The sequence below is a fragment of the Python bivittatus genome, unplaced genomic scaffold, assembly GCF_059951505.1.
Source record: "Python bivittatus isolate LINGU-HERP-01145 unplaced genomic scaffold, Pbiv_v1 ctg000980_np1212, whole genome shotgun sequence".
NCBI lineage: Eukaryota > Metazoa > Chordata > Lepidosauria > Squamata > Pythonidae > Python > Python bivittatus.
In genome coordinates, this window is record NW_028277125.1 from 10,413,894 (window position 1) to 10,485,982 (window position 72,089).

At 40.2% G+C, this 72,089-nt stretch overlaps 1 protein-coding gene and 1 pseudogene across 5 annotated transcripts; both read left to right on the plus strand.

Moving 5' to 3' along the window:
* Positions 1 to 1,054: 1,054 nt before the first annotated feature.
* Positions 1,055 to 22,431, plus strand: ZMAT3 (zinc finger matrin-type 3). 5 transcript variants are annotated; one of them, XM_025163100.2, is made up of 7 exons: positions 1,055 to 1,378; positions 5,104 to 5,161; positions 5,830 to 6,170; positions 7,949 to 8,068; positions 14,155 to 14,321; positions 14,445 to 14,548; positions 18,619 to 22,431. In XM_025163100.2, the coding sequence occupies exons 3-7, from the start codon at positions 5,889 to 5,891 to the stop codon at positions 18,828 to 18,830; spliced, it is 885 nt and encodes a 294-aa protein (XP_025018868.1). In that variant the 5' UTR covers positions 1,055 to 1,378; positions 5,104 to 5,161; positions 5,830 to 5,888; the 3' UTR covers positions 18,831 to 22,431. The 5 variants fall into 5 exon arrangements, with proteins under 5 accessions (XP_025018868.1, XP_087988034.1, XP_025018867.1 ...); XM_088131908.1 differs by having other exon boundaries at positions 1,055 to 1,262; XM_025163099.2 differs by lacking the exon at positions 5,104 to 5,161 and having other exon boundaries at positions 1,055 to 1,382.
* On the plus strand, positions 20,270 to 31,198 carry LOC148213537 (uncharacterized; annotated as a pseudogene).
* The last annotated feature ends 40,891 nt before the right edge of the window (positions 31,199 to 72,089 follow it).

The window sequence follows — 72,089 nt, forward strand, 5'->3', positions numbered from 1 at the left end:
AATTTAGCATTTTGATAGCATGTTTCAATGCCCGAAGCATTCTCTATAGAAGAGTCTTCTGGAATAACTTGATGCTTGAATTGCAGGGAACGATTAGGTTCATAAAGCCAATTATTCAGTAATCTATTGTTAAATAAACCAGCTTGAGTTTAAACATCATACTAAGCCTTATTTAGGGAATCATAATTTGCTAGGTGTGTAATCCCATGAAGCTATACATCATGGCTTACGAACTATCTCAAAGGCAAAGAAACCACATTATGCTGACTGTATAAGGTTATCACATAATGAGGAAAAAATAGCCACTTCTAAGAAGGTGTATTACAGTAATTACTACTAAGGGGTGGGGTGGGGGGAGCTCCACTGCGCTGGTGGTTTCCGGCGTAGACCCCTTGTCTGGGCTGCAAACTCCGGGGCAGGCAACCCCGGGTGATAGCAGAGAGACTCTGAGAATTCAGCGCCATCTAGTGATCCTCTAGATTTTTGCAGCGCAGATAGGACAGCCTCGTTACAGTATTCGGTAGGCGGATGTTTTAATTTCCGTCCCTGCGCTCAACAGGGGAAGGGTTGGGATTCAAAACCCTAAATGGCCCTGTACCACTCCCTGATTCTCCTTTTAAAGCAATACTCCTTTTGTAGAAGTATATGCCGGAATAAAAGAGTTACTCTTTCGGTGGCTGCAAGGCCACGCTGTCTTCCTTTGCTGTGGGAAAAACAGCAATCGTCTGGAAACCCTTACAAGAGGCTCGGGGCACACGCTGAACTGCACCGTGATCCCTTTGATATCGGTTAGCGTGTTGCGTCAACCCATCCACCGTGGCTTCTACACCACGATTTAGGGTTTAGCATCGGGCATCTCCAGCCGCGGTTCAGCGTAACGGTGGCTTAAATTGAGCCACGCGCCATGAGAGGAACAGATGACTCCTAACCGGCTCTCCAATCGAGGCACCCTTAGAGCGGTCCGCCCCCGCCCCCCCCGGGACTTCTCAAGTATATTGGGCTTCGGTCCTGGGAATCCGCCGGCATTCTGGGAGTTGTAGTCCAGTGCGCCCGGCGGCTCGCCGGCTGGGGAAGCCCGCGCGGGCAAAAGGCGAGACGGGCGCGCCTGGAAGATTCATGCGCTCTGGGAGAGACGTGGCAGGGTAGTTTCCCCGAGTCTCCTCCCCTCTAGCTTGGCTCTGCGGTCACTTCCTGCAGCTGTTTGCATCTGTGTCCGGTTGTGCTGCCTCCCTCCCCAGCCCCAGGCTCACCTCGGCTGAACGGTAAGCGGGCTGAGCGCTCCCTCTAAGCTAAGCCTGCAGCGGAGCGCGCCGCAGCTGGCGGTCTGCGTCTTGGAGGCGATTGACGCCCCTCGTTTCTTCCAGCTCGTAGGGAGCCGGTAGGTCCGTGCCTCCTTCCTTCCCTCCCTCCCTCCCTGCCAGGGGTTTGGAATGGGAGAGCCGCGAGCCGGCATCTGGCGTTTGGGGGCGCGGGGCGAGGAAGCCCCGCTGGATCCCGTGGGATTTCCTGGCGAGGAAGCGGAGGCTCCGGCTTTGCGCCTCTGCTGCTGCTGTTGCTGCTGCGCTTGGCTTGGGGTAAAGTCTTTGGGGTCGCTGCAAGGCGCTGCACATCTGTATCCAGAGGTGGGTGTGCGGAGAGTGAGAGACAAGGCGAGGGAGGAAGGAAACTCATGATGATGATAGCAGGAATCCCTTGCAGTTCGCGATTCAGTGTATGGTGAGACCCCAGAACATTGGGTCAACTGAGAAAATCAGGCTTCACCCTCAGCCACACAAGGAGGTTCTCTAAGCTTCATCCTCCGATCTCTTCTCTTTTGGAGGAAATAGAAGCTTTGCAAGTAGTAAACATCTCATTGGTTGGTGTGAATTTTCTGCACGGGGAATAGATTGCCTGTGTTTTAATATGTGCTCCGAGAGTGGTGTTCTTTCCATTTCATGAACCAGGAATCAAGCACTCGAGGTCAACGTTCGCTCCTAGAGGTTGGTGGGCCAAACAAGTTGGCCTAGCCTTCAGCATGACAGTCTAGCCCAGGGTTTCTCGACCTCAGCAACTTTAAGATGTGTGGACTTCAACTCCCAGAATTCCCCATGCTGGCTGGGGAATTCTGGAAGTTGAAGTCCACACATCTTAAAGTTGCTGAGGTCGAGAAATCCTGGGTAAGCCACTGAAGCTTGTTTGCTCTTTTTGGAAAATCTGTCCAGTTTCCTGGTTATTTATTTATTTAGCCATTGAGGAACTGTCTCTTTTATTTTCCATAATGAAGTATTGCAACTCCTTAACAACCTGGACACTGAGGCCAGTTCAGCTGCGGTACTACTTCTCCAAGAAAACTCACAGCAATCTAGGGAGAATACACACATGTTCTTGTTATGTGCCTGATGAACAAAACTGCTGCAATGTCTGAGCACCCTTGTCTAGATTTAGGGGTGCTTTTTTCCCCTTATGTACCAGCTTTCCACCTGGAGGCATTTTTATGAAGGCCTCCTATTTATCTTAGTATATTCTGTATAGCTTCTAATTGTTTTATAGAGTTTTCTCTTTGAACTGACTGAAATTTTCAGATGGGGTAAGCTGGGAAAGGTCTTTCAGATGGGGTGAAAGAAATATTGTTGAACATAGCATTTGCTTATTTCTTTGCCTTTGGGAGAAGAATAATTAGAAAATGTATTGCAGATCAAAATCAAATTTCAGTTCAACCAAATCAATTACCTTAATAGTGAAGTTAAAGGGTTGGATTTGATTCAGGTCTAGGTCCCCCTAAGCAATGAAACTCATTGTAAGACCTTGGACCAGTCATTGTTTCTCAGCTTATTTTGCAGAGTTGTTAGAATGGAGTGGAGGGGGAAAACTGTTTTCCCCCCTTCACTTATAGTAGGAAACTGGAAATATGATTGAGTTCAATATTGTGTGCGTGTATATACATGTATTATATGTAGCAAAAGTTATATCCTGCCCGTCTTGTATATACACATCATTTAGAGTGCCTAATGTTACTGTATGCTGCCTTCAATTTTTTGGGAGAACAAGGAAAATATAATTACAGGAAATAAGTTTGTACATATGTAAATAGCATCTAGCTACAAGTCTGTTCCTCGGCAACATTTGCATAGAATGCCAGAAGAATACTGCAGCTTAAGGTATCTCCTTAATCTTCCTCCTCTTGTAATAGTGGACATCATACATCGGTATTGTACGTATGATATCATACATTTATCGTCATCATCGTCTCTTTGCCAACCAGATTCCTGTAGCTCTGTGATGAACCAGTTCATAGACTGTTGTTGCAGTTGCCATAAATAGAAAATATAAGTCAATATCATTAGAAGGGGATAACAATAAAATATCAAGTGGGAGAGATATTAGTTTTGAGAACTTCATGAAACATATTATTGAGCATGCACACACACAGACATATATGTGTATGTATGTGTTAGGGGTGGGAAAGGACCCTGGTGAATTGTCACTGGGAGTTCTGTGGTTGTTCCACTTACCAAGAAGGTCCTCCTCTTTTTCCAGGTCACCTGATCTCATATGCAGATAGAGCTTCCAAGGGTGATTTGAAAGGCTGGGCAGGTTCATATGGAAGCAAGTGGCTTCTGAGATCCTTTGGATCCTAAACCCTTTAGTTAGGTCTTTAATGCTAGTATTTTAAATCAAGGCTGAGGAGAAGCAACAAATGAAGGTGAAATTAAATCAAAATTCCATACTGTAATTTTTGCTAGACAATACTCCAAAAAATTGGACCTTGTCATTCTTCTCTTGCTGCCTGTAGTATAAAAAATAAACCAAACCCTCAAGTGTTTCTCATAGTCTTAGGCCACCTGTATTCCTTCTGCCTCACCAGACCAAAAGCAGTACAGTAACCACACATGTAGCTGCTGTATATTTGGCAACCCTTCTGGTTCTTGCAGTTCCAGGCAGGTGGCAAACCAGGGTTCTGATGAGCTGCTGTGCATGGTAATGTTGGGTGTGTAACAAGTTGTATGGGCCAACTTTGATGTTTCAAGTAATGAAAAAAGAATCTGCAGGTGAAATGTGGGACCTGTGTAGAAAGGGACCAGTTCTGATTTCACAGAGGCCTACCTATCTCATAAATGGTTGGGTCAGCTGACCTTGAATAGAGAGGGCTGCTTGTTGAATAGGGCTGATTGTTTTCCTTATGTTTTACAAGTTCTGTGGGCATGGGAACATAAGAGTCTTGGTCAACCAGTTCAAAGGCTCACCTAGCCCTATCTTCCGTTCCCACAGTGGTCAGTTAAAGGCCTCCTAGAAGATCCCAGTAAAGCAGTGTTGTCCAAACTTGGCCACTTTAAGATGAGTGGACCAACTCCCAGAATTCCCCAGCCAGCATGGCTGGCTGGGAAATTCTGGGAGTTGAAGTCCACTCATCTTAAAGTGGCCAAGTTTGGACAACACTGCCGTAAAGGATCATGATGCTATGCTCTCTCCTGCTCTTGTTCCCTTGGAACTGGTGCTGTCGATATTGTGGGTAATACAGGCATCATGATGCATCACCATAGATAATCTTCTGTATTAGCCTCTGAAATCCCCCTTTAACGTGGTATTATGCTCTGTTCATAGCTGGTGAACAGTAGACATGGGCTACAGTTCTGGCCTCAGTTGTAAGAAGAATACATGGGTCCCTCCCAAATTCTGGTCATTAGCAATCAAGGGCAAGTTTAACTTCCTAGGACATTTTATTTATTTATTTATTAAATTTTTTGAGTGCCACTCTTTATTTTCATTGTTGTAAGGGAATGCGTAATATTTATAAGTAGATTGCTGTAATCTATATTGGGGATAAAGCTGTATAGCACATCTACCTGCCATAGATATATAGTTTTTTTTCATACACCTCTACTATTTATTTTAAAACCAAGGACCAAGAAAGAATCATACAATGGATTATGTTTTCAGGAAGTTAATATTGCTGTGGTCTTACAAAGTACAATGTGGTACTTTTATCAGTATTCCACAGAAATACCAAACTTGCAGATAGGAAGCGTTCTTTCTTAAATGACATAACCATTTATGATACTGTATTCCTGTTTGATTTCATAAATACTCCTCTCCAACATGGTCTCCAATTATGTTGGATTTCAGCTCCTAGATTTCCCAACCAGCTCAGGAAAACAGGACTCAGGGGAAGCTGAGTTGGAAGGTAAGGGATGAGCAAGTTAAAAAAAAAAAAAAAAACTTTTTTTTTTTTTGGTTGACCTAAGTTCACATAATGGCTGGGTGTATATTTTACGCTAAACCAGAGACTTACAACTTCCATTGACCTGAGGACCATGCCAGGCTATGTGTAACATGTCAAAGATTATACTCCAAAAACCTTTGGGACTATAACCCATTTTGGAAGCAGATTTTGGGAGTTTAATGGATGCTGTAAGATCAACAAGGCAACCATTTTGCCCCTTATAGCCTCCGAAATCCCACAAAATACCCTAAAGCTCCAAATTTTTGGCCCTATTATTTCTAGGGTCTCTTGGAGGTGGGGTTATGGAAGGAATGCTGGTGGATCCTATTTAGCCCCTGGATATCATGTTTTGCACTCCTGTGGTAAGCTATAAAATGATGTTCTTGTCTTTGGCTTAGCCTGTTATATGAACCTAGTCATTATGGTCTGTAAACCACAGTTGATGATTTTTTGTGATGCATGAACATAGCCAGTTCATAAACTTTATAAATAATCTATAGCTTAGCACTGTGGGTGAATCCTGTGAATGAGTTGAACCAAATCTTGGCCTGTATCATCCAACCCATTTGCACTTCTGAAATTCGTTGTTGGAGTCCCCTGTTTAGTTGAATCTTTCTCTCTCTTTCTAGTCTGGATCCGAAGTCATCTTCGGTTTTCAAAGAAAGAATGCTAGAAGGTCTCTCAGCCGATGATTCTTTTGCAGCAAGTTGGACTTCCTCCTCTTCCTCTTCCTCCTCCTGAAACGCTTCCATCTCTTCCTATGTCAGTGGCCACCAGGCCCACAGCCAACTTGCGACTTTCTCCACAAAAGCCACTGGGACCAGGGCCATCCTTGCCACTTGCACAAGATGAGGAACTTGCCACAAGGGGGGAGCAGGACCCCTTGCTGGAGGAACTATGCAAGCCTTTGTGCTGTAGGCTTTGTAACGTCACCCTGAACTCTGCCCAGCAAGCCCAGGCACATTACCAGGTGAGGAGGAGAGTATCTGCACGTGCAAATCTCTGTGTGTGTTTGGGTGGGAGCTGGCTTTCCTTTCCCCAGCCCAAAGGTTGCTACTCTTTTTCCAAGATGAGGTGATTGGAGGTATCAGCATATACATTGCAGCTGGTTTGAGAAGATAATGGCCCGCCATTTGGGGCAATCTTTGGGCAGCTCCTGGTGTTGGACTAAAAACTGAATTATAAATCAGGACTCTTGGTTCACATAGTATCTTTGCCATGAGTTTGCAATATGGAGCTCATAAATGAAGCATCTCCTTTTAAAAGAAGCTTGCTATTGTTTTCCCACGATTGTTGATTATTATTTATAAGCTACTTTGGAAGGATTTCTGTTTTGAAAGACCAGGTATAACTAATTGGAATGGATCATGATAAACATAATGAAAGAGTAATAAATGAAGTAAAATTTGGAGGCTTGAATTCTAAGGAGATAGATGAGCGCTGTTAAAGGAGGCACAAAGTGTCAGCATGTTTTATTATGTGGTGACCAGCCAGAGAAATCCAGTAATCTTGCAAATAAGATAGGATTCCTGCAAAATAATATTCAGGGGAAAACCTTCCTTTGATTCTAGGATAGAACTTAGTCATATACTATAATACCCATATACTATACCATTTATGATGCTCCACTACTATGTATCCATCAGGGCCAAGTGTCTGACTTTCCCATCCCCCTATGAATTTTTCTAGTTCCCATCCCGCCATTTGGTGGCTATGCATTCCATAATTAATTAAGCCTTGTCTATGTAATTGTATTGGTCCTCAATCTTTTGGCATTATGTGTCGATGGGTTTTATTTATTTATTATATTATTTTCCATGTATGACTGAGGGCAGGTCTTAGCCAACACTTTAACCACTACACCACACTGGCTCATGGGCTGAGGGACTATTGTGAAGTTATTCAGAGAGCTTCCCTGGCTGAGGTGGCGCAGATTTGAAGCTGGATCTCCCCATTCTTAGTCCAATGCCTTTTCCAGTACCCCACACTGCTCTTAGTGGTCCTATATTATGAGATAAGCTGCTCTTCCTGGATACATAATGGCCCCCATTTTATGAAGTCCTTGGTGCTCTCTGAGCTGGGTTGTTTGCTTGGAGATGTTTTATTACCCAGCTAGGTAACATCAGTGCTAGATAGCTGGATAATGAAACAACCAAGCTCAGAGAGCACCAAGGACGCCCTAGTTCAACCCTGAGCTACAGATATGTCTTCTGTTTGTCCCATTTTATGTATATGTTCAGAGTCAGGAAGATTATACCTGTTTAGTGTTAGCTGTAAAATTCAGGTAAAAATCCCCTTTTGAAATGAGAGAGCCTTCCCATGTCCTCTGTTCGCTTAATAGCGCTAGGTTATTTCACCTTCCTAGTCAGTCCGATTGCAAGACCTGCCTCTTAATGCAAGAAGGAGCAATGAACTTCTCTCTGTTGAAGGTCTATCCTAGACTTTGCATGGCCCATCAAGGGCTATACTTCCAAGACCCTTTTGTGGGGAGCAGCTTCAGGCATTCTATGCGGTAAAAAGGGTCCTTCGACCCCTGCAAGGCTTAAAGCACTAATTTTCCTCCTTAATACACTCCCCCAAATCCACTCCTCATAGAAACTCCCCAAAACAGAAAAGGAGGCCCTGAAGATTTTAGTTCCACCACTCAGGATCGCTAAAGGCTCTAGAAGGAATGGTGGCAGGTCACCTGTAGCTTTGGTGCATTTTTTGCACCCCTTCAAAACTACTAACAGAAACTTGGTTTTCCAGGGTAAAAACCACAGTAAGAAACTTCGGAACTACTATGCTGCCAACAGCTGCCCAGCTCCTGCCCGAGTGAGTAACTCTCTTGAGCCAGCTACTCATCCAATGGTGTCCCTTCCGCCCCAGGTAAGGGCGCGCAGCGGTGTGGCATTAATGAATCAGTAGCGCATGTTCTTCCATAAGAGAAAGGATATTCCATATTATTTTCTTTTGTTCTGCTTTGATGCTTCCTTGTTTTTTTTTTTTATCTAAGTTTAATTCTGCTTTCTTATAAACTGCTTGAGTTGGCCTGTTGAAAAGCAGAGTGTGAACTTTAAGGCAAACTAGAGGCTGTGTTGAATATGGGTTGTTTTAAAGTGCTTGGGTTTTATTTGTTAAATAGCAACTTGGGAAAGTTTCATTCTTTCCCCCCAGCATTTCAATCCTTTTCTCCCCAATGCTGCTGCCCCTTTGCAGGCTTAAGAAGCTTTCCATGAAGGTACCAATTCTTTCTCTTCCCTATGGACTGTTACTGTTTAAATGTAAATAATCAGATAGACTTATGCATGCGTATATTTAATATATCGTCTAGATGAGGCTTTGCTGAATGGACTTGTTATAAAAGCCTATAACCTGATTCACGCATTATGTTCAGTTAGGGTTTACTTAATCGCAATACGTTGAATGTACCACAATTGGTTAGGTTCACCCATTACGCTAAGCCACAAACCAGAGTTGACAAAGCAAAGTGCTTGGGTTCCTACAGCGTACTAAACCAAACCAAAACAAACCACACTGTAACTTAGTACATTGTGGTAACCAAGTCTCTGTGTACTTTGGGCGGTTTACTTCCCTTAGATTCTTGGGCAGACCTAGGGCTTCTTTTCCCTTGGAGCTCTGATTTCACATGCATCATTGGGTGGCAGATCCCAACAATTAAATGGAGGAGAGTGGTGAATGTGTTCAATGGAGTGCAAATAAGATTGTGGATCATCTGCCTATGGAAAGAATTTATTTATCCTACCCACTTGAAAATTTCAGTGGTCTCCCATCTTAATCAAATAGCTAACAAGGCATAAAAACAAATATGTATAAAACAGCCAAAAAGAACAATAAAAGACATCAGGTCATATTGTGGACCTGTTATGTGGAGATTTAGCTCTCTTGAGAAATCTATAACGTTGAGGAAGGTGGAAGGAAAGAAAAGAAGAGGATGACCAGCAGCACTGCAAAGAGCTGAAGGACCAGGCTGGGGACAGATCATCCTGGAGAAGGTCTTTCTATGTGGTTGCTAAGAGTTGACACTGATTTGATTGGACATAATCATGATCAATCAAAAATAAGTCCTTCATCAACACAGGGCAAAAACCCAAACTGGGTTCCATTAACAACTTGGCCCTAAAGCTTGAGGGAAGAGTCACTTTTTTAAGGCTAACAGAGTCAGGGCCATCCAAACCTGGGGGGAGGCTGCTTTGCAGGGCAGGTACTGCAACAGAAAAAGAGCACCAATAGAAGAGAATGTATGTAGCTCAGGGGTTGAACTGTGGAGTCCATGGTGCTCCCTGAGCTTGGTTGTTTGATTGCAGATGCTTTGTTACCCGGCTAGGTAACATCAGTGCCAGTGAGTGTGGGGTTTGCTCCCTGTTTATATATAGTAGGTTGCCCTGTCAGTGTTGGTGGGGTGTGGTTTTCTCCTTGGTAGTTTTTTGATTAGAGTATTGTTTTCTGTTTGATGGTTTGTCTGGTGTTAATCCCTGCTTATCTAGGTGTAGACTGCTGAAGAGGATGTGTTCTGGTCTTTTTGTTTCCTTCTTAGTTTTTTTATTGTCTCTTGAATGGTGTGTAAATGTGGTTTATCTCTATGTGTCTATTGATGGCTGATGTGTCTGAGTGCCAAGCTTCCAGGAATTCCCTAGCGCTTTTGGATTTGGCTTGGTCTAGGATGCTGACAGTTTCCCAGTTGAAACTATGGTTGAGTCTGTCCATGTGTTGTGAGATTAAGGAGTTTTCATTGTGTCTTCTGAGTGCTAGTTGGTGTTCATGGATGCACTCTGCCAGTCTTCTGCCTGTTTGTCCTACAGAGTGGCTGTTACAGTCCTTACACTGTATGTTGTAGATGACTCCTATTTTTTCTTCTTGGGCTACTGGGTCTTTTGGTTTACTTTAGATGTTTTGGAGGGCTTTAGTTGGTTTGTGTGCTATGGTGATGCCGTGTGGTTCTAATAGTCTGTTGGTTGTTTCTGAGATGTTTTTGATGTATGGTAATGTTATCCTTTTCATGGCTTGTGTTGATTGTGCTGTAGTAGGTTGGGTGGTCAGGCACATTTTGATAAAGTTGTGTGGGTATCCATTTTGTTCAAAGATGTTGTATAGGCGATCTGCTTCCTTTTTCTGGTGTTCTGGGTTGCTGCAGTACATTTGTGCTCATCTAAATAATGTCCTTACACAGCTCCTCTTTTGGGAGGCTGGGTTGTTACTTTGGTAATGGAGTGTTTGGTTAGTGTGGGTTGTTTTTCAATAGACTTGTGTTTCTAATTTGCTGTTATTTCTTCTGCTGATGAGGATATCTAGGAAGGGTAATGTCTTGTTGTTTTCTTCTTCCCTTGTGAATTTTATTGCTTTGAAGATGTTGATTCTTTCATGTGTCTTCTCTAGTTCTTCCTTTTTTATTATGATGAAGGTGTCATATACATACTTGATCTATACTTTTGATTGTATGCGTGGGAATGCTGTAGTTTCTAGATGCTGCATTATAGTCTCTGCTATGAGTCCTGAGAGTGGTGATCCTATGGGTGTTCCTCTGATTTGTTGGTATATTTGTTCCATAAGATGAAGAGGCAGGTACTGATTGTACAGCTTGGGGTAAGTATGTGATCTGGAAATAAAGTCTATGAATGGCATCTCCAAGTCAAGTTTTCATATTCCCCTCACCCCCAAAATGTGTAGGACTACTTGCTGTCTTGTGAGATCAGCTAGTAAAACTTGCAAAATGATGGTGCAGACAATGTATAAAGTCCGTTTGCATGACAGGAATGACCTAACCATTCCCTTTCCTAGTCAGTCGACTGACCATTGATTGATTGATTGATTAATTGATTATATGCCATCAAGTTGTTTTCAGCTCCTGGTGACCCCATAGAGAGATTTTGTCCATGATGATTTATCCCTAACCTGTTCTTTCAGGTCTCCCAGCAGTATATTTATTGCCACTATAACTAAGTCCCTCCGCCTTGCTGCTGGTTGTCCTCTTTTTCTCTTTCCTTCCCCCTTTCCTGGTATCAGAGCCTTCTCCAGAGAGCTGGGTCTGAAGTGTCTGAAGTAGAATAATTTGAGCCTGGTCATTTGTGGATTGATTTCTTCAATGATTTGTCAGTTTGTTTCCTTGGCTGTTGCAAATTATCAGTCATCCAGAGACTTCCTTTAAGTTTATTGGCTGGGTGGAGTAACTCAGGATTGGAATTTGCACAAAGTACTTCTGCCTTCCTCATGATCTAGTTAGATGTACCATGTAAAGAGGACCAGTAAGTGTGGGATCCCCAATCTCGTGTTCATGGGGCTTTCCGTGTCTGCAGATATTCCTTGTTGCCCATCAAGTTTCTTTCTCTGCCTGACTTCTTTTAGTTCTGTAAAAATAAGCATGCGTGTTTTTCTGAACAACCCCCATTTGTCTTTTATAAAACTGACATTTTGGTTTGGATCATGGGAATAAATACGTATTATGGCATTTGATGCCCAGATAGAATGTTGACTATATATTTGGCCATTCAACACACTGGTTTTGTATTTTATAGTTAGTTCTTGGCCTCTGCCTGAAGTTTTGATTCTTGTACAAGTTACTTTAATAGCACCTTCACCAATTTGTTTTCTGAGAAATGGGGCTTTCTAGCTGCCAGGCAGAGCTGACAATACCTATAACACATTCAGATGTGTCCATAGGCCTGAAAGGATTGGGGCACTGTAGAGTAAATAATCCTCTAGATCCTAGAAGGAACATGGAGAAGGTTGGCATTCTTGTATCTCTTTCAGCGTACAATAATTCAGATCCCTTAATTGAGGGAATTAATTCTACAGGTAGTCCTTGCTTAACGACTGCAATAGGGACTGGAAAATTTGTTGCTAAGCGGAGTGGTTGTTAAGTGAGTTGCACCCTATTTTATGGCCTTTTTTGCAATGGTCATTAAGCGAATCACCACAGCCGTTAAGTGAATCACAGTCATTAAGCAAATCACACGGTCCCCCATTGATTTTGCTTGCTGGAAGCCAGCTGGGAAGATTGCAAATGGCAATCGTGTGACCCTGGGATGCTGCAACTGTTGTAAGTGCGAGCTAGTTGCCAATGCCTGGATTGCAATCACGTGATCGTGGGGTGCTGCAATGGTCGAAAGTGCGAGGACTGGTTGTAAGTCCCTTTGTTCATCACTGTGGTAACTTCGAATAGTCACTAAACAAATGGTTGTTAAGTGAGGACTACCTGTATTTCTTCAATTCAAGTATAATTCATAAGGTTGGCCACTGGGGGGAGACAGTTTCTTAGATTAAAAAAAGCTTCTTTAAAATCTAAGATGTCTTTTTACTTACCTTCATAAAAGTGAATGGGCGTCATTGCAGTGTTGGGAGTAGTTTCCAGTGAACTCAGTACTTTGCCATGATACTATGATTTTATAAAGAGGTTTGAAAAAGAGACTCATCAAAAGTTTACTAGTAACAGTGAACCAGCCAATATCTCAGCCTAAAGATTGCTGTACTAATAATGGACAGATGAAGAGGAAAATGAAAAGTGAAGAATGTTGAATTCACTAAGAAAGCAGAATATAAATATACTAAGAATAAACTTTAAAATTGAAATCATCATTATTAATCCTGATGATAGGCTGCAGAAGCACAGAGTTTTTGGGGTCATTTACAAAGACAGTAAGATACAACCCTTTAAATATAAGCCAGAAAAAAGATTACAAATCAGCTACTTAAAGTATGGTTTTATGGAGCAATATACACACTTTAAAAATAGTGAATGCAAATAATGTAATGAATAATAGGAAATAATGGAAGGCCTGGGACAATTTGAATAAATATGGGCTAGAAGGTACCGAACTCTGATGGATTTACAACTGGTTGAAAAATTGTATCTGGATGATGCTTGTAAATGGTTTTGTACCATCCTGGAGTGAAATGTCAAATAGGGTCCTTTGTTAGAAATGATCTAGAGGATGGAAAGGAAGAGATGTTTACCACATTTGCAGATGTCACCAGGCTTGTTGAATTGTCTAATATCTAAGAGGACAAAGTCGCAATTCCAAATGACCTTGACAGGCTTAAGTATTGGGTCAAATACAACAAGATGGCATTCGTCCGTGACAAGTAGAAGATCCTGCATCTGGATAAGAAGATCTGGCTTGGTGGTACTGCTTGGGAGAAGGATGAAAGAGTACTAGGGGACCACCAGCTTCACCCAAAGTGATGCAGGAACTAAAAAAGCCAACGCAATCATGAATTGAATTGTGTTGCATCCTGATCCTGGTGTTTTGAAATTGACATGGCTAGAAGCTGGAGAGGAGCTTAAGGAATAATTATTAGGATAATAAGAGATCTGGAAAGGAAGCCCTTTGAGGAAGGATTAAAGGAATGGGGCATGTTTAACTTGCAAAAGGGAAGGCTGAATGAAGATAGATATAAATGGGCTGGGAAGGGAAGGGTATTTAAGAGAAGGTAGACGAGCTCTCTGCTGTAGAAACAAAGGAACTGAAATTAAAAGAAGGGAGATTCAGACTAAATGTCAGGATTAATTTCCTGATGATGAGAGCTGTTAAACAATGGAGCAGTCTCCTTAGGGCTCTGGCAGTTCCCCCCTCACTGGAGGTTTTCAGGTTGGGATAAATTTCTTGGGGATAATTAGCAGATTTCTGCACTACAGAAAGCTGGACCAAACAATCTGTAAGCTTGCCTCCAATTCATACATAAAAAGGTTTTTAAACACCAAATGAGTTTCTCTGTAGAAAATACAGGATTGGGGAGCCAGGAAAAAAAAACTCTACTCCCGTTATCACCCAGTGCATTTCATTAAGATGGAGACTTTTGGACTGCTTATGGCACTTAGGAAGATAAATATGGCAACAAATCAAACCTGTAACAACCAGCTCCAAAAATATTGACAGCTTTTGGGGGCCCATTCAGAACCTTTCTAAAAAAAAAAAACTGCCTTGATCTATCTAAATATATTTTCCTCTTTTGTCCAGGGGTCTTCCTCCAAACCAGGAGGGCGAGTGATCCTGGCCACGGAGAATGATTATTGTAAACTGTGCGATGCTTCGTTTTCTTCGCCAGCGGTTGCCCAGGCTCACTACCAGGGCAAGAATCATGCCAAGAGGTTGCGCCTGGCCGAGGCACAGAACAGCTCATCTTTGTAGGTGTTATTAAATGCTCGTGAGGGGTCATGGCTCCAGTACTTCTGCTAACTTTTCCTGCTGAGGCCTATAAAATCTTTCTCACTGCCCTGCAATTTTTGTCTTAATATCTTCAATATCAGAGAGTCGTCTGAAGTGGCCGGCAAAAGGAAAGTGCGTAAAGAAGGGAACGAATTCAAGATGATGCAGAACAGAAGGAACGTTTATGCTGTGCAAAACAACACAGGTATTGTCAAGATCCGCATCTTATTTTACTTGGGGTCATATCTCCAGCTGCGGCTAGGGTTTTGCTTTGCCTGATATCAGTATTGTGTCTGGAACGTCTTGACTAAGAAAATATCTGATGTTATTCACTGCTGTTAATTACAGGAGCCACTGCTGGAGTCTTGGCACCAAGTCGATGGGAGGTTTTAAGTCCGTGTGGTGCTTTGGATTCAATCTCCAAAAGGTGCTTAGGAGCAGGTGGGTTCATGAAGATAGCATCTGCCTACAGGACCATAAAGTCATGGAGTTGCAGCTCTGAGAAAAGATGTAGCTGATTTAAGATGTTAAGATCATAGTCCTGTACACTTCAAAGCACCTTTTGGAGATCAAATCCAAAGCAGTGTGCAACCGTAGGAGGCTTCCTATAATACCACAGGTTGCCCCGTGAACACCACCCACCACTGGACAATAGAGACAGAAATACCAGAAAGCAAAAATAGAATGTTTTATAAGGAAGATTAATCACCTAAGGTCCGGGTTCACACATGGCTCCCCAAAGCAGTGGGTGCAGCCTCTGCAAGTCTGGGCAAATGACAGTCTTTAAGGAGGACATTATTAAATATATGACTGAAGAATAATCAGCTTAACTTGTTTAAATGCAAGGGGATTTGAAATGTAAACAGAAGGAAGTAAAATTGAGTTTTTGTCCTAGTCCTGCCCTCGATGATTTAGAAGGCAGAGAAGAGTTTTACACTTAATTGTAAGTGCAAAGGTGGGGGACTTGCCACCAGATGTTGCTGGACTCTTGCACCCATGTTCTGTAACTGTTGAAGACGAACGGGAATCCAGCAGCCTCAGAGGCCAGAGATTAGTGACTTTGGTTCCACCACAACAGAAGCTAAGAAAACTGGCACCAGATGAGCAAAGCAGCATTATGATAACCAAACCTGAAATGTATATGAGTTCAGCAGTGATGTTTTTAAAAATGGGAAGCAACAAGATTCAGCTGGGAGTCAGGCAGCATATAAATTTAATAATAAATTATTATTAAGGGTAATCTACAATTCGATTCACAGTCAAAGATTGGTGGAGACTTAATAATTCAAGGCCTAACCAAGGACCTAAGAATTATTAAGGTAGCATCTGAGGATATAGGCGGTTTCAAGCAGGATATTTTTTTGTAAATTTAGGGTGTTCAGGTCCGATAAATTCAAAATTTCCAAATATCTAGGGAGTCCTTTAGGTATTGCTCCAAGGGCTCCAATCACAATTGATATGACATTGGATTTCTTTTAAAAATTTTATTATTATTATTATTATTATTATTATTATTATTATTATTAATGTTATGGTTGCTCGCACAGTTAGCCAGATGTTTAGACTGGATTTGGCATTTTTTTCCACCTATCAAGTCCTTCCCAAGGACCTGCGATAGGCAGATGTTGTGTGATGGTGTTAAAGGTATCGTCACAGGATGGAAGCTGTTCCAAGTAAAGCTGCCTTTTGCAATTGACTGATGGTGATTTTGTCAATGCTGATCGTCTTCAAGTGGTGCTCCAGATGTTTTGGGATTCTACCTAAGTCAGGGGCACTACTTGAACACCATCAACATTGACAAAATCACCATCAGTCAGTTATCATTATCATTGTCATCTCTGGTATACATTTCTAAATTTTTAAAAATTATAATATGTTCATAAACACAAGCAAATTGTGAAGTAATAATAATAAAAAAGAATTTTTTAAAGTTAAATTAATTAAATTTTTAAATTAAAGACAGAAATTTTAAAATGGTGGCTTTCTAAAGCCAGCTTCTTGGTTGCAGCTGAATTGCTAAAGAGTCGGATGCTAACCCAGGCCTAGATTTGACTCCTGATGTGCTGCATCCTATCTTGTTTGTCTGTGAGGTAGAACAGCTCAGATAAAAGGTTTCCTGCTTTGTTTTCTGTTTGTGAGAACTGAGTCTTGGTATTCTATGGGAAGCCAGAGCTGGGGGTGAGGTGGTCTTCCAGGTCCAATTGAAGAGAGAGAAACTGGAGCAGAATGGAACATAAACAGTGCAGAGGACAAATGTAGAATTTCCAGGTTAGCAAGCACCATTGGTACAATCACATATTGCTTTTATGATTTTTGTTTTCCTTACTGCTCTTGTTTATGTGAAGTTTTTGGTCTACTGGAACTTGAAGGACTTGCTGTAGAGAAAATGTATTGGCGTACTAAAGACTATTTCATCTGACTTTTGCTAACCTCTAGCTGTCTACCCATGTTCATCCTCCCAGCACCCAAAGGTGCTTAAATTGGACTTCTGATACTAACCTTGGTATAATGTCTTAATTTACTGGCTGCCCTTCTCTGGTGCCCTCTGAGCAGGGGGAATTTTCTGCTCTACAGCCTTGGCATGGGACCATGGTTTTTGACTCCTTCTGACTTTTCATAAATCCTTGACATGTCCAAGTCCTCCAAATTGTCAGAGCAGGTTAGTTGCCCTCCAAGCCTATTGGTTGTGAGAATTTTTTCCCCTCCTATTTTATTTATTTAATTAAATTTAGAGGCCACCCAATTCCAGATGACTCTGGGCAGCTTACATTATAAAATACAATTAAAAACAGAAAGGGAAAAAAATTAATGCCTGGAAGACACCTACAACACTAAAAAAACCCCACCCCAGAGACAACCAATGGGCTGAGCAACAATGTTCACATGCCAAATTTCAAAAAAGTAGACCGAGAGACTGCTTCCTTATTTTAAATAGGTTAAAAGGTGCTTTTTTTTGCTCAAAGAACTTATAAAAACTTCAGAAAAAAAAATCTGCTATTGGAGATGATCCTCCTAAATAGAGATTTCTTGTATCGGGATAGAAATTGTGTTTTTCAGCCCATCAGGCATGCTTATTCTGCCTCTGTGTGAGCTGGATGCTGAAATGCACATGAAATGTGGCTAGAACAAACATAAAACCTACCATTAAACTAAATCGTGTTAACATCCAGTTCAGGAACTGACTTCCTATGTTGGGTGTGCTTTGGAGCAAGCAAATATTATGTCTGTGTGTGGATTTCTAACAAGCAGCCAGGGTAGAATGCGAATAGAAAAGAATATCTGTAGCTCAGGGTTGAACTGGGGAGCCCTTGGTGCTCTCTGAGCTTGGTTGTTTGCTTGTGGGCATTTCATTACCCAACTAGGTAACATCATCAGTGCAAAGTTGGGTAATGAAACCGCTGCAAGCAAACAACCAAGTTCAGAGAGCACTAAGAACTCCACAGGTTAGGATGAAGGATGGCTAATATGCCAAGTTGGAGGAATGGAAAGAAAAGTTGCAACATGTAATTAGTGCTTAGCTTCTTAAATCCCTAAATGGTTTCATCTTCGTGTATTGAAGGAACAGCTCCATCTGTACAGCCTGTCCCTGTATTTAGACCATCAGAAGAGGACCCTCTCCATATTGCTTCTAGAAAGTAGCTCCATTATCACATATAAGGTACAAGGCCATCCCTGTGGTTGCCCCATAAATTGGGAATATCCTCCAAAAGGAGGTCTCCTTGGGGCCATGATTGTAAACTTTCCACTGCTGGATTAAGGTCTGCATTTGCACTGGGTTTTCTAGTGTTAATTCTAAATGTGTAACTTGAGTTGATTGAAATCAGTATAAAACAATCCAAACTATCAATTTGACCAAACTTTAGTTTAGAGATTATATGATTTGGGCTCATATGCTTTTTTCTAAAATAAAGCAGCACCATAGGAAATGCTAATATAAGGGCTTGGACTTTGTTTCACTTCAGGACACTTATTTTTTCGCTCAACCCACCTCTTTCCCAGATAGCCTAGTTCTGTTCTTTTGCTAATATAATTTGGAAAAGTATTATGTTAGCCCTTCGAGGTCGTGCAGACAAGAACCACAACAATGAACACCAGCTCTATCTTTATTGTAAGGTTACATTAAAAGATCTTAATATGAAAGAGAAAGTACTGGTTCTCATGAATTGTTGCTTTGGGAGGTGGGAGCAGCTGAGACCTGGGTGGGTGTCAACTACTCAGAAAATTCTTCCCTGGTTGACTGTATCCAAAAACATCTGCCTGTCTTCTTTCTCCTAGGCCCTTATTTCAACCCACGCTCCCGTCAGCGGATACCTCGTGACCTCGCCATGTGCGTCACTCCCAGCGGCCAGTTCTACTGCTCCATGTGCAACGCCGGGGCCAGCGAGGAGGTGGAGTTCCGGCAGCATTTGGAAAGCAAGCAGCACAAGAGCAAAGTCTCTGAACAGCGGTATAAGAATGAGATGGAGAACCTCGGCTACGTCCAATGAGACTTGATGCCTGAGAGCCTCTCTTTTTTGACTTTCCCTCTGTAGGGAGCAGCTTCTGCTTGCTTGCCTGCCATGTGCCCTGCATCTGTGCTCTGTGCCTTAGGAGGCCTGCTCCCCAAGCTCTCTCCACGCTTCTAAAAACTTGCAAACCTAACAGTGAAGTAAACGAATTTAAGCAAAAGACAAACAAAACGGTGTCACTCCCAGTTGGCAGGAATACATGCTACAGGATATTGGGTGTTGATGGGTTTGGTCCATTAGCTGCCTTCGGAGGAGAGTCTGCCCCCTTTCCCTGGTCCCCTGCCCTCCCCCTTGCATGAGTGAGCTTTGCTTGAGAAGGTAGCACAGGGTTCATCTCCTCTCTTCTTTGCTCTGCATTGTGCCACTTTTCCATATGGCAGCTTGGTGAAACAAATGGCAGAAGTTCAGTGTAAGGGCTTACAAGTCTGGAGAAATGCCAGCGCTCTGTCATGGAGCACACATTGCACCTACGAATGCCCCCCTCCCCCTCTCCCCCCAGTTAAGTCCTGCAGTCTCCAGTTGTACAATGATTTGGAAGGGCAGAGACAGGAAAGACCTCTGTTGCTAGTCAGAATTATAAGAGCTGAGTGAAATGAACCAGTGGGACTGAGCTGTTATAAAAAAGTGAGCAGTGCATAGGGAAAAATGTAGCACACCGACAGACCGCCTGAGTAAATCTTGGGAAGATAGTCTTGGACTCTAAAATTCTTCTAGCAGCAGTATCTTTTTTTTTTTTTTTTTGGCTCACCCAGAAGCCAGGAAAAAGAAGTGTTGCTTTAATAAATAGCAAAGAGATGCCGTGCCCATGTGAGGTCTGAAGCACCTCTTCCAAATCATTCTCAAGACATACACAGGCTTCAATTCAATAGCATCTGGTTCCTCTACATACTCAGGTTGCTGTAGCTTCCTGCAAAGTTGGTGGGAATCATTTATTATTATTTTTTGAGCAGTTCCAATGCTGTGTTTAAAACCAAAATCAAGCATGCCTGGTACAGTACATTCGAATGAATGAGAGAATTTCCTTTCCTGAATTTGGGGCTTTGCTCTTGGGAGCACATAATTCCAAGATCTGTTGGAATTCCCTCTAAGATGATACTTACTTGCGTACTTTGAGTGAAATACGAATGGCTGTTCTCAAATTATTTTGTAATATCTGGTGTCTTTTCCCTTCCTCATACTTTCTCTCATCGCTAGATTTTTTTAATGCTTTCCATTTTTGGCAAAAAAATAAAAAAAAATCTAACCCAGGCATTTTTAATCTGAAAAAAAATCTCAAAACAATTTCTTTTCATTTGTACTGTATTGTTTCAGTTAGATCTAGAGATGGAGGAGAGAAGCCCCCAAATTTCCAGAATCCTGCTTTCTGAAGCAACAGCTTCCTGTAAAGCATATCCTAGACAAATGGATAGGCACCGGGCATGATGTACATGCTGTGTTGGTGAACTTCTAGCCCAAATCAGATGAAACTGTTCTCATTGGAAGTATCTGTTCTTGTCTGGAGGTCTGGCCCTGGTAGATGGCCACCACCTTCTATCTTGGGCATGCTTGCAAGTATCATATTTCCTTGCAATCCCAACTGCTAAAGGAATTGGTGTCCTCTGTTTTATGTGCTGTCATGGTTGGATGCTTGTTAGGTGACAACAGTGCAGCATTCCACCACAACACCAATGTGATATAAACCCCTCTTTTTGTTTTTAACTTTTCATTTGTAATCTTCTAAGTTTTAAGCTTTGGGAATGTTCCTTTTCCCGTTCTCCTAGCCTCAGTCTTTAGAGGTAGGGGCTAAAGCTCTCCCCTCCAACCCTGTGCTTTCCAGATGTGTTGGACTTCAATTCCCATAATTTCACAACCACGTAGGGGAGTCATAAACTCAGCACATCTGAAGGCATTCACAAGGGTTTAATCCTTTGCTAAATTTAATCCTATTGTTATATTATAGCTTTCCTTTACAAATGGGAGAAAAGACTAGATTTGAAGATAAAGAACATCTCCACACAAAGATGTAAAAAACTGAGATACTCACTAAAGACAGCAGTGGAGATGGAGGAGCACTTGATCATTATTTGTCCTAGAACTTGGCTGATACTTTCAATGAGAACAGTACCTATCTACTCAAAAATACAAGTGGATTATGAAGGGCACATTAGCTCTTGAAGGTAAAGGATTGGTATCTTTTTGGCATAACTCTTCATGTTTGGAACTTTGTAGACCTGGATGAATGATTATAGACCCTAGGAAGTGATAATTGGAAAGGGGGAACAGAGGAAATGAAATATTTATCAAGTTGTCTCACTGGCCAGTAGATTGATTTTTTGTACGTGTGCTGCTACTAATCTGTATATTTTTGTATTTATTTTGATCATGCTGACCATTAATAAGCTCACAACTATTTAAGGTGTTATCTGATGGGTTTTATTTTTTTGTTTGCTTTGTTAACTTTGAAAACATCCATATCATTACCTTTTAAAAAGTTATTTATTATGTTTCTACAAATGTGTTTTTTCTTTTGACCTTTCCATGTATATGCTTTGTTCTTAAATGATCCCCACAGGGTACATGGAAGTTCAGTCATTGGAACTGAATTGCCAAACAAATAGTACGTGATAACATCAATCTTTGATTGATTATGACTGATGCCACTTAGGATCTGCAGCTTTGTCTCTGTAGAAAATTGGAGCATAATCTTTATTGCAACATTGCCATTTTCTCATGGGTCTATCTGACCTGGCTCATACATCACACTAAGCCATGATTTATTAGTAACCCACAGCTGGGTTCATATATCACACTAAGCCAAAAACTATGGTTTACAGACCAAAACAGCTTGTCTAATGGTAGCAGTGGGTAATTTTTTTGGAGGATAGTTATATTTTAAATAAAGGGTCAGATTGTTAGGACCTAATCTTGAGTTAAAATTTCCACCTAAGATGACCAGTGTTTCTGTATACAGTGGAACCTCGGGTTACGAACTTAATCTGTTCCGTGACTCTGGTCGCAACCCGAATTGGTCGCAACCTGAAGCAAATTACTTTCTTTGGAGCCATGCTGACAAGCACACCAAAAACCTTCCAAAACGCCACAAAACACACCACAAGCCTCACCGAACGTCTCCTTGCTACCGCAATCTCGCCCATAGGAAGCCGCGACCACGTGGCAGCAGGGAAAATGGCCGCGGATCCGGTTCGTAACCCGAGGCGGAGTTTGCAAACCGAGGTAATTTTTTGCGGCCGGAGCTGGTTGTAACCCGAAAAGTTCGTTAACAGAGGCGTTCGTAACCTGAGGTACCACTGTAGTTTGTTACCAAATCAGATATATAATCTAGATCTTGCCATGTTTCTTTATACTGAGACTATGTCAACAAAAAGGAACAATGCTTAAGCCTAACTAGGACTTGATATGTCAAGCTTAACCTAATATATTTTCAATTTGGTGGAGATAAATATACCCACTTGGGTACCCTTCAAATGGGGAAGCAATTGCTTCCTATGTGATTGTGTAATATCCAGCTTTAGCTCCCCTCTCAACCATGTTTCCTGCAGTAAAATAAAATCAAAATTTGTAATAAAATGAATGAATATTACACATAGTCCTTGCTTTACAACCATAATAGGGATGGGAAAATTGATTTTTAAGTGGGGCGGTCATTAAGTGAGTCACCACGTGACCGGACCCAATTTTATGACCTATTTATGACAGTCGTAAAATGAATCACTGTGATTGTTAAGGGAATCATGTGGTCATTAAGCGAATGATGTTATTAAGTGAATCCAGCTTCACTCAATGGACTTTTTTGCTGGAATTAGCTAAATGGCCCATGATTCACTTAACAACCACAGTGATTTGCTTTACGACCATTGTAAAAAAGTTGCAAATTGTGAGCATGTGACCGTGGGGATGGTGTGATGGTTTGTGACGGTTGTAAATGAGAGTACAGGTCGTAAAGCACTTTTTCCGAGGCCGTTGTAACTTCGAACTGTCATTAATCAAACAGTTAAGCAAGGACTACCTGTATGTGGATCTTTCCTAAACTCCACTAAATACTGTTTTGTAAGTCTCCTTTGTCTTGTCCTTGGTTGATCTTCAGAACAGAAGTAGCATCTTTTGCCGAATGCTCGTACAAGTCACCCTGCATTTTTTCAAGGGACATCTTTGCAAGTCATAGGATAGATGGGCCCTAAACGGCAGAAATGAGGCCAGGTCCCTCCTCGTTACAGTTTGGGAGGGGCTCAAAACATCTATTGTCACCCATACTTTTTTCCCCATTTTATTATTATATATTTTTGAAAGAGTATAAGAAATAGATGATGCAGGTACTGAAATAAGGGCATATAAGCAACTGATCTGAAATATGTAGCTAATATAATCTAATACTTCCTTAGAAGCTTAAAATACTGTAAGATATTTCGTATCTATTTTCTAATCAAAAATCCATGTGTCCCTGTTGAACTTTAAACTAAAAGTTTGGTTAACTTTGTCATTAAACAAAGATTACAGTTAGTAAATAATACACTAAATCAATACTGTAGATTATATATCACGTTAGGATATGAACTCTGAAACCCCCATTATGAGTGTGGCATGATTCCGTGTATAAGATTGTAGTCCAAGAATGGTTTCCAATAAGAATTAAATTCTACATTGGATTTACATTTCAAATACAGTGTTATTCTAAACATTGAGACCTCCTCCCACAATTTAGTTAGCCATTCTTCCAAAGGGAGAATCCTTGCAGCCACCCTGATCTTTTTAAGTACTGTATTAAGAATTTCTATTTCTCAGGATCCAGATTACACTACTCTTTGTCAAGGGCAGGATTGACACTGTGTCCTCAAGGTTATTTACAACCAGTATTTTGTTCCCACTCCTTAGAGGGGTAGGTTCAGCTTGAGTTGGTAAGTTGGAAAGCAAGCCTATTTTGTCGCTGCATAACACACACAAAGGTGATTCAGAAATCAATGATGTTTTCTCTTTGAGCAGCTGACCACAAATTATAGAATGTTTGAATGTCACTAGAACTTGCTTAGATCTTATTTCACTAGGTAACTGTTCAGCTGCCAATAGATCAATCAGATGGTGTTGACGTTTGTAGGAGCTGACGCAGAGATAGAGCCTTGTTTGCCCCAATAATCTTTATTAACCTTGTGAATTCTAATCTGTAGAGAGACCTTGTTAATTGAAATTTAATTTAAATTATTCAATTTAAGCACCTCCTGACTCCAAAATAGAAAGTACTTTGAAGTATTTATAATAAAACTATAAAAGAGAACAGGAACTTGATGGCAAGTCCAGCTAACAACACTCACACCTCCAAATAAATCTGACAGGGACCCCAGGCCCCCTAACCCAAGCCCCAGGAGAATAGCCAGGTTTATTAAGGATTTCAGGAACATAATGTTTAATTTGAAAGGTCCAGTGGCTCTTCATTATCTCCTCCCTTTTTCCACCGCACAGTAATAAAGATTCTATCTGTGATACATTCTTTCTTTTGTTGAGATAAGAATTAAAATTGGAATTTAAATGTATCTCCCGACTTGGTACTGATAACTCCCTCTTAATATAGTATTTTGTGCTTCCATAATCATTGTTTAATTTACCTACATAATTTAAGGTAAAAACCTCAACAGTTTTTTAAAAGAAGCCCATATTGCTATTTATAGTTAAAGATTAAAAAATGGAAATTACTGTCTGCTGTTAGAAGATTTTAAATATAAAATCTGAGGCACTCTCATTTGTAAAATTTTCATCAAGAACCTCTTTTGCAGAAGTCGGAATTGCTGTGGGGGGTGGAAGAGTGTGTTATGACAGCAATTGTAAAGAGATCAGTTGTAAAATATTTCTGATTATCTGATTCTTTCCAAATGGAGGAAGAGAGATTTAATAGTTACTTTTTTCTCAATCTCTGTTTGTAAGCCCCATTCTAAGGTATTGTATCAGTTCAACAGATAAGTAGGACTTACTTACAGATTCTCATTCTTGAGTGCTTAAGCAGTCAGTAATTTTGGGTTGTTTTGAGAGCTTTGAAGGGACCATCATTTCTGAGTTCATTCTATGCAACTTCCTTCTTTTCCCATTCTCTTGATGCGCTGTTGCTCCAAATTCATAGAATCATAGGGTAGAAGAGATCTAGGAGGTCTTCTTGTGCATCGCCCTCCCGGAATAGGGCCTCATACTTCCCAAAGAAGTCACTGTCCAATTTTCTCTTGAAAACTTCCAGTGATGGAACATCTACCACTTCAGGAGGGAGGCTGTTCCACTGCTTAATAGCTCTCACAGTCAGGAAATTCCTGCTTATTTCAGGTTTGGCTCTCTCTCTGTAAAGCTTCCATCCATTGTTTCTTGTCTCACCTTTGGGTGCTATGGAGAATAAATCCACAGCCTCTCCCATGTGACATCCCTCCATTTATTGAAAGGCTGCTATCATGTCTCCCCTTAGCCTTCTCTTCTTTAGGCTAAACATACCCAGTTCCTTTAACTGTTCTTCATAGGATTTTGCCTCCAAACCCCTTACCGTCTTCATTGTTCCTTTCTGCACTCTTTCCAGTTCCTCAGCATCCTTTTTGTATTGTGGCGACCAGAACTATTTGTTACATACATTTATTTGCAACCTTAGGTTTTAGCAAAATTCATTTAAAATTAGAGCAATCCATATTAATTCAGTCCATCCCCTCTAGTATTTGCCATGCTATTTATCAACATTTGCTTCGGTATTTTTCTTGCAGCTGTTGCAAACAATGCAACTTGATTTGTTACATATTCATTTTCATCAGACAACAAAAAATAGATTTTTTTCTAGATTAGTCTGATTCAATTGATTTAGCAAAGGTGTAATAAATCTAGCTCTTGGCGCGACCAGAACTAGACACAGTATTCCAGGTGTGATTTGGCCAGTGCAACATAAAGTGGTAATATCACTTCCTGTGATCTTGACGCTATACCTCTGTGGATGCCACCCAAAACTATATTGGCTCTTTTGGAAGCTGTAGCACGCTGCTGGTTAGTGCTTCATCTATTGTCTACCAGGATACCAAGATCCTTCTCACAAGTAGAACTGAGAAGCCAGGTACTACCTACCTTGTACCCGAGCATCTGTTTTTTCCTGCCTAAGTACAGAACCTTATATTTCTCACCATTTAATAGCATTTTGATGGCTAGAGTCCAGTGTTCAAGTGTATCAAGATCCTTCTGAATCATGAGCCTCTCGTCTGGGGTGTTAACAATCCCCCTCAAACTTAGGAGCATCCATTCTATTCCCTCATCTAAGCCATTTATGAAGATGTTGAAGAATATTGGGCCTAGGAACCCTGAGGTACCCCTCTGCGTACCTCCTTCCATTTGAATGTAGACCCATTAAGGACCACAAGTGGGCTACATTTGTTCTGCCAACTGAGAATCCATCTGGTAGTGGGACCAGCCATCCCCCCATTCCAGTTTATTAAGAAGGAGGCTATGGTCTACTTTATCAAATGCCTTACTAATCTAGTCACACCGTCAAAGAAAGCAATATGATTTGTCTAGCATGATCTGTTTCTAATGACCCCATGCTGGCTTCTGGCAATCACCCTGTTAGTTGAGATAAATTAAGATAACCTTTTTTTTTAAAGAAGCAGTAAAATAAGATAAAATAACCAACCTTCCTCAAATTAAAGCTAATTCCCAGGAGGAAGTACAAAAGATAAGGAGTAATTAATGAAGGCAGAGAAAGAAGACTAACATTTATTGGAACTCTCAAATTATGCTGCTGGTCTAGTGCCCAGTCCCTACCAATTAGGTATTAAGAATTTGTATTGTCAGAAACACTTGTAAGCTGTCTGAAGCCTCAAGTGGGAGTGATCAGTGTATACATTAAAAAAAAAAAAAGTAGAATAAATCAAGTATACCATTGTTCATGTAGCTGCTCACTTCAGGGCAGGAGATGGCCAGTGCTGATGAAATGCTTTCTGAGAACTGCTCAGGTGGAATCTAGTATCAGGAGTACATGTCTATTTCTCCTCCAAATTCCAACTGAAATACATTATTTATTCCACTTTGTCCATTAGCTAAAAGAACTCTTAGAATGGCTGAAAAATAGCAGTAGTCATATGTTTGGTTTCCATGTCAATCAAAAAGTCAGGCTAACCAGTATTCATTTTAACTAAGGATTTGAATTTTGGTTCAGTTCCCCGTTTCACATTCTGGCTTAAAGAAGGTTGCAAGTTAGCTCTGAAAGCATTTCATTGCAGTAAGAAGGTATTTGTCAGATTCACATACCAAGCTGTTTTGGGGGATGTAGAATTTTAGCCTCCTGCCAAGGATGGCACTATTATTGGACGCTGGTTGAAGTGATGTGATGGCTTGACCCTATGCTTGGCATTCTGTGAGCTGCTTAAAGCCTATGGAAATTAGAGTCATAAAAGACCAGATAATGTAGTTTATTTGGTTTTGGCTTAGAGCAGCAGTTCTTAGTCAGAACCTGTTGGGGTGGAGGGTCTTAATCTACATAGAAGAGAGCCACAACTTAAAGAAAAAACTTGATCAGCCTTGCACAGGCAGAGCAGCAGTGCTGTAAAAGCTTGTTCTGGGCTTAGTCCCAGTGGACAATTTTGATACCTAGATTAAAATGTAATTATCAGAGTCATATGTTTATTTCTTGGCTAACTCCACCACCAAAGAAAACATTAGTTTCATTGGGGTTTGGGGTGGGGGGGGGAGAAACACACAAATTCTTTTGGGTGTCATGGCCCTGCAAACTTTGAGGACCATTGGTTCAGTGTAATATGTGAATCCAGCCACTGATTTGTAAACCATGATTGTGGCTCGGCATTAGGTATAAACTCAACTATGATGGCTGAGTCAACATTTAAACCATATTTGGTTTAAATATGGTTTGTAAATGTGATGTCAGAACCCAGCCCCAGCTTAATTGTTATTTACAGAAGAGGGGAAATTTTCTGCTTTAAGAGATGTGTGAACCCTCCAAAGTCTCTTTATACTAACTCACAGAGATGCCCGTGGTTTAATGCTCTTGTTGGATTGTGCAATACAAGGATGCCCTCACAAATACATGCTTTAATACCAAAAGGAGAAGGGAGAAACCTGGATGTTGAAGGTTTTGTTGGAAATCACCCCAATTTAGAGGTGTAAAATGTATTCCTGGGTTCAGTTTGGAGCTTTGAGTTGGGAGACATCCTTTATATGGGTGGTAAATTGTGAGAGATCACAGAAAACCTTAGAAAATAATAGCATTTGCAGTTGCCATTTATTTTTTTATAGTCTTGAGGATCTACTGTCTCTGTCTTTTGGTTTCTATGCCAAAAACTTGGCTTTAGGCCTTTCATTTTTTTCCTTTCCTCTTCAGAGTCTTAAAAATGGCAATTTCAGTCTTTATGTCTAGTGATACACTGTGGAATCTGAGCCCCGCAAAGCCACTTACAAGATCAATATGCAGCATTTACAGACTTTGCACAGCTTTCTAATAAAATGTACTGTTTGGATTGTGCTGAATATTAAATGTTGTGTTGTGTTAAAATGCGTCGGAAGTTACATGCCTTTCAACAGTCAGCAGTTCCTTCCTTCTCCAGAGATCAACTTTGTTTGATTGTCTGGGGCAAGAGTGGAGAACCAGGATGCCCCATTTGGTGAAATCCTTCAGTAAGTGAACTGGGCTGGGACTAAACATACATTTGATTTAATTTTAATTTAAATCATTTAAAAGCACTTAATGGCTCTCCAAATTTGTAAGAATTCTGTTACATTAAAAACTGTACTTTGCTAACATTTTGGAGGAGGGAGATCTTGGATAGTCTGCATGTGACCCTGAGGGTGTAGATTGTACACTCTTGGCTGTGGGACTTCTTCACCCATGCGCAAGAGTTGTTGGTTCTCAGCTGCATACGTGAAGCATCAAGGAATTTTGTGTTTAGCTTGAAATGCAGCTGTATGGAAGTTTTGTCTTTATTAATCTTTGATTCACTCGTGGATGTTCTTCCTTCATGTTAGAGTTGGCAAATGATGAATGTAGTGTAGGAAGGACTGCAAAACCTTTTGACAAGCTGGGCTCGCAAAAGCCTTCTTTGGATAAATGTGGTCGGATGTGACCTCAGTTATGATAGAACTGGTCACTGTAATCTAAACAAGAGAGCCTGTTTGAACAAATCTGAAATCTGAATATGAATAGCATGCTAAATCCATAATGTAGTTTATTTGCTCTTGTCATATGGTTTATTCAACTGTGGTTTGTTCAATAAGTCTTGGTTAAGCCAGCTGTCACCCAGCCTAAAGTGTTCATCCTATGCAAAATGTGCTCCTTGTTTGAAGGATTTTTGAATTGCATTGGACACTGGCTGATCTCTTCTTTCAGAGTCTGCAGCCTCTCTTTCTAGTGTGTGATATTCTCCATCCATTTGGGAAGACGATACATGGGATGAGATTACAGATGGCTTTTTTTCCAAATGGTAACTCACCACTGTGTGTGTCACTGCTCAGTAATCTAATTTATTTATATGTCGCCTTTTAAGGGTGAAGATGTGACCTAGGTAGCTTTCTCTCCCACCTCAAATTAAAATATTTCAACATTTTTCTTCCAATTTTATTTTTTATGGCAAGATTACAAAAAATAGAGTATAAAATTTTTTTAAAACCTAAACATAACCAAGAAATAAAAGAGAAAAGAAAAAAAACCCCAAAATTAAAAACCCCGTAAAAATGAAAAAGTACCAATACAAAATATCTAAAATGTATATATTGAGCATATAGAAACCACTGGTTTACAAAAGATACCTTTAACAGTATCTTGATATCAAATAGAAAGAATTTAAAAATACCTAAGATAACTGCTCTATTGTTGTATAGATCATAACATCTATACCAAAGAAAAGCATATTCGTTTTCTGATTATTTGAAAATATTGTCTTTTCCAAAATGGATACACATTTCCAAAAGCCAATCTTTAATATCTGGAATAATATAAAAATAATTCTTTAAGCAACCTCCATGCCCAGTACAACCATAATTCCTCAAAGACAGATTCCAAAGTTTGGGGATATAGTTCAGCATCACACAACTCTTTTTAACATTTAGGAACTTAATGTTAAATCTACTTATGTACAGTGAAATGCTATTCCAAAAAGATACCAACACTTCACAAGTTCAGATCATATGGGTCAGTGATGCTTCAAATTTTCTGCATTTCCAACAAAGAAAATTTGATGACCTTCCTTTCAAATGTATTTTTGATCAATTTTAGTTTCAAATCCCTCGATACCACTTTTTTTAAGGACTTGTAACCAGTGATGTGGTATTCATGATAGATAAACCTGTACAGGTAGTCCTCACTTACCAATCACAATTGGGACCAGCAACTCCAGCAACCCTAAGTGACACGTTTGCTAAACAAAAAATCATGTGACCACGCCGGACTTACCATGTCACTTCCACTTCCATCATTAAGTGAATCACCGCAGTAGTTAAGTGAGACATCACATGACCATGACTTGTGATTTCACTTCCATGTTCTCCATTAATTCTGTTTCTTGGAAGCTGGTTATGAAGCTTGCAAATCGTGATTGCATGACACTGGGATGCTCCAATGGCTGTAAATGTGAGGATTGGTCATGAACTTGGACTTCTTTTAACCATCGTCATTTCAAACAGTCACTAAACAGAGCAGTCGGTAAGTGAGGACTATCTGCAGTATCCATGTTAAAAATATTCTTTAACTTCAGGTAAAGATATGTTGTGGATTTAAGTTTGATTGTAGTTCCATCAGATAAGAAAACACCTCCAATTCCACAGGTGTCTGGCCCATAGTGTGTGTGTGTGTGTGTGTGTGTGTGTGTGTGTATCAATCCATCCATCATTTCTATTTATTCTCTTCTATTGGTATCTATCTATCTATCTATCTATCTATCTATCTATCTATCTATCTTTCTATCGTAATCATTATATAATAATTGATTTAAACTCACTATCCTGGCCTCGGCTCATACTTTCCAATAAAACATTTTACACCTATTTTTAGTGTAGAATTATTCCAAAGAGTTAAATATTTATGAGTCTCAATATCAAAATCCAATCTACACCCCAATAAAGCCCAGAGATTTCTTGCAGCACATATTCCTGAAAATAGAACATCTTTTCTACTGTTTGTTGATCCAAGAATTTTCCATAACCATAATAGAAGTAAGTAATATTTTTTTAACAAGGCCCACAGAGGATGATATTCTGTTTTCATTCTGCATACTTGTTGCTGATAAAATATATGTCCAATGATATTTTTGCAAGTCCAGTAAATTAAAACCACCACCGTCAAGTGGTAATCTCAGTTTAGCTAATGAAATCCTTTGTGCTCTATTTTCCCAAATAAATTTCCCAGTTTTCCTAAATAACTTATCAATCTGAGGAAAGTATTTATTTATTATGCTTCTCAAGACATAAATGAGGAATAACATTCATTTTAATAGCACTAATTTTAACCCACAAACTGAATAGAATTTTAATCCATCTATTAACATCCAAATCAATTTTTGCAAAAGTTTCTGTTTCCACATATTTAATTTTTTTTTTAATAGAAAGCCCCAAATATTTAATATAATCAGTTCACCAAACCCAACTCTTTGCATACTTGTGTTAATATATTAGAGCCTAAGGGGAAGTAAGCAAGATTTATCTCAATCTTAAAAACATTTCAACATAGGCAGTGAACAACCAGCAGCCGTAATGTTTAAAATTCTAGCCTAGAAAAATACTGAAGTAAATAATGCAGATCTCAGAAGTGCAGTAAAGTAACCACTGTAGGGTGAGGGGATTCTTTTTCAAACTGGAGGTATATTGCATTGCAAGGGTGGCAGTTGACCCAGAGAAACAAGACAGTGGGGGCCCTTATGCCATTTACTATATACAAGGACGTTATTTATAGCAGCTGTTTACAACAGGTATATACAAGGCACTACAGGTGTTCACCCGGGGTCATGTTTTCTCCTAAGTGTCCCTCCCAGAGATTATCCCCCTCTATCTCTCCTGCTTCCCCCATTTTCTCTCCATCTTCCTCCCCTGTTTTGGGGCTTGACAAGAGAGAAAGTGAGAAGAAAGGAATGGGATGGACTGTGCTCATCATGGCTTGACCTCCTCCTCGAACTGCTCAGCCGAACACCTACTGCTTTTCTGTTGGGGGAAGAACTTTTTTCAGGGCCTTCTGCCCAGTCCTTCCCCAGAGACCAGGGCTTTTCCACCAATAGCCAATCCCCTTCTTTCCCTCTTGGGTCTTGGATGAAGCTGCCTCCTGCAGCCAGCTGGATTCCTCCTTCCTGTTCTTGGATCTTGGATGGAGCTCTCATCCCTCTGGGTCTTCACTTCCCTTCTTCTAGGGAAGCCACTCCTGAACCTTTCTTCTCCCTTCCTGAGAAGAAACTGACAACTGCTCTGCACACTTAACTTCTTTCTGCAACTTTTCTCTCCAGCCACTCCATTCACTGTTCACTCCATGCACAGTCTTTCTCTCTCCTCTCCTTCTCCCCCTCTCCAATTTTTAGATTAGGCAGGGAGCATGTTCTCCAGAAACTGAGGAGGTGGGTGTCCCCCCAGGGCTCTAGTCCCCAACACCTATATACCAGGCTGGACCAATGGGACTGCTGTCTCAAGATCTCTCCACACCAGCCATACCTCCCCACGCCATGCCACATCTTCCCACACCACACACCTCCCCACACCAGCTAGCAGCCAGGTCAGCTCAGCAGCCCTCATGACAGCGCAGTTGCCCTTCAAGGCCAAAAGCGAGCTGCTTCTCCCCTTTTACTCACTCCATAAGTTGGCTCATGCCTGCAGAACGGCAGCCATGCCAGGCCACTAAAACCCATATGCCACAGTAACTTTTATACAAAGATATGGATATTCAATGGAATATCTTTTTCTTGGAGACCCATCTGTCCCTAACCTTTCTTGCTTCCCACAAGCAAGTTAAGGTGGTATTCTTGCAATGCTCCTTTGGCTCCTAGTTGAGTGTGGACATCTATCATAGAAAGTTTGATAGCTTTTACATTATTTTTATATCTTTGTTTTTAAACTTGTTTTTTTGTTTTGTTTTGTTTGCCATGCAGAGTCCATCTGGATTGGAATGAGTTATGAATATGGTCCAAAGCACTGTAGGAATTATGTGCCATAGCCAATACACTTTTGTTCTTTCAAACAGATTCAGCATTTATTTGTGTCATGTATAGTAGTATGAGTCACGTAAAGCTGTTTCTTGCAATGCAAGCATTTGAAATACCCTTCCACCCCCACAAATGTTCTTGGGGTACCTTCCCCAACATGACATCCATTAGATATGTGGATTACAGCCCCCCACTTCACCATGCAGCATAGCTGTGGTATTGGCTTCACAAACATGATGAAGTAAATTTAAACCCATCAAATCTTATTCCACCATAAAATAGTTCATCTTGTGCAGCGGAAAAAGCAGACTTGAGGGTGTTTTACAAGCGCAAATTCCCCCTTTGGAATTTGCCACCTGTTAAACTGGGCTACATTATCCTGCCAAGTCATTAGCAGAGCTTTACCTCACTGATTTGAATCCAGATTTTAAAATATTTCTAAGGGAGATTCAGTTCCAGAATAAATGCAGGCATCACGCCCGTGATGTGACGACCCAAACTGATTGATAGAACCGCTTTGTTTTTGTTTTTAAAATGTATTTATTTAAATGTGGATGTGCAGCAAAGGTTTGGAATGAGAAGTATGTGGAGAAACATATCAACCTTTTATTTAACACTGGAATCTACATGAGCATTGGGCAGAATGAGGCAACCATCTCCAGCAGAAACAGAAGACAGCAACAACAGGGCAATTCTCCTAAGCTTGACTGGTCTCGTTCTTTGGAAATATCCTACTGATGTGCTGATCTCAAGATGGAGCATTTTCTTTGCCTTAGGCTATAAAAAATTTCCAGCTGTCACAGATTAAGATTCAGTGGCATTAAAAGTAAAAGCGATGAAATATTTTGGGTTAAAACTAAAGGGAGGGGATGGTTGAAGAAGTATTTAGAGAGTTGCACGGGAATAATGGTGATACGCCAACGGGTGGAATTGAAACGAATGCTGTAAAAATGTTCAAATGCAGGAAAAACATTGACAAAAAGGAAGCAGCAAATGCTGTAAGAATGTCTTAGAATAGTGGTAGCTTTTTGTACATACAGGTAGCCCTCTTTTAACAACCACTCATTCAGCGACCGTTTGAAGTTACACCAGTGCTGAGTGAGGAAACTTACAACCAGCCCTCATAGTTGAGGCCATTGCAGCGCCCCCATAGTCACGTGATCACAATTTGGGCATTTGGTAACCAGCTTGCAATTATGATGGTCGCAGCATCCTGTGGTCATGTGATCACCATTTGCAACCTTCATTGCTGGCTTCCAACAAGCAAAATCAATGGGGAAGCTGGCAGGAGGTTGCAAATGGTGATCAAGTGATGTTGCACCTAACAACCATGTGGGATTTGCTTAACAGCAGCAACCAGAACTGCCGCAACTGCCATCGTAAGTTGGAGCAGTCACGTGACATTGTGCTTTATGACTGTGTTGCTTAGTGACAGAATTGCCGGTTCCGATTACCATAGTTAATCAAGGACTACCTGTACTTTCATTGAGGTTCTCCAGGCTTGGAAAGATCTGCAGTGAAGTGTAGATAATAATTGCTGTAGAGGGTCGTTGCACTGATGAAGTTTTGCTGGAACACATAGGGAATACCATGGATAGCTAAGAAAACAAACAAACGGATTGTCAAACAAATCAGTCCAGAATTCTCACTCAAGGGACAAATGACAGGCTCAAATTATCATATTTTGGACACATTAGGCAAATATACAGCTCCCTTGAGAAAGCCATAACGCTGGGAAGGTGGAAGGAAAAAGAAAAAGAGGACAACCAATAGCAAGGCGGATAGACCATTGGAAAACCCAAAGGATCAGGTTGGTCACAGATTATCTTGCAGTAAATCTATCTATTGATGGCACATAATCAACCAACCAACTAACCAGTCATAAAACTGATTCTCGTCAGTTTGTTAGATAGAAATGAGAGTTGAGAATATCAAGAGAAACATAATAAGTGTAAAGCAGTGAGAGTGTGATACTTAAGAAACATTTGTGATAAAACAAGAAGAAATAGGGTCCAGAATGAGCAGGTGCTGAAGGAATGTGGACTGAATACAAGTATGAAAGAACTTGTGTTCAGCTGGTTTGATCATGTAGAGAGAATGAGTGAGGACCAAATTGCAAGTAAGTCCAAGAAGAAGGAAAAGACTGAGAAAGTTGTAGTTGGACTGTTGATAAGAGCCTCCAAAAATAGATATTTAAAAGCAAGTTATGAAGTCGTGTAAAGACTTGGTGAAAGCAAGGATGATTTGCAAGAATAGAAACATTTGGAGAAGTATAGTGAATTGTGTTGGTATAAATTAGATTTCTTTTTCCTTTTCTTACCTCATCCCTAATTCCTTTGACTTTCTATTACTTTTATTCCCTTTCTGAACTTTGCGTAATATTGCTTACCCTGAAAGGGAATAGTGATATATACAGTGGTACCTCTACTTACGAACGCCCCTACTTACGAAATTTTCGAGATACGACCAGCTCCGGCCCCAAAAATTTACCTCTACTTACGAACTTGCCTCTACTTACGAACTGGATCCGTGGCCATTTTCCCTGCTGCCATGTGGTCGCGGCTTCCTGTGGGCGAGATCGCGGTAGCAAGGAGACATTCGGTGAGGCTTGTGGTGCGTTTTGTAGCATTTGGAAGGTTTTTGTGGCATTTGGAAGGTTTTTGAGGTTTAAAAATAAAATGCATATGTTTCAGAACTGTTTAGCCGTATTTACATTGAACCTTATGGGGAAATTTGCCTCGTGGTGCAACCAAATTCGGAGGGTGGAACGGATTAACCGTATTTACATTGAACCTTATGGGAAAATTTACCTCGACTTGAGACCAACTCGAGTTGCAACCGGAGTCATGGAACGGATTAAGTTCGTAACTAGAGGTACCATTGTATCTTTGTATATAGTTTAACAGCAGCTCTCAAAAATTCCTTTTTGGGTAAAGCAAAACATTAGATAGAAGATGCAGTACTACAAACATTTGAATTTAGAGATAGGAAACACTGGATAGAATCAGTTTTACATTGGCCCACATAGAAATAGATTTGGGGTGATTTGTATTCCTGACATGCGAGATTGCATAGTGTGATAACTTGCGGAAATGTCTTGCAACTTAGGCTACGTTATCCTTCTATTATTTTCCTTTTTAAAAAAGGCCCTGAATTCTGCAAACGGATGACTCTGTTATACAATATATGGTCTTGTGCTTCTTGCACAAGTATTCCACAGTTCCGTCATTTTTATTTTATTTGCTTCTCTTTTTTTAGTGCATATCTCTACAGTCAGCCTTCTTCTCCCTTCCCACCATCTTGGTAACAGAAACACTCCAAGTAGGGGACAAAGCACAACATTCTAGTACAGCAGGGTTCCTCAACCTTGGCAACTTTAAGACGGGTGGACTTCAACTCCCAGAATTCCCCAGCCAGCAAGGCTGGCTGGGGAATTCTGGAAGTTGAAGTCCACCCGTCTTAAAGTTGCCAAGGTTGAGGAACCCTGTAGTACAGATTAAAACAATATAAATTAAACATGCAATGTTAAACTGGAGGTGCTTGGACTAGACACACTAAAAGCATGGAACCAAAACAACCATAAAATGGCCCCGGTTGTCCATAATTTGGGACAAGTGGTCCATAATTTCAGCAATTACGCCACAACTGAAGTGCTATTGCTGAAACTGTTCAGAAAGGAAGAGAGGAAAATTACTCATCCTCCTGGGTTCATTGTAATTCATATGCTGTGGAAAATGTTCATCCTCTCTTCCAAGCATGCAACAGATAACTGGCCTTGTTTGCACATGGTTTGAATAAACCACAGTCAGTGAAATATACTCTTTTGTACCCCATAATGCAATTTGTGGGTCTTTGTTTAGAATATGTGTAAACGCAGCCATTGTGTAAAAATCCCCCTCACCCATGGATATTTCCTCTCTTCTCCTCATGCATCAAGGCTCACACACACAACTCCCAAATTATTACAGTGCAAAGGCTACCATGTAAACATGTACTGGATTTGTGTTCAGGCTAAGTTGCATTCAATGGCTACCTTCCCCCAATATGCTTAACTTGGTTACTGTCTAGCCCATTTTATGGGTTTGTACAATACATTGAATGATCATCTGAAGTGGGCTGCCCAATGCACTACACAGACAGGTACATGCATACACAGGGCCAATTAAGGCCAACTGATGTCCTAAGCACAACCCAACCGTGGTGCCCATTGGCCCTTCCATTAACTGACCAACAAGATATTAAGACTTACTAAGAGTTGAAAACTAGAATTGAGTGTGGCAGTGAAAGACTTAAGGGTAGGGGAAAAAGACTCTGTGGTGTCCCCCTGCCCTGGGTGCCCTAAACCCATGCTTATTTTGCTTAATGGTTAATCCAGGGCTGTGCATACAGATTCAAGTGTGTGAATGCATCTGCTAGGTCTTTCACCTGGATAAGCATGTTGATGAACACCATAATTATGATTAGTGATAAACATGGCTTGCAAATTATAATGGCTGAGTCTACCCATTGTGTTAAATGGAATGTAGGTTTGGTTCAACTGGTTAACAACCAGTTTAGTTAGCTATGTGTCTATGCCTCCGATGTTAGCAGTTTATGATATAGGTAGGTCCTTTAATGTCTCCCACTTTTTCTGCTTGGATATAAGCAATTTACAATCACTGCAGCTGACCAAGTGGTAGCTGTTTTTAAGTTTGATATGCATGTATTTCATGTCTTGATTGATTTTTCTCTGGCCATGGAGAAGAAGTTGCGTGATTTTACTGTCTTGTCTGAGATTTCCAGAAAAGGGGATTTTGTTGTTTACAGAAAGCTGCAGGATGCCTGATGCTATAGGTTTGCCAGCAAAGGAGAGAAAAATGGGTTTTATTTTCCCCTCGATGCCATTTAACTTGGCTCCAAACCAAGAGACAAAGGAGGGCTTGAAAAGAAAACAGATAAGCCAAGACATGTTGCAGGTGGATTGCATGATCTTCCTTGTATGTTATTCTTCTCAACCCAATAGAACATGGGAAAAAATCATGCAAAGGGGGATGGCACTCTGTCCATTAGCATAATCGCTCTTTGAAATCTGACCAGAAGTTGATTTGATGGGAAAAGCTGGCAAGAGAACAGTGGTGTTTGAAAATCATTTGGATTAGGGCAGGCTGTGGAGAAAAAACTTGTTCTTGGGATTATATTTTAACTTGATCATTTTCATAGCTGTGAAATAAAAAAGACTGCTCCATCTGACTGTACCATTCTTTAGATGGGCCTCCCTTTTACAGGTAACTTTCATAAAAAGAACTCTATACTGTACTTATGAACCTGCCCACAAATTAATCCTTGCTGTGAACTCCCTGACCATCTTGGTTATGAATCCCAACACATACCTGAAGGAAGCTGAGATCTATTTTTTCTGGTTCCAGTGTGCAGGATATGGACTAATGGGTTTCAGTTGCAGGAAGAGAGTTTCCAATGGTTTAAAAGTGGAATCATTTATCCAGGGAGATGGTGGGTTCCTGTCACTTGGGGTGCCCATACAGAAACTAGACAGCCATCTATCTGGTATGCTTCAATTTGAATTTATACACTGAGCAATCGACCCTTCCAAGTTTTGGATTCCATGAGAATAGCTCATGGTAGATGGAAGGCATTGTGATGCCCAGCTGTGAAATCTCTCTGAATATATTGTCTGCAGCCTAAAGATTTCACCTGCCATCAGGTGGAGCATATTTTAATTCACCAAAATGCTTGGTGAATCTTAATTTTAAAAGAGCCAGTTTGATTTCTAGCCTGGTTAAGGCACCAGGCTAGAAACCAGGAGACTGTGAGTTCTAGTCCCTCCTTAGGAATGGAAGCCAACTGAGTGATCTTGGGCCAGTCACTCCCTCTCAGCTCTAGGAAGAGGAAGGCAGTAGCAAGCCACTTCCGAAAATCTTGCCAAGAAAACTGCAGGGACTAGTCCAGGAAGTTGCCAGGAGTTAACACTGATTTGAAGGTGTAGAGGCACCATGGTGAGGGATCCTGGGAGTTGTATTTCAGCAGTACCTGCAGGTGCACAGATTTTCCAGCTGTGTTTTGCATATATAAATGTAGCACCAATATAACAATGTAGTATGGGGATCAATGGCTATTTACCTTGATGGTAGAGGGACTACTTCTGAAGGCCATCTCCTGGGAGACTAGTGAGTTTCCTTATGCAGTTGGTTGGCCAGCGTGAGAAAGACCACTGGACTAGAATGGCCAGGGGTCTAATCCAGCAGGGCACAACTTAGATTCTTATGTACACCTCAACCAGATTGTTCACTGTCAAATTGATGTTCTGTTAGTTTTCACATCTTAAGGATAATTTCCATTGCTGTTTTAATGGACTTTTAACTATGCAGTTAGAAATACTGGCTAAATTAGAAAGGAATTAGCTTGAAACCATCCATTTTCACTGATCTTTTTTTCAGGTTTAATCTCTATCAAATCTTTCAGGTTTTTTTTTCAGTCTAGAACATTTTAATTTTCCTCTACATAAACAGGCTTTAAATGAATCAAATAAGGTATTAACCAATCCTAACATAATCTCTCTGGCTTAATTAGGGTTATTAGGGTCAGCTAAAAAAAGCTTTCCTTGTCTGAAAGTAAAGAAGATAAAAATCCTATTAATCAGTTAACAGAGGAACAGCTTCAATATACAACATAGGCACAGGAAGCCCCAAAAGAAATATTGGATGAAGGACTGAATGCATTTGATATCCAACTGCTGGATCTTATATAGATGATTAAATCCTAGGGCTGCATAGATGACTTCAGTTTTTCTTAGGCATGAGTTCAGAAACATCTACCGTTTTAAAATCAGGACTTTTATAGTTGTGCAACATTTACCCATATAGATGTTAGTGTACAGGAACATTCAAAGCTTATCTGGATCACAGATTTGAATCACAGCCTATGGACACCCCTGCTGGAATATTTCAGAAGAGGTTGACAACAATCCAAAGCAAAACCAAAGCCATCATCCTGGAAGAGGTGGCCCAGCACTTCCATGCCATTGCCAATTCAACTACGTGGATGCACGCAGTCAGCAGACATGGAGCTTGCTGTGATGGAGGCACTACATTATGATGAGAAGATTCTCCATTTGAAGACATATTCTTTTTGAAGGGCTAAACTTGGAAGGGATGTCCAGCCCTAGGGCAGTTTATAGATGAAAAACTGCATGTCCCAAGAGAAGCATTGTCTGCCTATAAAGAGTTAGCACACGGTCAAGAAATTGAAATGACAGAAACAGAAAATAAATTCTGGTTTCTTAAGATTCATTCTCTTTTGTACTGGAGGCTGGCAGGCATATCTGTCATATCTGTACCTCACTTTTTCCAAGGAAGTCAACTGGGTAGTATTTCAGGATTGGTCTTGACTTCCTTTATTCCTTCATTATTGATGGATTCATCAATATGTCTAGATGAACTGACATTTTTAAAACAAATATTAAATACTCTCAGATCTCACTCAACAATTGGCAGTTCCTGGAAACATTCATTCCAAGTTGCTTTTCGCTGAACTGAATGGCTGCTGCTCCAAAATCTTTTATTTTTTCTTTTAATGGAGGAATAAAAATAACCCAGTCCTCCAAGAATCATCTCTGTTTAATTAGCATCTTAAATAATTCTAGTTAGATTTTGGTCCTTTCCAGAGCAGCTGAACTATTTCAGCTGGCTGTGGATTATCTTTTGAAAATGAGATTCTTTCCATTTTAATTAAAAAATACAATCAAGGGAAAGGACAGCTTGATCCCAGGAGATACAGGGAAAGTGGTTGGGGGTTCAGTTAAGAACTGGATCATTAGCACAAACAGCAGCTGCTGAGAAAGTTACCTTTAAAATTATGCCTTACTCAAACTGCTGCCTCTCTGAGTGGACACGTGTATTCATGTGAGAGAAACGTGCAAAATGAAATGTGCTTGATTTCTGCAAGACTTGGACTTAACATTTGATCTCTTTTTGAAATGATTAGTACATGAACCTACATTTTGAATCATTAATGTAGCATTCCACCCTATTTCAGCTTTGTTAATATGAATGGGTTAATATAAAGAATTATGTCAACACATTTACAACAAAATTTACACATTTACATACCCCTTCTGTTTTCCTTCTGCTGGGGATGCATGCAATTCAGCAAGCATAGACTTGAACTAACAGCTGGATTTTACATTTTCAAAAACGGGGAGATATTTTTGTATTGCTTCTTCATGCCATCAACTTTTGGGAGAACTCCAAGCGCATGCTAGAAGTCCGAATAAAAGCATTCTTGATAGATGGATACCTATCCTTCAGTTGAATGCATACAGTGAGGAGGACCTCACCACCACTCTGCAGAAGTGGTTCCATGGTCAAACTATGCTTACTCTTCGGAAGTTCTTCCTAACATTTGAATGGAATCTGTCTTTCCCTAAATTAATCTGTTATTTCATGTCTTGCACTCTGGAATGATAGAGATCAGGCCTTGACCTTCATTTCTGAGACCTCCTTGAAGACTTTGATGTATCTTTTCTCAGGCTTCTCTTCTCAAGCCTTAGCATGCCCACCTCCTTCAATCTTTCTTCAGAGAAACCCTTCACAGGATTAAGCTTTCCCTCCCATGCATAGTGGTTCTAATCTGAATAAGACCATTGCATGTTTTCTCTAGAGTAAAGAAAAAAAAAGGTAGCTGTATGTTACATATTTAACATGTCATGCTTGAACTTGAAGTCCTTAGCTGACATTTGGTAACACCCACAACCTAACCAGTAAATGGTGTAGGTGCTATATGGGTCCACTGACATTATATAGCATACTGCTCCATTTTTGTTGTTTCACTTCTATCAGGTTGAGTCTAAGTTTTGCTAGACCTTCTTCCACATGCTTCGGCCAAGTTGCCTTTGAAGCTGATCGCTGTGCTTTGCAACCCACAGGGCATCCTCTTTTGTAAAGGAATTTAGGGTTGACCTTGGGGAAGGTATGAGTCATTAAGGAGGGACTTGGACAAGAGATTACACAGCCCAGAGACTGAAGGAAGGATGAGAAAGAAGCTCAAAATGTTCCTGCCTTGATTTTGTTTCATATAACATGGGTCAGAGAGAAACGTGTTATTATACCCCACAACAATAAAGTAGCATTTCTGGAATCTCTACTGTGCCTGTTTCTTGACCTGACCTACGTGGAAGGGCTGACATTTTAATCAATAAGGAGGTCAGCATGGGGCTATGGAGTAGATATTCTGTAACATTTCTAAATTTCATTAGTTGCCATAGGTTGGTTGCAACACCATTGCTTCATTTTGTATTTTACCATAGATTGAAATCTCTAATATTAAGAGTGGAACCTGCATTTGAAAACTTTGAGCTTCTTCCAATTGATTTGAAGCAAAATCCAAGATACTGTACCATGCAGCAACATTGGTAGTATTGATGACCAATAGTTGCACATTTTGGTAGCAATGTTCATGCTGCTTTTGACAGAGGCACCGTGGTAGTTCTCCAAAGGCTGAGGCAGCCTGGCTAATTTGATTGTTGATATCAGTTGGGGCAGCTGTTTTCTGTTCTTGGACAACTGAGCTGAGGTATGAAAATTGTTCAATCATTTCAAGCTGAGCTCCATTGAAATAGAGGGTTGCCTGAGAGCCACTGGGGATGAATACCTTGTCAGTATTGACAGCTAAGCCATATGGATAAGCAGCAGTTTTTATTTTAAGTAGGATGTCATACGCATCTCTTTCACTCTCTGCAAAAATCACACTGTCATCAGCAAACATTAGACCTGTGATGAATTCTTCTTGTCCAAATTTGACATCATGTTGACTGGCAAAGATTTTCTGCACACCTGCATTGATCACAACATAGAACGGCAAGGGAGATGCAACACAGCCTTGCCTCACACTAGTACACACAGGTAGCCCTCACTTAGCAACTGCCTTTTTTAGTGACTGTTCGAAGTTACAACGGTGCTAAAAAAAAATCACTTCGAAATCAGCCTTCGCATTTATGACCTTTGCAGCAACTCTCTGCTCTTATTTTCACTTGCTTATTTATCCCATACCAAGATGTCCTCAGAGAGAAAGAGAAAGAACCCCAGTTCAGCTGAAGTAGCAAGAAGCAAAGGAAAACTGAAGTAAAATCATAAGTACAGTCAGATTTTCACTTAGCGACTGCTTCATTTAACAACTGAGTTGCCAGTCTCAATTATGGTCACTAAATGAGGACTACCTATATAAGGAAGTCTTTGGACATTTCACCATTAAGATAAACAGAACTTCATGATCCCTCATATAACTGCTGCAGGAAGTATGCTATTTTAGCAGGCACACCTTCTGCAGTGAGTACCTTCCTTGGCATTGGCCAATGGATGCTATCAAATGCCGTTGCCAAGTCAATGAATGCAGTGATGAATTATGCCTGATGCGTTTCTTCAGCAATTGTCATAGTATAACACTTTGGTCACAGCATCCCCTTCCAGGCCAGGAACCAGCCTGTTCTCAGGCTGTTTGGTTTCTGAAACCTTTGTCAGATTACTTTCATAAAAACCTTACCCATCACTGACAAGGCTAATCCCATGGCAATTTTTGCATTTTCGATTATCTCCTTTCTTGAAAATTGGCACTAGTATTTCCTGTTTCCATGAATTTGGTATTTCCATAGGGTACCAGATCATTTGAAGGCATTTAGCATAGCAATAACAGTCCTTAGTGCTTCTGGAAATACTGTCTGCTCCAGCAGCTTTTTAATTGATGTATGACAACCTATATTTCAGAGATTCTGGGCTCACATTCTTCAGTGGTTCCATCTGGGTCATCAAGAGTTGGTGGTTCTACTGGAGTGTCTTCCAAATCAGGATGGTTGTAAAGGAGTTGGAAGTACTCACACCAACTATTCAGTTGCTCAATTCCAGAGCACACAAAATGCTGTCTGCCTTTCTCATGTATTCAGAAATTTACCTCTGAGGTGGTATAAAATGTTGTAGGGGCTGCACTATTATCCGTGTTGTGTAGTTTATTCCAGTTCTTCTGCAATGTTATTCCAATAGGCATTTCATTCTGCTTTGAGGCAGATATGAACTTGCTTATTAAGCTGTCAACAGTGTGTCATATCTTTGTGTTCACAATGTTTTGTCTACCAATGCTAGGCATTCATCTGAAATTCATGGTTGTGCTTTCCATTGTACTACAGGATAGATTTCTTTGGCACATTCGTTAATTATTTCTGAAAATTGTAGCCCTTGATCATTTATATCTTCCAAATGTGGAAAAGATACATCAGTCAGTCCTTGATTATTTCCTAATAAGCAGCCATTTCTGAACATCACTTGTGGATGTCCAATCTATGACAGGCACCAGTTGCAATTTTGACCATAACCTTGTATGTGTAATTCTTCAGCTCTGATTGAAATGAATTCCTCATAATGTAGCCATACCTGAATGTTATGAATGGGTGACATTATAAGGCCCTTCTTGTCAAGAACAGTTTCAACTGATGCTCACCAACTGATTTGCCACCCTTGAACATGTCGTGCAATTTGTCTTAAAGTGAAATTGATACAGATATGGATGAAATACCAGCTACATTTGTGCTTTCACCCAGGGACATCCATGGGAGCAGTTAAAAAAATGCAATGGGGGGGGTTGAGATTGTGAGATTGAACTCTCCCCTTTTTATCTGTGCCACATATAAAGTGTGACATGAAAAAACGGGGTGGCTTTGATCATGCAGTTGCAGCCACCAACTTGGCTTTTTTGACCCTCATTTTCTGGACACTCCAGCTTTTACCCCTTTTTCTGGATGACTTATGATGTGAATTTCTTTTTTTTTTTAGAGGCCAGTAGACTCTAAACAGCAGAATAGTTGTGAAGTTCAAGGATATTTCATGGCCTTTTTATTACTGTATGCTCTGACTGTTTTATGCCCAAACAAACATAAATCTTCTTGAATTAAATGAAAATTCTCATTCTGACAAAAAGCATTCTGTACTTTAGGATCTTCAGATATTACAGAATGTTACATACAGTATTTATCTGTTTTGCTAGGTGGCAGCACCCAGCTGACTCTGACTGGCCTTGAAAAACTAAGGAGAGCTAGATGTAATTAGTAGCTTGGATGGGAGGTGACCAGAAGATACCACAGCTGTAGCTTAGATGGGGAATTTGAAAAAACATCTTAGAAGAAGGCAACAGTAAGCCGTCTCCTTATTGCTGCCATGAAAAAAAAAACCCAGAAGAACCTAACTACATAGGAAGGTACAACCTCCACTCAAAGGAAAATTTATCCATCCATCCGTCGCCTAAAATCCCTCTGGACTGAGGTAGAGATAAATTGCAGATGTAAGCAATTAAATAAGAAAGTAAATAGATCTATCTCTAGGGTTCAATTTATATGCTGATTTATTTCTAATGCTGTAGTGAATGTCACTAAAAAATCAATAACTACAGAACAGAAAGTATAACAATCATATAAAATATGACTTCACATAGATTAGGAAATAGACCATTCTTATATTCTTAAAATAGTTGGAGGCCCAAATCCAGTGGTTCTGACTCTTCAACATCCTATGACCTACTGACCACAGTTCTGTAGAATAGTAAGTAGGAGTAAGGGATGGATAGAGAGTTAAAGAATTACTCTGTGTCCTCTCTTCATCTATCATGCTACCTGCTCTTTGTTTAAGAGGTTGCTACTCTGAGATCATGTCTCTGTGCCTTTCTTCTATGGTACATACACATAGAATGCTTATTCTTTGACTCTCCTGGTTGTAGGATGTAGGATGTAGTTGGCTAGGTATGGGGCCTTTGCCTATTACTAACCTTTCCCTACAAGTACTTCTTGGAAATAAATCTCCTTTCTCTTACACAGTTAAAAAACCACAGTTATAAACCTGTTTAACTAATCTTTGCTCAGGTAAGATTCCCACTCTCAGGAATGTTCAGAAGCACACACAGAATGCTTCAACCTGCAACAAAAATACAGTTAAGTCTGCCAAAAAGAAATGTCATTAGCCTGGAAAGGAAACATGTCAAATGAGAAGGAACGGTGGAACACTCAATTTGGTTGATTGCCAAGATGTAAAAATTAACTTTAGTAACTCATTTGTGAATTCACATGATGGATCATATTAATTTCAGAAACAAATGGTTCAAAATAATTGTATATTAGAACATAAACTAAGAGTATGATCAGTCCTTTGATGATGCTGTCTACATCTCCCTTGCTGCTGCTTAGATGGGCATCAGTGCTTGGAAATGCTTGAGTTAATTTAATCTACTCACAGTATCATAGTCCATTTTGATTATCAGGGATGGTGGCAACCATCGATCAGGCTTTTATTCTGAACTGACTTCATCGTACAAAATACTGTGGATTTTCCCCATATTAAAGACAGTGGTTTCCTATTTGTGTTATCCATTTACAGTGGGGCAAAAAAGTATTTAGTCAGCCACCAGTTGTGCAAGTTCTCCCACTTAAAAAGATGAGAGAGGCCTGTAATTTTCATCATAGGTATACCTCAACTATGAGAGACAAAATGAGAAAAAAAATCCAGAAAATCACATTGTCTGATTTTTAAAGAATTTATTTGCAAATCATGGTGGAAAATAAGTATTTGGTCACCTACAAACAAGCAAGATGTCTGGCTCTCACAGACCTGTAACTACTTCTTTAAGAGGCTCCTCTGCCCTCCATTCGTTACCTGTAGTAATGGCACCTGTTTGACCTTGTTATCAGTATAAAAGACACCTGTCCACAACCTCAAACAGTCACACTCCAAACTCCACTATGGCCAAGGCCAAAGAGCTGTTGAAGGACACTAGAAACAAAATTGTAGACCTGCACCAGGCTGGGAAGACTGAATCTGCAATAGGCAAGCAGCTTGGTGTGAAGAAATCAACTGTGGGAGCAATAATTAGAAAATGGAAGACATACAAGACCACTGATAATCTCCCTTGATCTGGGGCTCCATGCAAGATCTCACCCCGTGGGGTCAAAATGATCACAAGAATAGTGAGCAAAAATCCCAGAACCACACAGGGGGACCTAGTGAATGACCTGCAGAGAGCTGGGACCAAAGTAACAAAGGCTACCATCAGTAACACACTATGCCGCCAGGGACTCAAATCCTGCAGTGCCAGATGTGTCCCCCTGCTTAAGCCAGTACATGTCTGGGCCCGTCTGAAGTTTGCTAGAGAGCATTTGGATGATCCAGAAGAGGATTGGGAGAATGTCATATGGTCAGATGAAACCAAAGTAGAACGTTTTGGTCTAAACTCAACTCGTTGTGTTTGGAGGAGAGAGAATGCTGAGTTGCATCCAAAGAACACCATACCTACTGTGAAGCGTGGGGGTGGAAACATCATGCTTTGGGGCTGTTTTTCTGCAAAGGGACCAGGATGACTGATCTGTGTAAAGGAAAGAATGAATAGGGCCATGTATTGTGAGATTTTGAGTGTACACCTCCTTCCATCAGCAAGGGCATTGAAGATGAAACGTGGCTGGGTCTTTCAGCATGACAATGATCCCAAACACACCACCTGGGCAACGAAGGAGTGGCTTCGTAAGAAGCATTTCAAGGTCCTGGAGTGGCCTAGCCAGTCTCCAGATTTCAACCCCATGGAAAACCTTTGGAGGGAGTTGAAAGTCCGTGTTGCCTAGCGACAGCCCCAAAACATCACTGCTCTAGAGGAGATCTGCATGGAGGAATGGGCCAAAATACCAGCAACAGTGTGTGAAAACCTTGTGAAGACTTACAGAAAACATTTGACCTCTGTCATTGCCAACAAAGGATATATAACAAAGTATTGAGATGAACTTTTGATATTGATCAAATACTTATTTTCCACCATGATTTGCAAATAAATTCTTTAAAAATCAGACAATGTGATTTTCTGGATTTTTTCCCCCATTTTGTCTCTCATAGTTGAGGTATACCTATGATGAAAATTACATGCCTCTCTCATCTTTTTAAGTGGGAGAACTTGCTCAATTGGTGGCTGACTAAATACTTTTTTGCTCCACTGTATATGTCTAAGAGTTTATTCTTTTTCCTACCTTATTTTAAGTTATATCCTTTTTGTTTGGTTTCAGTTTTTAACCTTCAGACTGTCTCTGTACTTAACAACAGCTTTCTTTGCTTCACTTCAAACCTCCTATTCTTACTTCTCCTTGATTATCTTGACTCTTTTATTGTTTTACAACTCAGCTTTTAGAGACTTAAAAAAAAAAGTTTTACACTTTCTCTCTTCTCTCTTTTCTTTCCTTAGAATATCTGGTCTTGCTTCTTTCCATTTCTTTCTTCAAATATCTGGGATTGAGGTTGGTTGCTCATAATACATTAGGATAGCAGTTGTTCTTTTGTTGATCCAGTGTCATTCTTCTCTCTCATAGCCTTCCCTCTTCTCCAACAGCCTCTGTGGGAGCTGTCCTCTAGATGAACGCAGCCCCATTTCTTCTGCCTTGGTTCCTTGTGGATTCCTTCTGGCCCTAGCTGCTGTCACCACTCTTTAATGGACACTGCATAATTAAAGAATTGGGGGAAATGGCAAAACTGCCTGCCTCTCCAATCTTCTTCTTTCCAACTTTTCTTCCAGGTCAACTTTTGCCTGGAACTCCTAAGGTGTTTGGTCTGGTGAAAATTACAGTTTCTCTGCTCCTGTCTCATCTACACACACCCACACCTCCAACAGCATTCTCCCTTCCCTAGTTCACCACTTTCTCTGAATTTTCTGTTTCCTTCAAACATCTTCTATGCCATGTGGTGTTTGGTTTCTAAGACTTTGTGACCTCTCCCTTTGTTTCCTTTCTTTCTCACCAACCATTTCCAAGTCATTGTCATGCTCTCACAACCAGCAGCCCCTTCTACTAATCAGCAGATCTCTTCTCATGCTAGGTCTCTTGTCACTTCTTAAAGCTTCTCAGTTCTACCTCCTCGGCTTCCAGAAAGGTACTTGTTTATGCACTGCAAGAGATGTGCTTCTAGTGGGGAGACACCCAACAGGTGGCTAAAGACCTCAAGCAAAGAGCCCTTTCACATGAGGTCAGTGATGGACAACATCCTTCTCTACCTCTTGCTAAACCATTTCTAAGGACTATGGACATGCAGCTAGACTACACTGTATCTACACTTGAATCCACATCATAGGCCTTATTAATTCCCTTAGGACTTAGCCTTATTATCTAAGTGGGACTGGAAGCACTTGGAAGACATCTGATCATCTCATTCAAGTATGGATTGGTCAGTTTCAGTTTCCTTCTTTGGAAACTACTCCCATCCCCCCTCCTTGATGAAACTTGCATTCCCTTCGTGTAGTTGGCAAAAAGTATTATCTTGCCATGCTATGAAGACTACCATGTAAAGTAACTTCAAAGAGGAAGATTCCCAATGTGTTTTAGTCATTCCTGCATGTGGCCCTGGAACAAAATTGGAAGGTTGGGTTTACAAAGAAGAGATGCCCAGGGCTTTCCTAGGCAGGATAATGGCTGGTTAATCTAGTTAAGATCCTTTTATAATAGGGATATGTACAACTTGATATTCCAGCATTGCACTCAGACTCTAAATCCTTACATATGGCTCTCAGAGCTTCTGCTGATTTGAATTTCTTATTGTGGAATAGGGAAAATACATGGAGAGAAACCATATTAACCTGGGTTAATTCATTTCACTTTGTAGTTTAGATCTGGACTGACTTCATTTGGCTAGTATTTAAAATGCAAACTGCAGCACACCTCTCAAAAGCCATGTTCAGTGCTCAGTCCCCAAAGCTACACCCATGTCTTATACTCACAACTTGTTATCTGTTGTTACAAAGACTATCTGCAATTTTAATTAGAAGCTTCCTTTTTGCAGAAACACTTCAGTGTCAAGTTTCACAAACATATTAATTTATTCTTTGATTTTATAAGTTGTCCTGAGAAAATTTTACAAGCGTACAAAGCATTTCAAATATGAAACACAGAGCTTAAAATGTTTTATGTTGAGTTCAGAATGGTTATTTCAACCACCCTGGGAATGTTTCAAGCCTGAGAGCCAGTTTGAACTCAAAACACTTCCAGAATTGTTAGAACAACATAGTTTGGTCTCAAAGCAACTGTTTTGAACTCAAAATGGGGATATCTGAATTGTTTTCACAATCCCTGAGAATTTAATTTAAAATGTACTGTAGCACAGATGTTTGAATAATTTATTAATTTAATTATAAGGAGGAAGCATGGATTTTTTTTTCTTCTGCTACAATAATGCTCTTTTAAATCTCCAATCTAGCAGAACTAGGAAAATCCATGGTCTTCTAGTTTATGCATCTGGGAACGTGGTATTAGCATCTACAGACAGTATGGCAGGGCTAGAGAGACAGAGTCTGAAATCTTCACTCAGCCACCAAGTCTTGCTAGGTGGACCTCGAGCCAATCTCACTTTCTCAGTTTAATCTCTTTCCCAGGGTTCTTATGAAAACAAAAATAGGGGCAATGGGAACAATTATATTGCCTCCAGCTTCCTGGAGATAACTCAAGATGCCAATTAAAATTAGATTATGCATATCTATTAGTTCAACTGCATTGAGGACAATGGGGTTGGCTTCTGAATAATCATGCATGAGGTTTGGCTCAGAACATCTCAATATTGTTAAAAAAAAAAAAAATCCTTCCCAAATTGGTAATGTCTCTGTCTCTTGTCTCATACAAAATTCAATTCCTTTGCTGATCCTACCTGCCATAGATCACAATTTGTGAATGCTCCAGAGTATGCCATGTTAGAATTAGGGATGATTCATGCCACCCTTTTAGTCTGTCAGAATGAGGGTAAATTCAATCCATGCTGCAGCTGTGCCCACGCCAAAGTTGTTGCTACTCAATAGTTCCCAGCTTTATTTACATTAGTCTTTGGTATGTTCAGCCAACTGATGTGGATTGAACTGGTGCCTAATGTTTGCGCTTACCTGCCAGCTGTGCATGGTATCAACAGTCTTATTTTCCTCTGTAAGATTGATTGTTTAGCAAACAGTCTTTATAATGAATTGTCTGGCTTGGCAGCTTGCCTCTCCTGACTGGGCTAAAGACCCACTGGGGCACCCATGATGGGTGGTTAAAAAAAAGAAGCACGATAGAGACACACGCACATTATCCGATCAATGGCATTTGCATGTAGCAGTGCCTATTTCTGAATTGGGAGACAAGCACATTCTGAGCAATATTGCCAACGTTCTTTGTCATTAAAGCATAAAAGAAGCATGGTGTGGGATCTGATGAAGACTCTGTAGTCCAGTGTTCTGTATACACAGTGACCAGTGAGATGCTTCTGACTTGTTCTTTATTTGTTATCTTCATGTCCTGCATTTCCTGTAGGAGTTCATGGCAGTGCCCATAGTTCTCCCTCATTAGCTTCCCCTCATCATAACAACCCTATGAAGTAAGTTGGGCTGAAATATAATAGATGGTCCAAGTCACTCAGTAAGCTTCCACATCAAAAGGACTTGACAGTGGGTTTTCCCTAATCCAGCATGCCACAACTAACTCTCAGTGATCTTCTTCCACAACATGCATTGAGAAGCACACTGCCTGTGATACTGGAAGTCATAGGCTCTCCTGGACTAGTAGCCATAGCTAGTTTTATCATGCGTTTGTCTAGTGTTCCGTTAAAGCCATCTAATTTGAGGATTATCATATTAAATTGTGGTAGAGAGTTCTGTGAGACTAGGCTGAAGCTGCCATAACCTAAAGACGAAGCAGGCACGTGAGCAGAGAGGACAAAAGCCAGGAAACTTATCTATGGGAACCCTTCGGGGAGGTAGATAAGAAAGAAGCAAGTCGTTAAGGAAAATTAAGGAAAAAACAAAGGACCTGAACCAGAAAGAGGAAGTTGGGCCTGAGCACATGACCTGAACCAGAAAGAGGAGGTTGGGCCTGAGCACATGGAGGCCCTCGCCCCAATTCCATCGACTTGTACTTTTGGGGATAAAGGGGGTCCCAAAGCCCGCCCACTCTGAGTCGTCTGAGTCATTTGAGTCTTCTTGGTCATCTGAGTCATCCAGACTTGGCGGCTTCCGTCCCTCTAGCTAGTGCCTGGCAGTGGGTAAGTGTGTGTGTGTGTGTATGAGGAAGAGCAAATATACCTTGCAACCAGTAAAGTTTTGCTGTTACTTTAAATTCACTGGGTCTCCGTGTATTACAAAGAACCTCTTGTGCCTCAGTGTTCGGTTGGAAGTGATTTGCGTGTATCCCCAGTTATTTCCCTGCTGTTGACCAGGGCTGTGTGTCTGTCTGCTCCAGCTGCACCTATCTGGAAAACCCAGATAGAAAGCAAGGGGGGCTGACAAGATCCGCGTGCCTCAACAGGCTGTGAGTGTGTGAGTGAGTGACCATAAGCCGAACCTGGGAGCAGCATCTGTAAGAGTTCCATGGTTTGATCATGAGCTGTGTGAAGGAATAGTTCTTTTTGCTTCTCTTAAATCTCTCATTGTTCAGCTTCTTTGAATAATCTCATTCAGTTCCAGTAATATGAAAGAAGGAATCCCCCCCACACACATACTAAACACACACACACACACACACACACACACACAGTTTTCACTTTTATTTAGCTGTTACTATGAAATCATAGGCAATATTCTTCAAGGGTTTCACTAATCAGAGCATCTGGATTTGTCCCAATTAATTTCTTATCTAGAAAGGCCAGAAAATTTTTCAGCAAAACCATTAAAACTGGAAGAGTTGATTCAAGGTTAGAGAGCATTAACAGCACACAACAAAAGCTTCAAATCCTGCTCCCTGTACAGAACCTGTTCTCAGTATTTGTGCTTGACCTAGTTCACATGCAGAGGGCTTTTAAGTGAAATCAGGAAAGACACCATAGGACAGCCTTTCATGATGCCCTCAGCTTGTCAAATGGTCTTTAAAAATATCGTTCACGCTCTGCTACTTATGTTCATGGATGTTCTCAGCCAGACATGATCTGACTAGCAGTCAGGTTATATTCAAATTCTGCAGCTAGAGTGTGTTGTGTGAAGTATTTGCAGCTTAATCCAAGACATGTTTATTTGATCTTATTGCCTGGGTCAATCCATAATGATAAATCATGGTTTGGTTTCTTGAGCAAAGTTCAACCTCTTGATTCACATTGGCTGGTTTTGGTTTATGGGAACCTAGCTCTTGTAGCTTGTAAGCCACATGTGAACTATGATTCCTATCAATTTTGGTTTAATATGGGGTTAAACCATGTTAAGGAAACCTTGGCTTAGTGTATGCACAACTCCATCCACACAGTGCTAAGACACAAACCATGGGTAATGAATCATAGCAACTGGATTCACATTTCCAACTAAGTTAAAACCAAGCCCAATGTAGTACGGCGTAGTTTCGCAAACCAGTCAATGGATGAAGCGGGGCTATTCTCCAATTTATTATATGCCCATTGCTTTACAGCTTTTCAGCTTTTGCTTTGTTGCTATCCTATTTCTGGCCCAGAATGGAAAAGAAGAACAAGCTGTCACTGCCCCATAATGTCTCTACTTCTGTCTCCTACCAGACAAGCAAAGAAGGAGACAGGAACAATTTTATCTGAACTTTTGTTCAGGAGCTCAAGGTGGTGTACATAGTGCTCCTTTTCTCCCATTTTTCCCATAACAACAACCCTGTAAGGTAGGCTAGGTTGAGAATGGCTGTCCCAAATTACCTCCCTTGACAGTTGCAGAATGCACTGGAAGTAATTTTCTTCTATTGTATATCCTGGAGAGCGTAAGATGTAGACGAAGGTCATGATTCTACGCACAATGGCACAGAAGTCCCACTGAATACAAGGCAGCCACGTTTCTAAGTAAGCATGTCTCAGTCTGAAGGCAATCTGATTCTCTTCCACTGCTTTCTCCTTTTCATACCTCCCACTTTGAGATGGCACCATGATAAGCACAATAAGAGATAATAAATTGAACTTAATGACCATTTAGTCCCCAATGGACCACAGTTTCATCATAAATCACACCCAAAGCTGGAAACATACAGGTGGAAGTCACATAGAAAAGACTGTAAAAGTCCACACAAAAGGGACTTTCTTTCCCTATCAAAGCTGCCAAAATTCAGGATATCCACTAGAGGGCAGCACATAGATATGGACAACTTTAAATCTTTGGTGCCATCTAGTGGATATGCAGAGTTTTGCAGTCTGATGGCTAGGTTACTATCAACAGTAATGTAGTACTGTAGAGTATAAATCTATATCTGTATCCTTTGGCTGACATCTAATCGTCAACCAGATTTGGGCATCCTAGGTCTGATAGCCCTAACACAGGTGCTGTAGGAAAAGAAACTAAAATCCTTGCAGAAATTATTTGATGGGATAGGATGTATGTATGTATTTACTTTATGCATTTGATAGGTGATACCCCAACCTGGAATCCTAAGGTAGGGATAGAGCATAAATGCTTAAATTATTAGATTAAAACAATGCAGAACCAAAATGCTATGGTAAGAATTTAGGGAGCTTCAAGAAACCTGCAGAGGTTGAGGAGTCCTGAGAAAACCTTCCCATAGAAAATCTTCACAGAAAGGATGTCCCTGAAAGAATGGTGAACTGTTAAAAACTACTCCGATATTTGACTGAAGGAATGAGGCAGACATCTGAGGAGAAATTTACACTCTTATAGCAAAATAAACTGGGATATGAAAATACTGGAATGAATCCCACTTGACTAAGGTATTAGGAGAATGGCAGATCATGACATGAACCATGTTCTTACCCAAACAGTCCTTTTCTGTGGTTGTTTCTGCAATTCCATCTTTCATGCATTAATACCAGCATTGACAAACCCTCTGTTCTGTCCTTAAACACATTTTATAACATCTTCTGGCTAGCTGTCATTCAATTAACACTCCACAGAGAGTCAATGATCCAATTGCTGGCTGTGTGTTGATACAGTTTTCTACCTCATGCAATTTCTGCATCAGTTACCATTCAAGCACACATCTTTTTGACATGCAGATTAATGGTGGAAGATTGCAGGTTGTCTCAATGTTCTGAATTCAGACAACGCCACAAAGTGAACCATGAACTTATCACACAAGCTGGTTTCACCCAACGTGCTAATTAAATCAAAATATGGTTGTATAGTTTATGGCTCTTTGTGTCATGAGAACATAGTTTGTATGTTAGACTGCTTTGGATGAGGCCCTAGCTTCTCTCCTACAAAATTTCTTTGCACAGCTGAATTCTCTGTCGTTGTCTAAGCAAGTTGTTGTGTAGAAAAAATTGGGACTGCTATTAGGGCTGCAGAAAGCTTTTAACTCCTTTAAATGATTGACATTAATTTTGACTATGAAAGCCTTTTATCTGGGTCAAAAATTCAAGAGGAATAAAGCCCGAAGAGCTGCTAAAAGAATGCAGCAGAAATAAAACAATAAAGAATAAAGTAAAAACAATTCAGAGAAGAAATAATAATAATAATAATAATAATAATAATAATAATAATAATACCCTTTTCCTAACAGTACCAACAGCTGGGCAGTGAAAGTGATTGCTCAGAAAGATGCTGGATCGGCTCTTGTGGTAGCTACACAAATACCCTCAAGTTTTTCCAACTATTTAAAATGAAAATCTCAAAGACAAATTCCATTTCCCAATTATACACTGAATGTAACAGATGTGGTTTTGAATTAAGATTAATGTTCTTCACTCAGTTCAGAGAAAATTCAGCTCAGAAATTGCTCCATAGTCAATAATTCCGGTTTGTGTGGGGAACGTGTATATTAAAGTAAATTTTCTCTGGTTAAATTTGTATTAGTTTGAGTGCTCAACTGGGGATAATAAAAATGAATGGGGACTCTGCTTAGTAAGGTCTGTTTGGGTAGCTGCAGTTAGAAAGGTCGCGGAAATGTTCCTTATTAGGGTGGTGCAAATCCATTAAAAATGCATTGCAATGTGCAGGAATGCATGCTAAACACTTCTTTTTGAATAATTAAAACAGCCATGTCCTTTAGCAGGCTCATATAACTTCTTCAGGAGCTAGTCTCAGCTGTCTCTGATGTGGGTATATGCCCAGCCATTCACTTCAATGAGTCTGCATGCAGTGCAGACTTAAAGACGTACTGTATAAGCAAAAATCTCCACTGTTTAATATTTAAAGGATAGCACAAAGATTTAAGCAGTGGTTAGTGACTGGAAAAAAAAAATCAAAGTGATGAGGTGAATGTGTCACCAAAAGTTCCCCCTCACAATGTTTTTCCTTATGTTCTATTTTTCACTTTGCCTTTTGTGTCTTGATCCTTTACTTTTTTGTACTCTTTAAGCTTATGCAATAAAAAAGGAAGTTAAAATAAGTGAAGGTGGTGGCATTGATCACATGGTTGTAGCCAACATCTTGACTTTTTCAACACCCCCTCCCTGATTCCTTGAAAAGCACTGTAAACTCATGAAAACCATAGCACCATCATAACTATAGAAATAAAATGGAGTTTGTTTCTGTTGTACTCATGTTAAAGAAGTTAGCTGAGAAAAAGAACAGCTTTGTTGTAGAAAAGATAATTACTTTTAAAAAGTCAGCTGCTGAAACAAATATTGGTAACCGTATGTAACACTGAGTAACTGCACCCTATTTTTTTTTTTAAATAAGATGAAAGGGATGCTGAAATTACTGAATCAGCTCCAGCTGTAGAAGGTCCTAATGTGTCCATGATGGCCTAAATATTGTTACAAGTTCTACTTGTCAATGTCCTCTGATCTCAAGGTACTATTTTACATCCTCTCTGAATGATAGGGCCTTAGATTTTGGTCCTGAGGTCCAGCCATCTCTAGCTATATTACCAGATACAGAGAATCTTCGGGAGGAAAATGAAGATGGTGACTTCCAGATTCTGTCGCCCAATGCTTGTTGGAATATTGAGAAGAAAAAGTTATGTAACCTGTATCGGATATAATTTGTGGGCCTAGACAGGACACTAGGTCTTGAATGGAAGCTAACTGAAGAGGCCCATGTTAGCCCTTTATGAAATTCTCATTCATGCACTGTGTCCAATGAAAAAAAATCAATAGAAGTGTTCAGTGAGAAAAAAAAAAAAGATTGCTTTCAGTCAGAATGCAGGAAGGGAATTTGTCTCCCCAGGATAACTTCAGATTTGTGCTATGGACCAATGTTTGAATTACAATGTTTAATTGTTTGCAAAAGCAACTTTGTAATTCTGGACCTAAGTCCTAGATGGTGAATGCTGTTGTCCCCTCTACTGAGCAAACATAGTTGAATCAAACCAGGTGGGTTTGCTCTAGAGAAAATTAAGCATGGTTAAATTTCTTTGAATTAATAGAATGGGTTTGCTGTGACTTGTTTCATTGATTATCAAATAGGTCTAAATATGGCTATGATGGGAATTTGGCCCTTCACTGTAATGTAAGAAATTTGAATCTAACAGCTGCAGCTGTATAATTTGTAAAAGTCAAGAAATTGAATATCCAGTGCTTACAATCTCATTCCATTATGCTATATGTGATATACTTATATTCAGTGCATCTTTAAGCCAATGGATGGCTGTAAAAACCAAACGGAGCTGTAGAATGTAGGGAAAAAGCTTAGTAAATCTTAAGACTTGAGATACAAAGTCCCCCACCCCCCATTTGTCCCATAAGATAACTAGCAAGTCAACTTATAATGCTCTCTCTTTCTCTTCCGCACTTTTTTGTTGACTCTATTGCTAAAAACCTATCACCAAAATTTATATTTCCATAAAGGAATATTTTTGTATCTCTCCTAGAACTGCATGAATTTAGTAATGACCTTGGCAAAAGGGACAGACTCTTATAATTTAAGAAAGGCTATCTCACAATGCACTGGTCTTCAAAGAATGCCTTTGTTTTTCTTAAAATAAAGCTGGTGCTCTTACATCGCCACACAGTACTATAATGTAATTATCATTCAAGCTATGTTGTTAAAAAGAAACTGTACTCTCCTAGAATGGGGATAATGAGATATGCTTAAACAATGATAATGAAAGTTTCTGGGATTAGCTTTGAAAAATAGGTGGAAGTTTCTTGTAGAGGACAAAGAAAAGGAAGTTCATGATGAAAAAAAGGACAACACATTGTTTTTGTAGAGTCTCTGAAAGTATTTTTAATTACTTTATGGAGAATGCAGATCTTGTCGTCAAGTACAAGTATTTTACAATTTTCATGTGTTGCCTTCCCACATTTTTTTGACTTGATTTATGATATTTTTGGAATTTAAAAGGCAGTTGCAGTACCAGTCACTCTACTGTGAACAGGCAATGTGCAACACTGAAGGTTGTCAAGAAGCTACTGGGTTTTTAATCAAAAGCATCTTGTCTGGAGGTCGAGGACACTGTTTTTTTTCCTGTTCCTCCATGAGAAGTTATTGATGAGATGCCTCTTATTTCATTAGCTGGTTTTCTTGGATTTTTTCCTTTTCTTTTCAGAAATAACACTAACGAGATTTAGATAGCGAAAACACGAATGAAGTATCTAAATCAGAAGCATCAACTTGGTTCCTCTTCTTGATAACTTGGAATCCAATCAGCAGTAGTAAATATTGAAGATGATGTTATTCCTCCTAGTTACTCAGATGATAGGAAATTCCAGGACTGACCTATGAACTGAGTCCGTTTTCTTGTGAAGAACCTTTTAGAAGTAACAATTTGTTTACAGGTGGCAGTATCTGAACGAGCTTGTCTGGACTCAGAACTGAACAAAGCACTTCTTCAAGCAAATCTCCCTTCAGTGTCATCCCAAATCATTCCCTCACTTTGATTTTTAATTTCATTCATATGGCTAGAAGCACTTTAAGTTGATTAAAGTTGGTTCACCAACTTCAAAAGCCTTTTATTTCTATCAAAATCACTGTACATATTTTTTGAATGAATGAATGCATGCATGCATGAATAGAACAAGGAACAGTCAACCTTTTTACTATTTTCTTTGCAACTGTATACACATTATACAATAACTTTCTCTGATGCTCATTTTTTTGCAGCGATAAGTCTTTCATATGTATTTTTCTCTTATCACTGTGCATTCTGTTTCATGATTCCCATTAATGTAACTCTGCACACTCCTGTGGCACTCTGTAACGTAATTCTTTTCATGCTGTTGCAAGCAGCTTCTACAACTTTTTTTTTCTTACATCCGCTTTCTATTCATTCTGTTGGGAATTACATTTATCTTCTAATACTTTTTCATACTGAATTTGTATTTTCTCTTCTTGCAATCATTGTACTTTTATTCTTGCTTCTTTCACTTTTCATTTTCTTACATGTACATTTTCCTCCAATATCCACTTTTGACACTACAGACAGTCCTCTACTTACGAACAGGTTATGTTCCAAGAGACTGTAAGTCCATTTTGTTCATAAGTCCAAACAAGTAAAAAGTAAAAAGTAAAAAAAAGAGGCGGCGGCAGGGCAATGGTGTGGGCAGAGGAGCCCTGTCTTCTGCTGCCAATGCGAGGAGTGACAGCACATAGACTGTGGAGAACTCAGTGGGACAAGCTGGTGGGGTGCGGCACGCTCCATTGCCAGGTGAGGCAGGAGAGTGGTGGCTCCCTGGGTGAAGGGGGTGGCTGTGTGGGAGGTGCTGTTCAGGGTGGCAGCAGAACTGGAGGAAGCAGAGGGACGAGTGTTGGGATCTCCTGCCCCTTGCAGGAGGAAGGCTGAAGATTGCAGCCTCCAACGCATGCTGTAAACTCCAGCATAAACCTCCAACCTCCCAGAAGGCGGGAGAAAGGGGAAAAGGGTTAGTTTCCAGCGTGCTGCTTATGGGAGGTTGGAGGTTTGCATTGGAGTTGGAGTTCCTGGAGAGGGTTAGTTTGCCGGGTGAGGCAGGAGAGATGGCTCCCTGGGCAAAGGGGGTGGCTGTGCAGGAGCCATCGCCACCTCTCCTGCCTCACCCAGTAAACTAACCCTTTCCAGGAACTCCAACTCCAACGCAAACCTCCAAGCTCCTGGAAGGCAGGAGAAAGTGGGAAAGGGTTAATTTGTGGCATGCCAGAAACTAATCCTTTCCTGCCTTCTCCCGACTTCTGGGTCCATCTTGTTCATATCGGTGAAAGTTCACAACCTGAAGGTTTGTAAGTAGGGGATTGTCTGTACCCCAAACCAGTCATCTTTTTCATTCTTTCTTGGGTTTCTGAATAGCCCAATCATTGTTTGTACTCTCTTATCTCATCTCTTCATGTCAGGTAGCAGAATCCTTTTATCTCCTGGATCACATTCATTCAGCATGTTGTACCATATTTACCAAAATTGATCTATGTTCTTACATTATTACCATTCTCTGGAGTGTAATATACAACTATCTCCAACTTATGGATACCATCCAAGACAACCTGGAAAACATTAATTCATACTTTCTGTCATAAATTTTAGCCCTTTCCTTCATAAATTGAACCTACAGCTTCACTTTCCTGCATGTATTTACCAACTTTGTATAACAAGCTGGTTCTTTGGTTTTGAATGCTTAGATTCCATGTTTATGTATGGTTGAGGTACTCCTCAAGTTATGACCACTCATTCAGCAACCATTCAAAGCTACTCAGCACTGAATGAATGGTACTTATGACTGGTTCTCGAAATTCCAGCTGTCACAGCACCATCGCAGTCATGTGATCGTGATTTGGGCACTTGGCAACTGGCTCACACTTACAATGGTTACAGCATCTTGGAATCACATGATAGCCATCTGTAACCTTCCCTGATGGCTTCCCACAAGCAAAGTCAATGGAGAAGCTGGCAGGGAAGGTTGCAAGTCACCCCTGTAAGTTGCTTCTGCCACTTTTTCTCCCAAGGATCCCTGCTACAGAGTATGAGATCCCAGGGATCTTGTACTCCATAGCACTCCCCACCGCCTGCCCTCATTCCATAGCATGTGCCTGCCCACAGCACCCCCTGTGGCCCCCGCCAGGCTCCGCTGCACTTCTTGCCTGGGACTCCTGCTTCTTCTCACTTAATGACCTGAGTGGTCCTGGGGTTACAATGGAAACTGGGACTGCCAGGATTGCCATCACTAAGATGTAGTTACGTGACATTGCACTTTATGACTGCATCGCTTAGCGATGGCATTCTAGTCCCAATTGCTGCTGTAACCCAAGGACAACTACAGGTAGTCTTCATTTAGCAACTGCCTTGTTTAGCAACCGTGTGCAGTTATGACAGTGATGAAAAAGTAATTTTATGACCAATCCTCATATTTATGACCTTCACAGTCTGTAAAGCAGAGGAAAGCTGAAATAAGATCATAAGCACGTTTGTGGTTTCACGTAGCAACCACTTCACGTAACAACCAAGTTGCTGGTCCCAATTGTGGTCACTAAATGAGGACTATCTGTATATTGTGACTTTCAGGTTTTAGTTTAAATATTGATGATATTATTTTCATTCTGTCTATTTTTAAATCCAAGTTATGGATATGGGGAATTGTACGCTGCCTAGGTTTGGTTGGATTGGAGCAATTTATGAGCCCTGTAAATGAAAATAAAATCTTATCCATTCATAAGATCAAACCATCCTCATCCAGATTGATCTCATCCTTCCCCTTTCTCTATGATAGACAAACACAAAACATAGCTATTTTTCTTTTCTCTGATTCATCAATGTTCTTTATCATTTACTTCTCTTACATTCAAAGTGTTAACCTGCCATATGCCATGGCCACTACTAGATGGGCTTCTGCTTCTGCCATGGCTTTGGTCAAAGTTTTCACATAACACTTTTTAATAAGATAGTAAGATAGAGGAGGTGTAGACCAGGTTACCAGTCTTTGTTACCCTCATCTACAAGCATCATTCCCTTCTAATAATAAGGATAGTACCTTTCTGCCACAATTTGGCCAGGATGCCACGTGCACAATCAAAGCCCGGTTTACCTTATGTGTGCTTGTGCAATTACATACACACTTGGATCTTTAATCAAGAGACTGTCTTGCAAGCCAACATACTGTTGCCTGCATCCCATCAACTAGTGTAGTGTAGCAATACCTACTCAGGATGCTGAATGACTGATTTGAGTAAAGCATCAGATTTTCTGCCAGGAAAGTCAGGTAACACAAGAAGTTTCAATCCAGCTCTAGAAAGCTTGAATCTTTGACATAAGTAAATGTTATCCATCCATTGATTAAGTTCACATGGCATACTAACCCATACACTAACCAAACTTATTCCAGTCTCATATATTTCGTGAACCCGGCTCAGTAATTATTTTATAGTTCAGCTTGTTACAAGAACTCAGGCCATTGGTTAATTCAATCAACCATAGTACAGTTAACATTCGTTAAGCGTGTGGTGTAAAGACCATCGTTCTGTTTGCTAAGAATTTGCTTGGCTCTAGATGGCTAGCCCTAACATTCTCTGCACTGAAACAGTTAATTTGAGCGGACCCTGGGATATTTATTTTAAAAAAAAAGCATAAAAAGCTGTCAGAGAATAATTACAGCTTTGGATAACAGAGGAAGGATGTTTGATTTTTCCATGATCACGTGATGTCCCAGCTACAGCTGTGCTTTTAATTTCACTGCTGTTTGCTTTGCATAATGTGTGTGGCTTGGTTATCTCAGAAAGCAAGACTGCCCCCCCCCTCCTTTAAAAAACAATAGAGCGCGGAGTGGGTGAGAAGATACTTTCCATTACTGCTAAAGAGCCATTTGCTCGGAGACCATGCATCGCCTTGACTGTTGCTAGAATCTGAGAATGACCTTTTTGTTATTACATTGGCAAGCAGAGTGAATCAGGGAGTAAATAAATGACTGTCCTTTTTAGTCTCTCTTTTTTTAAACATTTCCTCCTCCTCCCCCTCCCCTGGCAAGGCAACTGATGGGCAAAGGTTCAGGAAATGAAAACCACCTTTTTGCAGTTTGGCCTCATTCTATTTCCTCTATCAAACCCATTTCTTGACTACATCCAAGGCTGGAGAGTTTTTATAAAAGAAGTAAAAGAATCAACAGTAGGTGATAAAATATCAGTACTACTATTACTAGTAGTAGTAACAATAATAATGGACTTGCCTCTTTTGTCCAATCTTTTCTTTTCCTTCCCCTTCCCTTACCAGTCGTTAGCTAAATCAAGAAAATAGGATGCTGGTAGATAGGCCTTCTTGCTTCCCCCCCCCCCCAGTTCTTTTTATATTTGATTCTAACCAAATTTCAGGGGATACATGGCCACATCCATATGTCTAGAGCTTCATCCTTCTTCAAAATGTAAATGACCTTTGTTTTTTAGACTTGTGTATGTTGCTTACTTGAATTTTACCTCTTGACCATTTTCCTTTTTTAAAAATTTTTCATTAAGAATTTTGATTATAATAGTACAATCTAATACAAACTAAATTTAAAGAAAGAAAAGAGAATAGAGTCAAAAGTGCAAGGAAAAAGAAAGAAAAAGAGAAAAGAGAAAGAGAAAAGTAAGAATAAAGAGAAAAGAAATATATAAAGAAGTGACTTCCAATTCATCACAGGCATAAACAAATTTAGTGACTCTTCTGTTGAGCAGAGTGCAAATCACAAACACTCCTGTTTGTGCAGAGCGCAGCAAAAACTCCAGGAAAGATACACAGCATTGCAGATGTTCACAATGCAATGTCCATTTCTTGTTTCCCAAAGAAATCCAGTCAGAAAATATATACTAACTGGTGTTTATTGATAAAAATGCAAAATTCCATAAAATGCAAATATCATACAAAATATAAAGAAAAACACATCTTCTCATATAATGTAGCATCCAAGACTTATTAGCAACACAAGCTTAACAAAATCTCTAGCTACAAACTCTCAGAAAAGAGGTACACTACTTGGTACTTTGTTACAACTACATAGTCCATAAAAATGATTACATGGTGCTATACTGAGCTAAAGCTATACACACACACACACTGAGACACTGACATACTGAGACACTGAACATTTTCCTCTCATTATATTATAGCTCCATGCCACCCCCACTGGGTAACTAGCATACACACACCAATAGGTGGCAGTAAATAACACAATACACAACACACAATAACAGGTGTTTTTCACATGATCTCTGTAGCCAAAATATTATTTGTTATTGTTGTAAAGATAACAGGATGAATCCTTTCCCATGAGAAAGAAAATCCTGACATCTTCACCCCCTCTAAGCTTACAAACATTTATCTTTTCATCCCCTATCCCATCTCTTATCTATAAACAAACCCATAAAACATCATCTTTTCATTCCTGGTGTCAGTAGAAAGTCCATAAAGGGTTGCCAGAAATAACAACATATCTTGTTTTAATCTTGATCAAATAAACCAACCTTATATTCCTTTATTTTACTTTTAACGGTCTTAATCTTTAGTTATTTCAAATATTGTCGCAGGATTTGATTTCTCTTCATTTCTTCTTTGTCCCATTGTACAGAGTTCTTCAAGGCTTTAACAAACCTCTTTTGTAAATCCAATAGGAAAAAATTATCTGGGTCAGTCTCTTGGTTTGTCATTTGTATTTTCCTTTTAAATTTTAAAACCTCATCCAGTTTCTTTTGTAGATGCAGTGAAACATCCTTTTCTAAGTCATTCTCTTGGCCTCTCAGTTGTAAATCCACTTTCAATACCATCTCTATCTTGTCAGATAAAACTTGTTTTACATCTGTCATTTCTTCAATAACAGATTAGGATTTTGGACCTAATCCATCCATAGAAGCAGCCATCATTACTGACATTGCTGATATTGTGGCTACTATTTTCTGATTCCATTTTTCAAAAGTCTCCTTCAGTATTTTTATTGTTATAATGTTTTGCATCATTTTACAGGCCTGTATATCTTTCCTCTACCTCAAATCTTTAGTCCCCTCTAGCGTCCAGGTTTTGAAATCATGAAATTGCTTATCTTTGTTATGTCTTGTAAAAACCAAAACAGGAGCTATTTCCCACGAGAAGCTGCTTGTTCTTTGTAAGTCATTCCAAAATCTTAATGTAAAAGTTTTAATATTCCAGTTTTATCTGGATTCTTAGTCCATTTATAACTTTCTAAGATCAATATCTTATTAAGCTTTTTGCTGTTTATTTCAGATTCTTTAAATTCTTAAGCTTATGATTAAAAATTTCTTTCATTCAGGACTGAAGGTAGACTCACCCAGCATTTTCAAACTTACCATTCTGAAAGCCTCTAATAGCTTAGAAGTAGTTAATGAGCAATTTCTGAAAGTGATTAGAAAGTGAGGTTTGTGAAGAGTCTCCACTGCAGTGGTGAGCTCATCCTGTCATCTCCCAGTGTTCAGACCTGTGGAAAATGACTGTCCTGTGGTCTCTTTGTGAGGAGCAGCTGTCCAGAGCACATGTGGGTGATCTGTCCTCTCCTTTCCTGGAGAAGTTCCAAGGAACCGGTCTACTTACTGGTTCCTTGGTCTTTGCTGCAGTCATTGGCTTTGCTTTTGCAGATCCATCTTTAGTTCCCTATACTTCCACTGGAAGCCCCCCTCTTGACCGCTTTCCTCTACGGTTCAGGAGCTTTGTCTGAAGTTGAGTTTTCCGTGTAGTGAAGCCAATATGGAATTTGGTTCTTTGCGGCTTATTGTTTTGTGTAAATCTAGACCCAATGGTTTGTATCTCATGGTTTATGACCCAACCTTGCCTCCAGTTTTGAATTATTCAATAAACCATAGTTTAGCAAACTATGGCTGAGTGCAATGCAATACTTAATTCTACAAGAGATCCCCCATTGTCCACAACTCAACTCAACTCAACTCAACTAGAGTTAGCTATATTTTCTTTTCTTTTCCATATCTCATACTCTTAATTCTCTTTGCTGACTATTTCTTACTCCTGTTCTGTGCTCTGCCTAAGGTTACCCAAAAGGGAATAGCATGATGATGCCAGTGAATGTGGGGGAATTGGTATGCTTGACACTCCCTAAGCAGTTAGAGCAATCAGATTAAAATTAATCTGATCTTTGTCTCCTTTAAAGGCAATGATGTGCCATAAATCCCCACAACTCCAACTCACCCTGGTGACCAAATGTGTTTAGGCCTTGCTGGGACAGTGGCAGCTACTGGTGGTGTGGTATATCAGCTGGCATTGGTGCCAAAGCTGATAAATGAATGGGTTTACTGGTGCTGGTTCAGATAACTCCACTTGGTGGTTTTCTGTCATGTAGGTAGATTTGCAATCCACTGAGCTGGCCTACAATGGAAGGGGCTCTTCCTGAGGCCAACATGGGATGGCAAATCAGAGGATGAAAACTGATAAAAATTGATAAAATTGGCCAGGCCAGTTAGGGAGGAACGTAAAGAAAACTTGCCTGAGGTACCTATGGGAATATCAATCTCCTAGTAAAGCTGCTATCTGTTTTACACAGGGTTAATACTCCCATGAGTGTACCATAAACAAGAAAGTGAATGGAAGGAGAAGGAACAATAATACATTGCACTGGTGAAGTGTCCAATTCATGTGGTAATCATGACAAAACTGACAAGACAGATCACTCAATAGCCGGACAGGAGGGAGCAGTCCTTCAGTGGGTCAATTGGAGCTCTCCAGGTCACTAACCTCTGAAGACTTCTCCTCCACATGAACTACAAAGTTTGCATGGGAGGCCTTCTGTCCTGATGGCTGGAAAACACTAAATTGAAGCAAGAACACCTTGAGCACTGGGCTGTCTATGAGATGAAGGCTTTGTTGTATGGACGTGTAAATGGAAACCAAATAAATGAGGTGTCTCTGCACAGTGGAGAGCATACAGTGTAGATAAGCCCTATAATTTGAAATTAGGACTATATGGAAAATTTCTCCTACATTTTTTTACTTGTTCTCATTCAATTGGATGAAATAGCATTTGGTTTTGAAGTTTCTTTCAGATGACTAAGAAGGTGGAATAAGTTGTTTTCCTACTTATTTAAATAATAAGATGGTCAAAGTATCTGTGGAGATGTCCCATGGTTGTCCTGAAGTCTGCATCTTCAATTGAATTACAAAGAAAAAAATTGCAAACTTTTCTTACAGGATTTTTTTTCTGATTCAGAAGCATGAATAGCACCTCTTTCCATATGCTGCTATTCAGTCTCAGCAACTTTAAGGTATGTGGGCTTCATCTCCCAGAATTCCCCAGCCACTGCTAGGAATTCTAGGAGTTGAAGTCCACCCATCTCAAAGTTGCCAAGGTTGGGAAACACTGCCCTATACATTGTTCTTCATCATCTTGCCTCTTTGACCAGGACATCTCAAAGCTATAGGGCAAACAGAAGGGAATGACACCCCACTTCCATACTGTAATCAAGTGTTTTCAAGTCAAGGAGGATTTTGCCTTCTACGTTTCTTCCAAATGTTTAAAATGGGAACCTGAAATTCATGATAGCACATATTGCCATGAACTTTGTGAGAGCTCATTCCTTTGTAACTCCCATTGCTGCCTAATGAACTAAACATTTTAAGCACTTTTGGAGAACTTGCTTGAGGAACACTGATTTCATTTTCTCCGTGAAGGACTTTGTGCTGGTGTGCAGTGACGCAGCTAATCTGTCACCGGTTGCATACTGCAGCAAAAAATGAGGATACAGGAAGAGAGAAAAGATGTTTGTTACATAGGAAAATAGCCTGGCCTGTTCCCTAGAGGCAGTTGGCACTTTCTTTTATTCTTCATGCCCAGCTGAGCCACTGAGTATACTGCCAGAAAAAAGGAATTGCTGATCACATTTTAATATCAGGCAAAATAAGCTTAAGTGCTGTTAGTGCATTATTTGTTATTATTATTCTGATTTGTATTCTCGAGTGGCAGTGCCTAGATCAGTGTTGTCCAAACTTGCCCACTTTAAGATGAGTGGACTTCAACTCCTAGAATTCCCCAGCCAGCATGAAGTCCACTCATCTTAAAGTGGGCAAGTTTGGACAACACTGGCCTAGATGGTCAGGGGATGTTATAGGACGTTGCCACCTAATAGGTTACACAGAAAAAGGTGAGAAGGTTCCTTATTCCATAGTGCAGAACACAGAATAATGGTTTTAAGTTGAAGGAAGGCAGAGTTGAATGGCATGTTAGAGAAACTTCCTAAAAGTCATAGTACTTTGAATGTGGAACCAAATACGCATAGAATGAAAAGCAAGCTGATATGAAGCACTGTAAGCTAGCATTTGGCAAACGCTGCCAAATATATACTATTGTCTATTACCTGACAACATTGTAATGGCCTAATAAGGTGGTCAGGACTTTAGGATAGATATGGTCTATGACATGAATGTTTTTTGTGGTTTATAACATTTGAGAGACATGGACTGATCAAGTAAGTAGTAGGAATGGCTAATGCTTCTTTGCAGGATAGCGTGGACCAGCAAATTTAATAGGGCCACTGTTCAACCCCCCCCCCCCCCAATATTGAATCACTCTTAATCAGGTTTTCAAGATTTTATTCTGGGGTACATTTGCAGTATTTGGAATTACTCTGATCCAACTTAATCTAGTTTCAGAAAGGATTATGGATCAGAAGTGATGTTAACCATCTTGACATATATTCTATGTCAGAAATGGGACAGGCAGAATGTGACCCTGTTGATTTTGCTGGATACCTCAGCAGCTTTTGATGCTAAGAGCCAAGATAATCTTCAGGACCTCTTGTCTGGAATGAAATGGCATGATATTCAGATGGTTTTGATCCTTTTTGGAGAGATTGATGTTTAACGCCTTCATTTTTGAATGTTCATCCCCAATACTAGTTTAACATCTGTATCGAATTCACTGGAGAGATTATTTGAGGATTTACTTGAGGGCCTATAAGTACATGTATAACATTTAGAGTTGAATAATAATGGTAAAAAAGGCATCAAGAGCCTAGAAAACATAATGAGACTGAGACATTTCAACCAAGACAAAACTTAGAATGGTTTGTTCAATGATATTCTCGGTTGTGATGTACAGATGCAAGGGATGGACTCTTTACAAGAGCGAGAGGAAGAATATTGACTTCTCTGAGTTATGGTGTTGGAGAATGCTGCTTCTCATTCTTTGGCCAGCCAGGAGACCAGCCATTCAATACTGCAGGAAATCAAGCCACAATGTTCACTAGAAGCAAGGATCATGAAATACAAACGATCATACTTTGAATACATCATACAGGCTGATTCATTTATGGAAAAGATTATAGTGCTGGGCAAGTAGACAGAAGAAGAAGAGGCTGATGGTAGAAGAGGTGAATACATGGAGTACTGGAAGCCACAGAAAACACCTGCAAAAATGGAAAAATGTGATGATAGATAGGATAGTTTGGAGAGCTTTTATCCATAGGGTCACAAGGAGTTGGCTATGATTTGACAGAGCATGCAGTAACATAATGCAGTGATCAGTGCATATGGGGCACTGAAAGACTGATGTCCCTGTGTAGTGTGGGGAATATTGAAGCACTTCAGATAATCACAGAATGTCCCAGATACTTAACTGCACATCAAGTAAAGAGCTGCAATCTCAGCTTATCCAGATGTCTAGTAAACACTCAGAATTCCTCAAAGAAAAATTACTTTGCTCCTGGAAAAGGAGAATTTGCAATAAGTACTTGCAGGATCATTTCTCGTCTCCATAAGTAGCTTGCCATGTGCATTCATCGAGAGGGAAGGGGTTGGTCCAGGTCCCCACCACTATTGAGATTAAGAAGGTGGGGGACTGGAAGTGTGTCTTCATGATGGCAGCCCCCATGTTATGGAATATCTTGTCCCCTCAGGCAATCACCTTGCTTGCACTTGTAAAGCTGTGAAAACCATTTTGTTCCAACGGGCTTTGGGGTTGGAAAAATTGCATTATAATCTTTCATTTTTACTACATAAATTGCCTGGAGTCCTGAGAAGGAGGGAGCTACGAAAATGTAATGGATGGATGGTTAGAGAAATAGATAGGTTGCTTGTATGTACAACTGGGCATTAAGATAGCATGCAGATTTTTTGGATTGAAGCAGCTGTTGGATTTTGAGTGGCATGCCAGGAGTCACATTCCAGAAAGTAATGGGTGGGACCAGGAGGGGGAAAAAAACTGAGCTTGATTTCATTTCATTAATATTGAATTACAATTCAATATAGCTAATAGGCTTATCCTCCAGTTAAATATTTAATTTTTCCCCTTCTGTTACATTAAAAATGTAGATATCTTTGTGTGAGGGGGTGCTTTCAGGGGGCCATGAGGTCCTGGAGCTTTGGGTTGTCTACTTCTATTTATGTATTCAATTTAGGTGCCGCCCAACTTCAGACCAACTCTGGACAGCTCAGAGTACAAGAACAAGATAAAAATGTACAATCTAAGTAGGAAACATTAAACAAGATAGGGAATCTGGCCAACAACACAGAAACATATTCCATACACCCAGCAAGAGGTTCCAGTCATCTTAGTCCAGAACTTGGGAGAGAAGTCATGTATTTAAGGCCCTCTGGAATGCCATCAGGGTGGGAGACACCAGAATTTCAGGGGGAACCTCGTTCTAGAGGGCAGGTGCCCCAACAGAGAAGGTGCACTTCCAGGGTTCTGATAGATGATATTCTTCGACTGAAGGTACCTGGAGTGTGCTAACTTTGTTGGTTCAAATCAGCCAGGCAAATGCCACAGTCCCTCAAGTAAGCAAGCCCTATGCCATGAAGGCTATCCACTTCTTCATAGTTACCAGTTCAAACTCATCCCAGATCACACCAGAAGACCAGGCCCCAGGGAGCTTGGTTGGACCTGCCCAGTTGAAGTTCAAGTTGGAGTGGATCTGAGAGACTTCATTCACTGGTTAGCCAGATTATTCCTCATAGCAGTCCCCCAGATGCTCCTGGGGGCTCTTCCTGCTTAGCAAGGATAGTGTCACCTGAAATGGGGCTGCTGGACAGCTATATGTTTTTTAATATGTTTTTTTAAAAATAACAGTTTTAGTAAGATTTTGTATGTTTGTTGTTTTTATTTGTATTTTGTTTATTGCATTTTTAATGTTTTTAACTGTTGTGAGCCTCCCAGAATCATGTGAGATGGGCAGCTATATAAATTGAACAAAGTAACAAACAAGCAAATAAATAAATAAAAATAAAATCAGTAGATGCAGTAAGGGAGAAAAAAAATGATGTTTCAACCCCTTTATTGCCACAACATAATCCTTAATATGGGCTCTTACCCATGTTTGATCAGACTCACTCTGAGTCTTCTAACAGCATCCCAGGTGTCTATGGTAGAGCATATGATTGATTGATTGATTGATTGATTGATTTAAACAATCCTCATATAATTAAAAGCACATAAGGTTATTTCATGATCTTGCCTTCAAGATGGTTATTTTATGAACCCTGCACTATATTCTTCCCATTAATATACATGGCAGCACCTGTGGGGGTGTGGAGGTGTCAGAAAATGAGCCATATGGTGAATATGGCCTTGCAATGCAAACTTTGACTCTTTTATAATGTGCCTAAGTAAAGTTTATGATCAGAGAAGGTCATGCTTAGATGAAGCCTAGTCAATTGCTAATTTGGGAAATTAAAATACTATTCTCTTTTTCTGGAGAACTTGATAATTTGTGATTTCGTATCATGTGGCCCATCATTAGCTAACAGAGGCTAGGTCACAAAGCAGCTATGGCAGGTGTAACAGAGGAAGAGAGACGGGATTGGACAAATGCATACTTTCTGATCAACAGCAGTTGTAAGAGACCTTGCCCACCGCAGAACCAGTAGGGCCAATGCAGAGAAAGGTGCCTCATTGACAGAAGTTTCAACAGTGGTTTGGGGATTGCATTTTATCATGTTTACAAAGACCCGACAAGTCTTCACCTATTTTTCATGTAAACGTTGTAGATTCCTTCTCCAAGAAGCACTGATTTCAGCAACATTTCATAGTTTCATAAGGGTAATGCACCATTGCAGGTCACACGCACATTCCAAGAAGCAGGAAGGGCCGCCAGCTACTGCACATAAAAACAAGGTTACAAAAAACCATCTGCTGCATTGGAAAATCATAGAAAGAATGCAATCCATCTCTCCCCATAATGTAGCTAGCTGGATTTTGACAGTGTAGCAGAACATTCGGAGGTAGTATGAACGGTGTATTAGAGCACCAAATTCACTTCTGCAGACTTCCCAAAGGAATTCTTTAGCATTTGTACCGAATGCTTATCAGATTTCTGCAATCCATTAAGTAAGAAAAGCAAGCGGGAATAGTGCTAATCAGATTCAACCCTCCAGGAACTGATTGACAAAATCGCTGCC

Excerpts from the sequence above, each read along its gene's own strand:
- ZMAT3 (XM_025163099.2), top strand. The coding sequence starts at position 5,889 with ATGATTCTTTTGCAGCAAGTTGGACTTCCTCCTCTTCCTCTTCCTCCT. Across the intron at positions 6,171-7,948 it reads AAGCCCAGGCACATTACCAG|GGTAAAAACCACAGTAAGAA; the intron begins GTGAGGAGGAGA and ends TTGGTTTTCCAG. Across the intron at positions 14,322-14,444 it reads GCACAGAACAGCTCATCTTT|AGAGTCGTCTGAAGTGGCCG; the intron begins GTAGGTGTTATT and ends CTTCAATATCAG.